Source organism: Leuciscus leuciscus (assembly GCF_965113295.1).
Source record: "Leuciscus leuciscus genome assembly, chromosome: 16".
NCBI lineage: Eukaryota > Metazoa > Chordata > Actinopteri > Cypriniformes > Leuciscidae > Leuciscus > Leuciscus leuciscus.
The window spans coordinates 12,017,509-12,089,597 of NC_138740.1; the positions used below are offsets into that span (position 1 = coordinate 12,017,509).

At 40.7% G+C, this 72,089-nt stretch overlaps 1 protein-coding gene and 5 long non-coding RNA genes across 6 annotated transcripts; all 6 read right to left on the minus strand.

The window, feature by feature from the left end:
* Window positions 1-17,367: 17,367 nt before the first annotated feature.
* LOC309478533 lies at window positions 17,368-22,161 on the minus strand. Its single transcript, XR_014199024.1, has 6 exons — window positions 21,242-22,161; window positions 20,912-20,967; window positions 20,592-20,673; window positions 20,025-20,135; window positions 19,182-19,461; window positions 17,368-17,617 (listed from the first exon to the last, which is right to left on the minus strand). It is a non-coding gene; the product is annotated as an uncharacterized lncRNA (long non-coding RNA).
* An 8,774-nt stretch (window positions 22,162-30,935) lies between these two features.
* Window positions 30,936-33,623, minus strand: LOC309478567. Its single transcript, XR_014199038.1, has 3 exons — window positions 33,132-33,623; window positions 32,155-32,188; window positions 30,936-31,908 (listed from the first exon to the last, which is right to left on the minus strand). It is a non-coding gene; the product is annotated as an uncharacterized lncRNA (long non-coding RNA).
* An 8,146-nt stretch (window positions 33,624-41,769) lies between these two features.
* On the minus strand, window positions 41,770-42,781 carry LOC309478027. Its single transcript, XR_014198765.1, has 2 exons — window positions 42,506-42,781; window positions 41,770-42,457 (listed from the first exon to the last, which is right to left on the minus strand). It is a non-coding gene; the product is annotated as an uncharacterized lncRNA (long non-coding RNA).
* An 8,786-nt stretch (window positions 42,782-51,567) lies between these two features.
* On the minus strand, window positions 51,568-52,456 carry LOC309478034. The gene is made up of 2 exons (XR_014198771.1): window positions 52,226-52,456; window positions 51,568-52,149 (listed from the first exon to the last, which is right to left on the minus strand). It is a non-coding gene; the product is annotated as an uncharacterized lncRNA (long non-coding RNA).
* A 364-nt stretch (window positions 52,457-52,820) lies between these two features.
* On the minus strand, window positions 52,821-54,458 carry LOC309478009. Its single transcript, XR_014198747.1, has 2 exons — window positions 53,598-54,458; window positions 52,821-53,261 (listed from the first exon to the last, which is right to left on the minus strand). It is a non-coding gene; the product is annotated as an uncharacterized lncRNA (long non-coding RNA).
* Window positions 54,459-55,141: 683 nt separating this feature from the next.
* LOC309477970 (uncharacterized protein) lies at window positions 55,142-59,985 on the minus strand. Its single transcript, XM_082141511.1, has 7 exons — window positions 58,988-59,985; window positions 58,559-58,662; window positions 58,304-58,430; window positions 58,179-58,211; window positions 58,107-58,141; window positions 57,318-57,364; window positions 55,142-56,109 (listed from the first exon to the last, which is right to left on the minus strand). The coding sequence occupies exons 2-7, from the start codon at window positions 58,612-58,614 to the stop codon at window positions 56,087-56,089; spliced, it is 321 nt and encodes a 106-aa protein (XP_081997637.1). The 5' UTR covers window positions 58,615-58,662; window positions 58,988-59,985; the 3' UTR covers window positions 55,142-56,086.
* Window positions 59,986-72,089: the final 12,104 nt, after the last annotated feature.

The following is a 72,089-nucleotide window of genomic DNA, read 5'->3' on the forward strand; positions in this document are numbered from 1 at the left end:
TTTTGAGATGATGATGTTAATTTATTTTAATTAAAAAGTTAACATATAAATTTCGGGTTTTTTTTTTTTATCTGTCATTAATTTTACAATAAAAATACACTGAGAATGTGTAAAGGATTGCCTTAAGGACATTTCTATGGTGGCTTTTAATCTTGCATCAAATAGTGAACTGCAGACTTGCATTTACAAATCACAGCATTAAATATTGTGCTAGTATTGAACTACAAGAAGCAAGACAGTTGCAAGCCTTTGATTAGAGTTATGTAAAGCTTTTGATGGGACAGTTAGGTCCTAGAGATGTGGTGACAACAGCTGCGCAGAGGGGGCCAATTCAATTTTTTTGTCATGGGGCCCAAAATTCCTGGTGGCGCCCCTGAACACACTTATGATCTCTTTAATGAACATGGCAATGATTTAGTTCTGGTGTGCAATGCAATGCGAAAAAAGCATAACCAATATGTTATTCTTCAGTGCACAACGTTAGATCGTTACACGTTATCTCTTTAATGAACACGGGAATGAGTTAGTTCTGGTGTGCAATGCAATGTGAAAAGTGCATATGTTATTCTTCAGTGCACAATGTTAGATCGTTAATGCAATGCAATGCAATGCAACAACACGTTATGTCTTTAATCAACATGGGAATGAGTTAGTTCTGGTGTGCAATGCAATGCAATGCAAAAAGTGCATAACCTATGTTATTCTTAAGTGCAAAACATTAGATCGTTAGTGCAATGCAATGCAATGTAATGCAATGCAATGCAATGCAATGCAACAACACACATATCATCTCTAATGAACATGGGAATGATTTTGTTCTGGTGTGCAATGCAATGCGAAATGTGCATAACCTATATGTTATTCTTCAGTGCACAACGTTAGATCGTTTGTGCAATGCAATGCAATACAACAACACATATGTTAACTCTTTAATGAACATGGGAATGAGTTAGTTCTGGTGTGCAATGCAATGCAATGCGAAATGTGCATAACCTATAAGTTATTCTTCAGTGCACAACGTTAGTTTGTTTGTGCAATGCAATACAACAACACACGTTATCTCTTTAAGTAGCCTTTAGAAGTAGCCTGCAAACAAGTAAAAGTGAACAACATTCATTTCAGGTATGCTTATTGCAATGCTTAATAAAAGTTGACAAATGTTACTAATACTTTATAAGTTGGTACATTGTTCATAAAAAATATATATATATATATATATATATTAAAATGATAAATACATAAATATTTTAGATATATTGCAGTTAGGCCTAAGTGTTTATAAAGTACATATATTTTAAACACACTAAAAGATTAATAATTTAAACAAAGTACACATAAAATGTACTTTAAGTAAGAGTAACATAAGTATGTTTTCTGTAAATACACTAAAACTTCACTAAAAGTATGCATTTGCACTTAAACTAGTTTCCTTTAATTAACACTGACACTCAGTGATTTCAGTCAGTCAGCAACACAGATTTCCATTTCTTAAAGAAAACAGGCTTGCAGAGCAGCAGAAGAATCAATATTTTAGAGAGATCAACGTATCTGTGCTTTCTCTCACCGATCATTCATGGGTTTCTTATTCTACTAAGGATATGAATAAACGCTGAGTGAACTTTAAAAATGAAAGCATCAGATATAAGTGTTCTCAGATTACTCCAGTCGTCGTAGTTGAGCCGAACCGTTTGTGAAAGTTAGACTGGTTTTTCACTCAAACCACCATTGTTAGTTAATTGTGTTTTTAAGGTAATTACAGTTGCACACGTTGGATCAAATAGTTTGTGTGTAATCTCAGGCATTTCCTACATTAGATCCACAAGCTTTAAGATGTGTGTTTTTACAGTGTGTGCAGTAAATGAAGAGCTCTTAAAACACGGCAGTGGAAACTTGTGAAACATCTGTCAGTCTGTGTGTTGCTCCACAAACTTCTGCTTTGACCTGCAGACGAAACACACAATCCTGTCAGTAACGTAAGTTCTTCAAGATTTATTCCTAGTTTAATAAACCATTGTACACTTGCAGCTGTGCTGGACTGAATATTCAGAACAACAGCATTCTTGCTTCTGTGATATTGTTCAAATGGAGGATTTCCAAACTTTAATCTTACATTTCTAACATTACACACATCTCCTCTAAAGAACATGTAAAGCAAACTGAGGAAACTTTATTTCAACAATCACACAGAAAACAAGTTATGTCATATATTTTTCCCTAATGTTTTTAATAAAGTAGTAAATAGTAAATGAATGCATGTTTTTTAAACTAATGACTGGTTTGTTATTTAGTGTTGCCTGTCAAGATTTCATGAAACAATGGGACAAAACGGATCAAGTGGAGTATATTATTATATCAACGCCAGCAGCAACAGATCAAGTGGAGTACATTATTATATCAACGGATCACGTGAAGTAAATTATGATGATGAATGGAGACGTCAGATGAGGGATTTCTTCAGGAAACTTTATTCTGCACACCCATTAATTATCAGGATAATTGCAGCTATTGAGATTCCAATCATGATCTTAACTCTGTTTGCGTTGTGTGCTCTTATCAAATCTAATCGCTCCACTCCAGTGTTTGTTATTCATTGGATTCTTTCAGAACTCATTCAGATCATTTGTAGATTAACACACACATTCACAAGGTCATGGGATGCGTATGATGTATCATGGGAGGCGTTTAATGCATGGGTTAGTTTGGGTTAGGGTTAGCCTTAACCATATAGTTTGATTGTGGGTGTGTATTTTATGGCATGTGTTGCTTTTGAATGATATCTTCTGGTTTCTCATCCTATCTGGTACAGATCTCATCATTCACTAAAAGTCTGCTGTGTCGTTTCTGTGATCATCTGGTTTGTTCCTCTGATCATTGCAGACTTTAACCACTATCGGCTGTTTACCTTTCTGTCTTGTTCAATGGCCTGTTTAATCCCCTACCCGATAATCATTCTGTGTTTTGTTAGCACTTGTCGCAGTCTTTCACGCGCAATATCACTTACTTCTCTAAAGTGCAAGAAAATTTTGGCCAGTTTGTTCCTGGTGCTTCTGACTTACACTTTTCTCATTCTCCCCTATGTAATCGTGAGTTTTACTGAAGGTAATTTTTCACAGTTACAACAGTAAATTTTTTTATATTTTTTTTTTTTTTTTTTTTTCTCCTGTTTCTGAACCCACTGGCTGACTGTGTATTGTACATGTTCTTGAGGCCTGATATTGGAGGGTTAATGAAGTCTGTTCACTGCTGTTGTAGAACTGACACACATCAGAGTTCGACACACAGCCGGGACGAACACTCTCGAGACAGTAGTGCAGTGTTTGCCTGCTGTGTTTCAATGCAAAAGCCTGCGTCTCATTCACAGACCGCCTGCAGTTCAGTTTAAACATCTGCACTCAATAAATGAAGTCAGTGTCATTCTTTTCACTGCACACACCCTTCCTTTCTGTGACATTTACGTTTATTAGAGATAACTCTTGATTCATAAAACTCAAAACTCAATTGCTCTGTTTGCGCTCCATTAAACACATATGGTAAACAGAGTTCTCTTACGAGAGGTCTCTCGTACTGCGTAAGTACCTTACGCTAGGGGAAAATCCCTTTTCCGCGAGATATTGAAGCCAAAAAATTATCCTTAATTTTGTATTATTGTAAAACGCGTTGCGGCAGCATACAGACATAGGCAAGACGGCTCGTGTGCCTATTGGCTGTTCTGCGGCAACCGCAGCAGCCTATCGAGCGAGGCCTAGCGTGACGTCAGACCCAATGAGGGTGCTTCGCGCCCACTGTGTCACGTCCCGCCGAAACGGGCGTGGCTTAGGCCTATAAATCCAGCTCGCATGCAGCTGATATCTGATTTTTCATCTCTTCAGCGAAGCACACGCATCGCTGGATCCGGAGAGAAGCCGTGCCGTCTGAGGAAGTACTTGCAGCGGGACGAGTCGCCACTGAAGTCGCTGGCCGCGCCGCCTTCAATCGCCTTCCTGCTGCGCTATCCGGCGCCTATATCCTTTACACTCTCTGCTGTGTGTGTTCGCCGCCGCGACACACACTGTCTAAAAGAGCTTGCGTCTTTTTAAAGATGCCTTCCTGCGGCTCGTGCAGAGCCACACTCAGCGACGGGGACCGCCACGTTATCTGCGTTTCCTGCCTGGGTGAGGATCATGCAGCTCTCGCGCTCGCTGACGGCGGCTGCCATCACTGCGAGCTACTGCCTATGGCGACTCTGAGGACTCGCCTGGCATATTTCACTGAGACTGCACCTCCGCCCGCTGTAGTGCCGCGCCGTAAAAAGTGCCGTGCTCAGCGGGTCCCGGAACCTTCCCCCACCTGTCAAAGCTCGCCGGTTCGCCCGCCAGCTTCACCGGCTTCGTCAGTGTCTCTTCCTCACGGACAGCGGCCGCCGTCTGCCGCCGCTTCCGTCGATGACGCTGATGAAAAAGCCGTTGGGGGAGGATGATTCCTGCTCTCTCCTGGCATCGGGCAGTGAGGATTGGGCGAGCTCTGTGGATCTCGCGCCCTCTGTCCGCGCATCGTCAGGCAAAAGAGCTAGCATCGAGTCAGAGCTGATGCGCGGCGAGCCTCGGCCTCGAGTGGTCTACGCCTGAACAGCCTGCTCACAACCGGCCGGATGGATATTTTCTTCCTGGGGAGCGCGCTTCGCCTGCGTCCAGACCAGCACCCTTTCTTCCTGAGTTACACGAAGAAGTCGCTAAGTCTTGGAACGCCCCCTTCTCAGCTAGAATGCGCTCTTTGTTTCACTAGCATTCTCCGATGTTGACGATGCTAAAAACAGAGGTTACCATTCGCTGCCGCCGGTCGAAGAAGCGATAGCAGCCCACCTATGCCCGCCCTCCGCTGGACGGCGCGCTAAGCTGGCTCTGCCTTCAAAAGCTTGCCGCATGACGTCAACCCTGCTCGGTCGTGCTTTCTCCTCCGCTGGGCAGGCTGCGTCAGCGCTGCATACTATGGCCACACTGCAAATTTTCCAGGCCGATCTCCTCCGAAAGCTGGACGAGAAAGGACCAGATGCAATTTGCGTGCCAGACTTGAGAAGTGCTACGGACCTCGCTCTCCGCGCTACTAAGTCTGCTGCACAGGCCACTCTCACTGTGACTGAGAGACACCTATGGCTAACGCTCTCTGAGATGTCTGAGTCTGAGCGCGCCGCGTTCCTCGACGCTCCGCTTTCTCCCGCTGGCCTCTTCGGAACTTCCGTCAAAGATTTTGCGGAAAGATTCGCCAAGGTACAGAAAGCGTCCTGCTGAAGCGCTGCAGTTCTGCAGCAGGCCGTGCGAAACCTTCTGCTCAGAGCTCACAGCCTCAGCCTCCGCCCATCGCCACCACTTCGCAGCGCCGACAGGCCCGAAGCGCGAGACCGCGCTCTCGCTCATCTGGCCGCCGCCCCGCCCCGCGTGGGCCGCGGCCCAGGATTGCGGTAAAGCCCGAGGCCCCGAAGTCGTCCTAGCACGCCTAGGGAAACGACGGTGTCCAAGTCCGGACTTCGAGCAAAACTCATCGCTCGTTCAGTTCCAAGAAATGTGACTGTTCCAGTGTATTTTGCAGTCAACAAGCCGGTTCCACTGCCCGCTTGCCTTCACACAAATGCCGTTTTCACGGCTACCCAGATAAATCTTGAAAAACAAATGGTGTTATGAGTGTAGACAAAATGCCCACTGCCCAGTGCCCATTCCTACACACAAGCACAGCCCGTCACACAGGGCTCGCGCACATAAATCGACCCAGTTCGATTGCGCATTAAACGTTGCAGATGTGCCCACTGCCCAGTGCCCACAATCACTACGTCCTGCATGTCTCGAGGTTTCTGTAAAAACGAAACCAACGTGCATTCGCTCTGCTCAGGCGGACAATGCTCTCGGTGTGGTAATCCCGCGCCCACATCCACACATAGACATGACAAGTCCTACGGGACTCGCCCAGCCCTCCCCTCTTGGTTAACCACCGCAAAGGAGCCGAGCGCGGGCAATCTGCCTGCTGTTATCAGCGCGCCCTCTGCCTCGAATGTCATAAGCGCGATGCTTGTGTTACAGCACACCGAAGCCCCTCTGTCACTGAGCGACCAGACCGCGCTTCGCATTCAACCCCTAGCCATTCATGCAGATGCATGGGCGAGGCTACCCGGGGTTTCGAAGTGGGTGCTAGACATTATAAAAAGAGGCTATTCGCTACAGTTTTGCCGACGCCCTCGTCGCTATGCGACGCGCGTCGACACCACGGTAAAAACAGAAGTAGCACACCTACTTCGAGCCGAAATTTTGAAACTATTGAGCAAAGGGGCCATAGAGCCGTTATCTCAAGCTCAGAGCGAAGGAGGGCTATACAGCAGATACTTCCTGGTACCGAAAAAAGACGGGGGTCTCAGACCCATACTAGATCTAAGGCAACTGAACAGAGTGCTTGCAAAGCGACAGTTCAGAATGCTCACAACCAGAAAAATCCTCGCGCAGATTCGCAGAGGAGATTGGTTTGTGTCAATAGATCTGAAAGACGCGTATTTTCAAATACAGATAGCGTCACGTCACAGGCGATATTTGAGATTCGCCTTCGAGGGCCAGGCAGATCAGTACACAGTCCTACCGTTCGGCTTGTCCCTAGCACCCCGTACATTTACGATGTGCATGGACGCAGCGCTCGCACCCCTCAGGCTACAGGGCATGCGAGTATTGAACTACTTGGACGATTGGCTGATTCTAGCTCAATCTCACTCGGTGCTCATAGAGCACAGGACCATTTTACTCGATCACCTCGAGAATCTGGGTCTCAGAGTCAATTGGGCGAAGAGTTCTCTGTCCCCCAGACAGATAATATCTTTTCTGGGCACAGAACTGGACTCGCTGTCTATGATAGCGTGACTGTCACCACAGCGCGTACTAGACATTCAGCGCAGCGAGCTCTTTCCACTGCGGCGCATCTGTCCCGCTCAAGAAATTTCAGAGGATGCTAGGTCTCATGGCCTCAGCATCCTCAGTTCTTCAGCTGGGCTTGCTTCGCATGCGCCCGCTACAGTTCTGGCTGAAAGAACTGCATCGCAGCTCTGAAACCTTGGAAAGCAAACGACTGGTACCAATCAGGTGTAAGCCTGGGGACTTCCTCGAGTGTGAAGGTAGTGTCTATGGACGCATCCACCTCGGGATGGGGAGCGCTGCTCGAGGGCAGACCGTTCTTCGGCCAATGGTCGGAACGGGAGAAGCTTCTGCACATAAACTGCCTCGAAATGCTGGCAGCAGACAACGCGCTGACGCGTTTTTGTCCCCAAATACGAGGACACCACGTCCTGGTCCGTTCGGACAACATGTCAGTGGTGTCCTACATAAATCGCCAGGGCGGCCTCAGGTCCCGAAACCTGCACAGGCTGACAGAACGCCTTCTGGTGTGGGCTCAGCGCAACCTGCTCTCGCTGAGAGCAGCGCATGTGCCAGGGCTCCTAAACGTAGGACCGGACAGACTGTCCAGGAACAATGTTCCGACAGGCGATTGGTCTCTACACCCACAGACAGTCCAGCTGCTGTGGAAGAAATTCGGCAGAGCGGAAGTAGACCTGTTCGCGTCTCAAGAAAGCGCTCACTGTCTGGAATTTTTCTCCAAGAGCAGGGACGCTGGCTCATGTATGGCCCTGCCGCCCGCTCTATGCCTTTCCTCCTGTCTCTCTCCTGCCTCAGGTGATAGAGCGGATCAGGGAAGAAGGATGCTCAGTGCTACTCGTAGCGCCATTCTGGAAAAACCAACCCTGGTTCCCAGTTCTGATGCAGCTAGCGAGCACTGCCCCATGGCCAGTGCCAGTGAGGAGGGACCTCCTCTCTCAGGCCAAGGGCTCGATTTGGCATCCGTGCCCAGAGCTGTGGTCCCTTCATGTTTGGGCCATCAACGGGTACCCGCTGACCTCCCAAGCGGAGTGTTAAACACGATCACGCAGGCTAAAGCTCCGTCTACGCGACGTCTCTATTCCTCGAAATGGTCAGTGTTCTCCAGCTGGTGCACAGCTCGTGGCGTGTCGCCCCCAGACTGTGGGGTGACGGAGGTTCTCTCCTTCCTACAAGAGCTGTTGGACAAGGGCAGGTCTCCTTCCACGCTCAAAGTTTATGTGGCGGCCATAGCAGCGTTCTCAAAAACAACGCTTGGTCAGTCAATAGGAAGGAACGATTTAGTCATCCGCTTCCTTAGAGGAGCTAAGAGACTGAATCCTCCCAGACCTCCCTCAGTCCCTGTATGGGACCTTTCTGTGGTACTGGAGGCCATGAAAGGTGACCCATTCGAGCCTTTACAGACGATTGATTTTTAAACACCTGTCTTTCAAGACAGTGTTTCTTCTGGCTCTCGCTTTCAGTGAAGCGCATAGGGGACTTACACGCGCTCTCAGTAAGCGCGACGTGCATGGAGTTTGGGCCTAATGACTCAAGAGTTATACTCAAACCTAAGCACGGTTATGTTCCAAAATCCCTCAACACACCGTTTAGGGCGCAGGTCATTTCCCTGTCAGCCCTACCGGTCTCTGACGAGGAAGGAGACGCGAGCTTCCTTTGTCCAGTCAGGGCATTAAGAGCTTATGTGTCTCGCTCATCTGTCTTCAGACAGACGGAGCAGCTCTTCGTTTCGTTCAGCGGACGTTCCAAGGGACTAGCCGCGTCGAAACAGAGCCTATCCAGATGGATAGTTGACTAGGGTGACCATATTTTAGTTTTCAGAAAACAGGACGGGGGCGTGGTTTGGGAGGCGTGGTTAAGAGGTGGGGGCGTGGTTGGGGTGAATGCATAAAACAAATACTTTTTGCTTTCACAACCTTGCAAATATGTTATTGTACTTTAATACATAAAGTAATACATCCTTTCCATTCAATGTTTGGCCCGCAACAATATAATAGCCTTCTATTAACCCCCTGAGGTCGGCTGTATCGCCGGCGATACCAGCTCGCTTTTTTTTCATCAGTGTAAAAGAAACTCATAAATACTCTGTTGATTTTGATTTTCCATAGGAGTTTCATACATCAATCGATTCTGTTAAATGTGTATTATTTTTGTGTATACTCACAAGAAAAACAAAGTGTTGTGCTTTTTGCCAAATAAAGAAAAATAAACACGAAGCGAGTTCTGCTTTCTCTCTGCCAGTGAAGTCCATTCTGAAACGCGTCCGAAAATGAACAATAAGGGACTGTTCGTTTTTTATTTAAGGGGTCACCGGAGGAGTTTTGAGATCTGTTGTCAAAAAAGACATGACCCTCCCTTCGCCAGCAATACATTTTTCTATGACCCTCCAAAATTATTGTGAAAAAAGGCATGACCCTCCCCGATAATTTATTGATTACCCTACTTCTGTACTGGTTTGCGCTTGGCAAAGATGTTCAGATAGCCATTGTTTTTTGTTTGTTTGTTTTTTTAAACCATAAACTCTTGCTTTCTCATCTTACTAGGGCTGTAACGATAGACCAAACCTACGATTCGGTTCGTATCACGATTTTTGATTTGAAAAAAATCATGTTTTCGGTGCTGATGTTTGTGACTCGTTCAACATGTGGGTGGGGTTGCCAATAAAGCATCTAAAAGCTGTCACAAAGAACCAGCAAAAGTAATGATTATTAATATGTCAAATATAGCAAGGAAACATTTTAATTGTTTATTAATAAACAAGTGTTTTCTGTGTTGACTGCAAAGATGAAGTTGACAATGCGTCGCGATCTTCTCAGAACGCGCCAGAGAGAAATGCACATTTCATAAGCAGAAAGCAGTCTGTTTTCCTTCGTTTTGAATTGTTCTGTTTAAAAGTAGACATTTCAAGCTTTCTACAGTATATATTTCTCAGGTCTGTGAGGCAAGTAGCATACCTTACGCTGAGTTTCGGTTCATTTATGAGACTAGAGTCCAGTTCACTCGCCCGCGCCTCCGTGATTATCTATTTTCTACTCTATTTAGCCTATTTCTTATTTATTAAATCCAGATGAAACATTGATTAAAATTAAGATACAATTAATAAAAAAACGAAATTCACTTTAAATAAAGCTTTGTGCTTTCTGTTTGAGGTCTCTGTCAGTGGCGGTTCTAGACCACAGTAACTGGGGGGGCCCTGCTCACTTGTGCTTTTAGGGGGCACACCTTTAACATTCATCTTAACCTATTTTCAGTATTATTTCAAGTCATTTTTCACCATGTCATAAATGACTGCAATCTCTAGAAAAAGCTAATAAATTATATTAGCTAAGCTAATAAAACAATTTCAATTCAAATGAATGTTTCATTATGTTTAATTGTAGTGTGATATAATGATCAATAATAACACATTTTTAGCATCTAAGCACATCTAGGCACTTTTTTACACCTGGGGTGGGCCATATGGCAATAATATCATATCACGATTTTTTTTTTTTTTAAGGAAAATCACGATTTTATCACGATTCTTTTTTCGTGTTGGTTTTACTATTTTGCAAGTGACTGAGCATTACAGCCAAACTAATTTCCCTATTTTAAAAACAAAGCCTTATAGGTAACAAAATATAAAATAAAAAAGAATGGCAGACATTTAGGCCAAAGGCGAAGATAAAAATCTTTGTCACTATTTTCTTTGTTATAAAAATTAAGAACAGAGATACATATTACACATACACAACTTAATATAGAAATGAAATAAACAGTGCTTTATTTTTTCAGCTATAGGTGTATTTAACAGTAGAATTGAAGAAAGTAATTAAATGAACACATATGAAAATAAAACACAACAGACTTAAAGTTCTCAGTCAAGAGCAGTGAATGATTTCCTCTGTGTGTTTTGTTGTTTTATTAACATTAAAGGGATAGTTCTCCCCCCAAAAAGTCATAATTTACTCTCTTAAGTTGTTTTAAACCTGAATAAGTTTCTTTCTTCTGTTGAAAATAAACGTTATTTGCAAGAATGTGAGTAACCAAACAGTTGATGTACCCCTGTGACTTCCATAGTATATTTTTTTCCTACTATGTATGGAAGTCAATAGGGACCAGCAACTGTTTGGTTTTGGGTGAACTATCTCTTTAAGGACAAGCGGCAGCATGTTTATTATTAGGGCTACTGTCTCTTTAAGAACTGCACGCGACGCGTCTAATATACACGCATATGACAAGCAGATTTTAATTAATTTTCTCTGTTTGCTTTCACTTTAGACATAACCAACTTTGTTTATGTAAACATTGTCTGTATTTGACAGTATTAGCGCAATATAAGACTCAAAAGATAACTTAGTCCAGTAACAGGCTTTTAGTGCATGTGCGCGTCGAGTGTACGCGCTCAGTAAAGCGCATATTTGAACAGCGCATCAGCAGCGAATGACATGTTTAACCGGCAAGGCTTTAAAGCACATGCAAATAATGAACTTTTGTGAACTGCAGTGTCCCGTTCCTCTGCGTTAACATTTGATGTGAATATACGTCGTGCTGCAGTGTAGCCTATAGATGAAGGCACCGCAGCTGATAAAATGCGCAGTTGTTTGGTGTGATTTTACGATTCCAAATTTAGGGGGGCCAGAGGGGGGCCAAGCTTGGTGACACGGGGGCACTGGCCCCCCCGCCCCCCCCTCTAGAACCGCCACTGCAGAGCGCACTCCACGAGAAGCATGGCTTCATCGTGGGCCTGGTCAAGTGGGATTGCCTTGCAAGATATATGTATGGCGGCATTTATAAGGTTTTATAACCTAGAGGTTCCCGCCTTACAGGCCAGGCTGTTGTCGGTCTATGAGCACTGCTCGCTGCGGTCTATGAGCACTCGATGAGCACTGCTCGCTGATTGACCGCAAAATGCTTATGGGCAAATAAATAAGACCCACAATTTTCCATCAGTTCAGGCCATACTCCGCCCTGTCTGTATGATGTAATTTGCGTCTGAGGGACGCTGCTATATGTGGAAGAGCGCGGCTCCGCCCCTCCCTCTTCCCGGACTCCCTGTGAGTTCCCCTGGTGATTATGCACTATATGGACCCCAGGCTTTCGCCTTTGGGTCTTTGGTGTCAGATCCCAGCACGCACAGCGTTTTACATTGGGTCCCCTAGCGTAAGATACTTACGCAGTACGAGAGACCTCTCGTAAGAGAACGTACTCGGTTACTAACGTAACCTCGGTTCTCTCTTGAAGAGGGAACGAGTACTGCGTATCTTGCCGTGCATGCACACGCTCTGGTTAGCTTCGGCGATGAAAAAACAGATATCAGCTGCCTGCGAGCTGGATTTATTGGCCTAAGCCACGCCCATTTCGGCGGGACGTGACGCAGTGGGCGCGAAGCACCCTCATTGGGTCTGACGTCACGCTACGCCTCGCTCGATAGGCTGCTGCAGTTGCCGCAGAACAGCCAATAGGCACACGAGCCGTCTTGCCTATGTCTGTATGCTGCCGCAACGCGTTTTACAATAATACAAAATTAAGGATCATTTTTTGGCTTCAATATCTCGCGGAAAAGGGATTTTCCCCTAGCGTAAGATACTTACGCAGTACTCGTTCCCTCTTCTAGAGAGAACCGAGGTTACGTTAGTAACCGAGTACGTTTTATTAAAGATGTATTGATGTGCCGTTGATGCTTCTGCTGACGTTCTGTATCAGCAGGACTTTATCATACGATGGAGAGGAGGGTTGTATAAAGTACGGTTTAGTCTCATTAATTCCCCCGATAGACTGACAAATCAACAACATCAAGTAGTTTAATGTCATAGTCTTGCTTGTGTTCCTTATGCATGTACATTATACTCTTTTACCAAATAACTACTATTCACGCTATTACAAAGATAGTTCACTCACAAATTGACATAATGTACATATGCCCTCATGTCGACCAAAAGCTGAATACATTTCTTTCTTCTGTGGAACATAAAAGACAATATTGAGAGATTTCTTTGTCCATACATTAGAAGTCAGTGGACAGTTTCGGGTGAACTATCCATAAAAATACTTGATTTTAACCCTCTGAGGTCGAAGTGCCTTTTGCTGGATTTTCTTCACATAGTAGCACAATAAACTTAAATTACTCCGTCATTTATGGTCATACAGAAAAAAGAAATATGAAAAAATAATCTGTGATATGTCTACTTTTGTATGTGTCCACTTACATTCAAATCAAAACATTGTGCTTTTATAAAATAAAGAAAATAAAGGGCGTGCTTTCTGCCTCTCCGTCTCGGTGAACTTTTTTTTCTTGAGCACGTCTATAAACTGAAACAAAACTCAGTGAATACTTGTCACACATTTATGAGCCATATATTGTCACAGTGTCTGGTTTGTGTTTCCCTGGGTGTCCACTAGAGGTCCTCTTCCCCACGGTGTCATTCACATTAGGAACTGCATTCCCCACAATCCTTGTCTGCACTCATCACTGTTCATTGCACCCAGCTGTTCCCCATCATGATTGTTAGTTTCTGTGTGTATATAATCCCTGCCTGTTTAGTGTTTGTTACGGAGTCCTTGTTGTATATCACACCACTTTTGATGTCTGTTTCTTGCCTGTTCCTGTTGTGTTTCTTGTTTTGGATTGCTTATTTGGGTTTGACCCCTGCCTGGATGATTACGATATTGAATTATCCTAAACAATAAATACTGCATTTTGGATCTACCCGTTTCCTGTGTGTGGATCGTGACAGAAGGACTCCGTCCCAACAAGATCCAGCGGTATGTTTTTCAATGTCTATTCCCCAGCCACCGAGCGGGAGAAAATACTTTTTTGAGGGGACCCGGTTGGTCAGATTTCGTGGGACCTGTGGAGGCCGCAGTGGAGGAGGTGGTCGAGAGGAATCCCGACACCATTCTCCACTCTGGCCCCTCTTCGACCCTGGGCTGGTGATGTCCAGCCCAGAGCTCCATCTGCCGCTGATTCCGCCCAGCCCAGAGCTCTCTTCGCCACAGTTCTCATCCAGCCCAGAGCCTGCACATCGCCATCAGAAACGGCGGAGGAGGAGGAACACTTCTCGTCTCCCTAATGTCCCGGAGACCGTCCCCGTGCAGCCCTCTGTCGTCCCGGAGGTCGTTCCCGTGCAGCCCGCTGTCGTCCCGGAGGTCGTCCCTGTGCAGCCCGCTGTTGTCCCGGATATCGTTCCCATGCAGCCCGCTGTCGTCCCGGAGATCGTTCCCGTGCAGCCCGCTGTCATCCCGGAGGTCGTCCCCATGCAGCCCGCTGTCATACCTGAGATAGTCTCGGAGCTGCCCACCTTCAGTCCTGTCACGGCCAAGAGGGCTGTCTTTCTGTTTTATGCATTGACTGTAATGCATGCATGGAGGAGACACACATCTGCCGATCCAGAGACTGTTCACGTCACGTCTGCCGATCCAGTGTCTCCGGACAAGATGGCCGCTGCAGAGCCGGTGTCTGTTCCTGAACCTGTGTCTGTTCCTGTGCCTGAGCCGGTGTCTGTTCCTGTACCTGAGCCGGTGTCTGTTCTTGTTCCTGGGCCTGTGTCTGTTCCTGTTCTTGAGCCGGTGTCTGTCCCTGTTCCTGAGCCGGTGTCTGTTCCTGTTCCATGGCCTCCCGAAGGGTCGTCTCCTCCATGGCCTCCCGAAGGGTCGTCTCCTCCCTGGCCTCCCGAAGGGTCGTCTCCTCCCTGGCCTCCCGAAGGGTCGTCTCCTCCCTGGCCTCCCGAAGGGTCGTCTCCGCCCTGGCCGCCCAAGGGAAGGTCTCCGCCCTGGCCTCCCGAAGGGTCGTCTCCGCCCTGGCCGCCCGAGGGAAGGTCTCCGCCCTGGCCGCCCGAGGGAGAGTCTCCGCCCTGGCCGCCCGAGGGAGAGTCTCCGCCCTGGCCGCCCGAGGGAGAGTCTCCGTCCTGGCCGCCCGAGGGAGAGTCTCCGCCCTGGCCGCCCGAGGGAGAGTCTCCGCCCTGGCCGCCCGAGGGAGAATCTCCGCCCTGGCCGCCAGATGGACTATCTGCTCCGCCCTGGCCACCTGTAGGGACGTCTCCGCTTCGCCCTGGTCGCCGGCTAAGCTGTCACCCCCTATTCCTGTTCCCCTTCATTATTTTTAATGTGACCACGCCCACACGCGCAAAAGAGATTCACATGCAAATCGTCCACGCGTCACACGAACGCGCTCGTTACCTCAAAAACAAAGCACCAAACTTCATAAGTCTCTGCTTTTCGTCGAGTTTGGAAGACACGCCGTGAGCTTACATTGGATTTACCTCAGAAGAAAAAGAACGCGATTTGAAGACGAGAAAGATGAAAGGTAAGAAATTCTTAATTATTAGTTTATGTTATTGTTGCATAAACTTCACATTGCAGATATAAGGTGAATATTATAATATTTAGACCCGTGTTTACTGTTAAATATTGTGTTTGTGGATATCTGCTCAAACGTAGATATGTGTAATATGTAGGGGTGACCCCGAATAGTCGAAGATTCGATGCTTCGATTGGAGGAGCCTGATTCGACTACCGATCTCATGGTCGAACCTTCGCAGAGGTGTTATGAAAGGAGGATCATGCCACTTTGGCTATATGAGGGCGCTCAATGTCTGATTTCACATAGAACTACCGGTTTTCTGTCAATACGTTAATATTCAGCCAATTATGATAATGCTGTATATAAAAATGTGCAAAGAAAGAACCTTTTAATAAATATTTTTTAACGTGCGTGAATAAATCCAAACACCCCGTGACAGATTTAAGTTTCACTTTCAATCCGTGACCGACAGAGGAGCGTCTTGGCGGCAAGGATTTAAATCTTTAACAATGTCTGGGATAAGAAAATCTAAAGTGTGGATGTACACCATCAGAAAGGATATTCTCCAAGGCTGGATTTAGCATCAGGAAAACCAGTCTTTCACTCTGTCTGTATCCGTTGCAGTCTTTTGTGCGCGCGGATAAAATACATTCTAAAACACTTAACGTGAAAAACGTTTAATGACTCAATCTTCTAAAATAGTTAAATAAAAAAAATAGGAGGAACGCATTGCGTTCATATTCTGGGTTCATCTGCTTATCTGCACATAAAGTGTGTAGGCTACTGTGTACATTAAGCCACGTTAAAGTGCCTTTTAAGCGTTTTAAAAGCTTTTTTCACGTTAAGGATTTTAGAATGTCCCGTGGAAAACCAACTTGTTAACGTTGGCCGGCAGAAGTGCGATCATGGTTTTCCTTAATTTAACTATTTTAGGAGATTGAGTCGTTAAACGTTTTTCACGTTAAGTGTTTTTGAATGTATTTTATCCGCGCGCACAAAAGACTCCAACGGACACAAGAGAGAAAGGCTGGATTTGTTCTCTCGATCAGGTAGGGTAGGCCTACAAGTGATTTCAAAACTTTTCAGCCGGTTCTAATTAGATTTTTGGATGCTGTGAACATTTTTAGCTACAAAGACTGCCACTCCAGTTTAGCATTTATTGTTGTTTCTGCAGTTAAAAAGACAAAGTTGAAAATTCTGGCTACTATCGTTATTTTAATCATTTCTTTATTTTAATTGTATTTATTGATCTGTCAGGGTTATCTAATCTAACTATTTGTGGCTTGTGGCTTTGTGCTATATCCCAGCTAACAATTTTACGTTCTGGGAACGTTAGTTTTTGGTTCCCAGAACGTTCCCGGAATGTTCCCAAGAACGTTCCCTATTGGTTAGCCAGGAAAGTTTTCTTTACGTTAATAGAATGTTCCCTATAGGTTAGGGGAACGTTCCCGGAACGTTGCCGAAAGGTTCTCGGAACGTTCCCAGAAGGTTCTCGGAACGTTCCCGAAAGGTTCTCGGAACGTTCCCGGAAGGTTCTCCTAACGTCTACACATCCTGATATGCCTGTACACAAATTATAGGTCTACAAACAACATATTCTACATTGTTTATTGTTCAAACACTTAAGAATCCTATTAATATATTATTATTACAATAAATTGAATTTACAGAAACTATCATTAATAAGTAAATCAATCAGTTTGTATTAAATAAATAAATCAGCACACAATCCATGTTTTTGTTGATTCATTGTTTAATTATCAACCTAAAATAAGTCATCAAAAACAGCATTAGCAAAATGTATTCAGGAACAGTAATTTACATTTAATATTTCAAACATGAAAATATTTCAATAAATAAAACTGCACAAACATTTTAATTAAAACTATCTTTTTGCAAACTGTAGCCTATAACTTACAACAAAATTGAAAAAGTCTTCATTTATATACAATATATATGAATGTGCCAATCTTCACTCCGCTCAAAACATTTAAACTCCCAACAACATCTGCAAATTTAACAAGAAAATAAAAAGACAACGCGTTACATGTACACACAATCCCATGCCAAAATTCAAGCCCTGTAATGGCATTAATATTCATCCTGAGCAAATGAAAAGAGTGAGGTGGGATTGTGTGTCACAAGCTGTAGGAGATATGAGAGCACGAGCGCTGCTGGTATCGTGTAATTATTCAGATATTTCAGCATCAATGTGTATAGAAAAATGTATATATTTGAAAACACTACATTGCATTCATTTATATTGCACTATTTATTATTTCAGACTACAAATCAAAAAAAGGAATGTTTTATATAGGGGTAAGGATACCCATTAAGCCTATGTACCCTTTAAGCCCACTTTCGACTCTGAAGTCAAATAAAAAACAGAGAAAATAATATTCAAGTCTAGTGAACTCTGACCTGCGAATTCGCTCTACATATAACGTATAAGTCTCACCTCCAACAGTGGCGGTTCTAGACCACAGTAACTGGGGGGGCCAGGCAGGGGCCACTTGTGCTTTTAGGGGGCACACCTTTAACATTCATCTTAACCTATTTTCAGTATTATTTCAAGTCATTTTTCACCATGTCATGCATGACTGCAATCTCTAGAAAAAGATACTAAATTATATTAGCTAAGCTAATAAAACAATTTCAATTCAAATGAATGTTTCATTATGTTTAATTGTAGTGTGATATAATGATCAATAATAACACATTTTTAGCATCTAAGCACATCTAGGCACTTTTTTACACCTGGGGTGGGCGATATGGCAATAATATCATATCACAATTTTTTCTTTTTTCAGGAAAATCACGATTTTATCACGATTCTTTTTTCATGTTGGTTTTACTATTTTGCATGTGATTGAGCATTACAGCCAAACTAATGTCCCTATTTTAAAAGCAAAGCCTTATAGGTAACAAAATATAGGTAACAAAATATAAAATAAAAAAGAATGGCAGACATTTAGGCCAAAGTGGCGAAAATAAAAATCTTTGTCACTATTTTCTTTGTTATAAAAATTAAGAACAGAGATAGCCTACATACTACACATACACAACTTAATATACAAATGAAATAAACAGTGCTTTATTTTTTCAGCTATAGGTGTATTTAACAGTAGAATTGAAGAAAGTAATTAAATGAACACATATGAAAATAAAACACAACAGACTTAAAGTTCTCAGTCAAGAGCAGTGAATGATTTCCTCTGTGTGTTTTGTTGTTTTATTAACATTAAAGGGATAGTTCTCCCCCCAAAAAGTCATAATTTACTCTCTTAAGTTGTTTTAAACCTGAATAAGTTTCTTTCTTCTGTTGAAAATAAACGTTATTTGAAAGAATCTGAGTAACCAAACAGTTGATGTACCCCTGTGACTTCCATAGTATATTTTTTTCCTACTATGTATGAAAGTCAATGGGGACCAGCAACTGTTTGGTTTTGGGTGAACTATCTCTTTAAGGACAAGCGGCAGCATGTTTATTATTAGGGCTACTGTCTCTTTAAGAACTGCACGCGACGCGTCTAATATACACGCATATGACAAGCAGATTTTAATTAATTTTCTCTGTTTGCTTTCACTTTAGACATAACCAACTTTGTTTATGTAAACATTGTCTGTATTTGACAGTATTAGCACAATATAAGACTCAAAAGATAACTTAGTCCAGTAACAGGCTTTTAGTGCATGTGCGCGTCGAGTGTACGCGCTCAGTAAAGCGCATGTTTGAACAGCGCATCAGCAGCGAATGACATGTTTAACCGGCAAGGCTTTAAAGCACATGCAAATAATGAACTTTTGTGAACTGCAGTGTCCCGTTCCTCTGCGCTAACATTTGATGTGAATATACGTCGTGCTGCAGTGCAGCCTATAGATGAAGGCGCCGCAACTGATAAAATGCGCAGTTGTTTGGTGTGATTTTACGATTCCAAATTTAGGGGGGCCAGAGGGGGGGCCAAGCTTGGTGACACGGGGGCACTGGCCCCCCCGGCCCCCCCTCTAGAACCGCCACTGACCTCCAATGAAGAATTTGAAAACCTGTAACTGCTGTGTTTATGAGAGAGAAAGAGCAAAAAAGTTTGAAACTACTATCAAATTTTTTTTTTTTTTATCTCTGTGACTTTACACCTACAAATTCCACTGTCACAGGTGCTCACTTTTGCTATAATGATACCCTCACAGAACATGGTAATAATCAGCCATCCATGCAAAAGCAAAGGTCGGTGTAGTTTACAGGTACATCTGTCCAGGCCAACATCTGATGCCTTGATGCCTTCCGCTGGGATCCCAGAAAACCTGAAATAAAAAAAATAGTACAGTTCAAAATCTATCATACATACATACATCTCATCTGGTATCACAAATTATCATTCCAAGTTCACTTTAAGATATGCTCAATATTAGGGCTGCACAATATTGAAAAATTTTGAGTTTATTTAGAGATATCAGCTTTATCAGATATCAGGTTTAGTGCATGCGCGGCTCCAGGTTTGTATCTCGTAAATTACCCCACTAATAATGCCCAGAATGGTACCAAACTTCTACAGTAGTACAAATAGGTTCTGTACTCATTAAACGAGGCATTGGAAAGTTTGTAAGTACATCAGGAGTTTATTTAAATAACATTTGCCTGATGGCGAATGCTACTGCTGATGTTGATGTCACTTTATGAGTACAGAACCTATTTGTACTTCTGTACTACTCATTTTCCCCGACATAGAGCAGATCGGCACACAACAAAAACTGCTGTTCGGATGTTCCCTTTTCTGATATTTTAGCATTCGTGACATTTTAATTAAAACAGAAATAAGAATTTTAGTGTAATAAGCGAAAATTAACAGTAAACCAAGATCACCTACCGCTGCAGATGTGTACGGAAGTGAAAAGCGGAAATGCTTAGACCTCTTTCCGGTTTGACCGCTGGGCGCTCCGCATAACCCCTATTGGGGGGATTTTGTAGAGGAGTGAACCTGCATAGAAAATTACAATAGATAACAAGCATAGATAAATATAATAGAAGAAAAATACAGTTGAAATAAGCAGTGCATTATGTTTTTCAGTTAAATCTGAAAACATCAGGTACAGAAATTGAATTATCAAAATGTAAAATAAGTCTTCACTGTAAAAATAAAATAACTATAAATTAATTAAATGTATCTTTGCTAAAGCTACAAGTCATTTTCTCTTATGCTGTTTGATCACCATTGGCGACACAAACAGCTGAGGGTACGTTAGGCTACTGTCCCTTTAAGACGAATGCGCAGACCTAATATAAATGACACGCATCCGTTTTCTTTCTGTTTAAAAACACACTAGACTGTTTACAAGGAAACTCGCCAAGATGGGCATTTTGACTTCATTTTGCGTGCACGTGTCCGTTTAAGCTCAAAAGAAAGGGAAAGAGAACTGAATTCGGCTAAACTCACCTTCTTCATCTACTGACTATGGATGGCATCAAGGTCTTGTCCTGAAGAATCACAGGGCCAAACAATAGGGATTATATCTCATCTGGTAACAAGAGTAAAGACATAACTTTAAGAACTCTGATATATTTACCCCCTGATATTGCATTGGGGATATCAATTCAAACATTTTTAAAAGCTAAGAGTATGAGCCACAGCTGCCCAAGATATCTGTGAAAAATAACTGCCTGAAGTTGTCGACCCCCTGAACCACATTCAGCATTTAAAAGTACAAAGAATTTCAGTATTGATCAATAAAAAAAAACATACAAATACATAAATACCTTTGAGTTGGACAGTATGGTGTCAGTCTCATTGGCCAACATAATTCAAAACAGACCTAAAGAAATAAAATAAAATATACTAATGATCAGGATATCATGTTATCATAATAGTTAAATGAATTATTATTATAACTATGACCATTATAATATTGTATTAGTCGCCTATTATTTAGCTGATTATTTAGCCTACAGGCTTCTCAAGGACAATCTCACTGAAAAAACCTGGGGTTAATGATTTTAAAATGTGAGACTTATTTCAAAAGCATAAATCTTACAGACCCCAAACCTTTGAACAGTAGTGCACTGTATGTTTGAGGTGGTTTTGCTTACTAGTCATATGGTTCATAGCCGTGGAGATTGTCTTGGACAGGGGGTCAGGGTTCGTACACATTTTTACCATTAAATTTCCATGACTTTTCCATGACTTAAAGGTAAATATTCATGACATAATGTTCCATAAAATGTCTGTGTATACATGTAAAATAAGAATAAAAATCCATGTTCAAATTTACCACCCCATATCTTGAATAAAATAAATGAACAAGCAATGTTTTAATACAAAATAAATATTTATTCAAATATGCTGGCACAGTAACACAAATTATGTCAAACCCTGACAACTCCTTAGACATTTATTAACGTAAATCCATAGGATAATGAACTCCTTGCGGGCGGGTATGGAAGCTTGTTTCCGCCACTGAATAATAAATAAATAATAATAGCGACTTTTTATCTCACAATTGCGAGTTTACATCTTGCAATTCTGACTTTATTTCTCAGAATTGCGAGATATAAAGTCAGAATTGCGTGAAATAAAGTCACAATTGCGTGTTATAAAGTCAGAATTGCGAGATATAAAGTCAGAATTGCGTGAAATAAAGTCACAATTGCGTGTTATAAAGTCAGAATTGCGAGACATAAAGTCACAATTGTGAGATATAAAGTCCAATTCTAAGGGAAAAAACCCTAACCCTTTTTTTTTTTTTTACCACAGAATAGTTTATATCTCACAATTCTGACTTTATAACACGCAATTGCGACTTTATATCGTGCAATTCTGACTTTATATCTCCCAATTGCGACTTTATTTCTCAGAATTGTGACTTTATATCCCGCAATTGCGACTTTATATCTCGCAATTGCGACTTTATTTCTCAGAATTGCGACTTTATATCTCGCAATTGCGACTTTATTTCTCAGAATTACGACTTTATTTCTCACAATTCTGACTTCATATCTCGCAATTCTGAGAAAAAAGTCTGAATTGTGAGATAAAAAGTCGCTATTATTATTTATTTATTATTCAGTGGCGGAAACAAGCTTCCATAGGCGGGTAACGTTAGTAGCTGATGAAAAATGTATGGAAGCTTGTTTCCGCCACAGAACAAAACTTTTTAAAAGATAATTGCGACTTTTTATCTCATAATTGCGAGTTTACATCTCGCAATTCTGACTTTCTTTTCTCAGAATTGCGAGATATAAAGTCAGAATTGCGTGAAATAAAGTTGCAATTGCGTGTTATAAAGTCAGAATTGCAAGATATAAAGTCAGAATTGCGTGAAATAAAGTCGCAATTGCGTGTTATAAAGTCAGAATTGCGTGTTATAAAGTCAGAATTGCGAGATATAGTCAGAATTCTGACTTTTTTTCTCGCAATTGCGACTTTATATCACGCAATTCTGACTTTAACACATAATTGCGAGTTTATATCTCGCAATTCTGACTTTATTTCTCAGAATTGCGAGATATAAAGTCAGAATTGCGAGATGTAAACTCGCAATTGTGAGATAAAAAGTCGCAATTATCTTTTAAAATGTTTTATTCTGTGGCGGAAACAAGCTTCCATAAAAATGTGCTTGAAGAGCTCTTTTCCAAAACGCGATAAACGCCATTAAAAAAAACAACAAAAAAACGAGATTGTCCCTATTCACTGCTCCATCAACATTTCATGCCAAATCGCTATATTTCCTTGTTTAAAATGTAGGCCACTGCAAGATGCAGTTTCTTTCCAAACCGAGAAGCGCCGACCCTATTTTTAGCCTAAACGGATAAATCCTCTCGACTAATCAGAATTCGGTGAACGTTCTATCTTAACAGATCATTATAAGTCCTCAAAATGAGTCAAACTAATCATATATTCTCCCTCTCTCTCAATTTTAATTGTTTATTAATAAACAAGTGTTTTCTGTGTCGACTGCAAAGACGAAGTTGACTGACTCGCGATCTTCTTAGTAGTGAACACGCCGGAGAGAAATGCACATTTCATACGGATTAGGCTACATCGTTTTATTTTGTTTTGAATGGTTCTGTTTAAAAGTAGAGATTTCTGTAGATAATAGATATAGGCCTATTTCAGTTTTGTTTAGGTCTGTGAGGCGAGTAGGCTACCTTTTACGCTGAGTTTCGGTTCATGGATGATAGCTTAAGCTCCAGTTCACTCCGGCGCCATTGTGTCGTGATTATCTATTTTCTGCTATTTACTTTTTATTTATTAAGCAATTGGTTAATGAAACATATTTTAAAATCAAGATACAATTAATACAAAACAATTTTTTTTGAAAAAGGCTTTGTGCTTTCTGTTTGAGGTCTCTGTGTAAGTTTTAAAGTCTTTTAGTGCCGCATTCAGAGCACTCATTACCGTAATGGAGAACGGTCACGTAACATTGTTTTTTCCTCATAAATGCCAACACGGAAAATAAAAGACAAAATAAATTTTTTTAAAGAAAAAATCATCCATATTAATTTGTATATATTTTAAATGTTTAACAAAGAGGCAAAAAGTCATCACAATCAAGGGAGAAACATGAAGAAACTTAGCCTATATATGTGCCGTTCGCATAAGGGTCTTTCCCTGACATTAATGCTTGGATAAGACACGTCTCCTTCCATTAATAATAATAATTTGTAGGGCGGTGGCTGAGATATAAACCTACTAACGTCCTCCGTTGCCATGATTTTTGGAATGACTGATCGCGAGAGGAAAAAAATAAGTTTTAGTTGCTTAACATCGGTTAATGGAAACGCCGTCATTTTGCAATAGTTATTTATCGATATTTAGAAGAAAAAAAAAGTTTTGCTCAAATCTGTAATGGAAAGGCGCATACAGACGGTAGCTAGCCTATAGCTAATATGAAAACGCAAAGCAGCTTATTTTCATTTGAAGCACTGAGCTGAGGACAGCGACACAAGAGCCACACAGGTATTGCTACTTAGCTGCTGTCCTCAGTGCCGCAGAAAAGCGCTGAAACGGACATGAAGGGGAACCCATTTCTTTTGGCCCATCTAGTTTTCTGGAGGCCTACAATCAAAATCCGCCGCAAGTGAGTCACGTGATTCGACTGATCACTCTAACGAAAAAAGTATTGCAATTTGTTTCACCAATATTATTAATTAAACAAATTCAAGTACACGGATATTTTGAAAAACAAATTTCCATGACTTTTCCAAAACTTTCTGAGTTTATTCATTTTCCAAAACTTTTCCAGGCCTGGAAATTGCCATTTTAAAATTCCATGACTTTTCCAGGTTTTTCATGACCGTACGAACCCTGGGGGGTGCAGCAGGCCATCACAGCATGATGATCTAGGAACATAACATGCTATTTTTCACAGAGCTAACAATATTACATGGGATTGGTTTAATACAAGGAACCAAGCTAGAACAGAGGTGAAATGCAGAAAAGATAAATATATACAAATCTTAAGACAATATATTGTGAAATAAATGCATTATGGAATTATTATCATGATTAAACAATAACTCACCCCTTGTTGTAGAGGGGTTTTTTTTTCTCTCGCTATTCTGAAATCACATTTTAGCAATATTGGTAAGTGACGTCACTGATTAAGTTAACAATACAGTGCATTCTTTTAGGTTAAATAAATTAGCTTACTTTCAATCACCCATTGACAAATTACCAGCAAAACTCTTTAAAAAAACTGTTATCTACACTAATATGTGTTTAAAAACCCAAACTTTCATAAATAAGACCTTAACTTAACGTAACTTAGGCCTAACGTTCTCTTCTGAAAACGGTTAGCAGCTAAGTTAGCGTAGATGCTAACGGACTTTTTCAAAGACACAAAACCATTTCTTTAAAGTAAATATTCAACAGAAGCGTGTCAATTACACGTAAGAAATGTGTCAGGGACGTTTGTGTGTATTATTTGTGAGATTTTGTTGACTAAACTTACCTGAAAGCAGTGAAACCAACAGCGAGAGATGGGAGTTTTGTTGTTTGTCAGTTGTTGATGACGTTTCCGGTTTCCATCTGCTCTCGCGCAGCGCACGTGCGCGCTCCATAGGGCGTGCTCCAGTGTTTGATCACGGCATGCGCATTAAAACACTTCAAAGTCACGCAGCATTTAAATAAACATATAGAATTAAAATATATAACATAATTTAAAATATCATTAATAAAAAGTTATTGCGAATAGATCTGAATGTTGTTGGTTATCTTATAACCTTAGGGGACCGTACTACTGACGACGTTGTCAGTTGGTAATCTGCCTGTTAATAGTAAGTGATATTAAAATAAGAACATGCAGAGAACGTTCCCAGAATGTTCTCTTTAGGTTATAAAAATAAAACCTAAAAATAACCTGCAGGAAAAGTTCTGGGAAGGTTCTCTTTAGATTATAAAAAAACCTAAAAATAACCTGCAGGGAACGTTCTGGGAAGGTTCTCTTTAGGTTATTAAATAACAACCTGCAGGGAACCTTCCCAGAACGTTCTCTTTAGGTTATAAAAATTAAACCTAAAAATAACCTGCAGGAAACGTTCTGGGAAGGTTCTCTTTAGGTTATAAAAATAAAACCTAAAAATAACCTGCAGGAAACGTTCTGGGAAGGTTCTCTTTAGGTTATTAAATAACAACCTGCAGGGAACCTTCCCAGAACGTTCTCTTTAGGTTATAAAAATTAAACCTAAAAATAACCTGCAGGGAACGTTCTCTTTAGGTTATAAAAATAAAACCTAAAAATAACCTGCAGGGAACGTTCTGTGAAGGTTCTCTTTAGGTTATTAAATAACAACCTGCAGGGAACGTTCCCAGAACGTTCTCTTTAGGTTATAAAAATTAAACCTAAAAATAACCTGCAGGAAACGTTCTGGGAAGGTTCTCTTTAGGTTATAAAAATAAAACCTAAAAATAACCTGCAGGAAACGTTCTGGGAAGGTTCTCTTTAGGTTATTAAATAACAACCTGCAGGGAACCTTCCCAGAACGTTCTCTTTAGGTTATAAAAATTAAACCTAAAAATAACCTGCAGGGAACGTTCTCTTTAGGTTATAAAAATAAAACCTAAAAATAACCTGCAGGGAACGTTCTGTGAAGGTTCTCTTTAGGTTATTAAATAACAACCTGCAGGGAACGTTCCCAGAACGTTCTCTTTAGGTTATAAAAATTAAACCTAAAAATAACCTACAGAGAACGTTCCTAGAACGTTCTTATTTGGTTCCCAAAAAAATAACCAAATGGGAACCATATGGGAACGTTAGGGGAACGTTCTGTGTTTGCTGGGATGTTCCCCTGCACTTTAGGCATTTTGCACACATTTGCTCATCTTGTGACTTGATTCTGATTTATTTCGTTTTGTATTTTTATTTATTAGAAAGGTATATTCTACGGAAGCCCTGAACCGCAAAAAAAAAAAAAAAAAAAAAAAAAAAAATTCTAGCATTTCGAGATTAAAGTCGAAACATTTCGAGATTAAAGTCGAAACATTTCGAGATTAAAGTCGAAACATTTCGAGAATAAAGTCGAAACATTTCGAGATTAAAGTCGAAACATTTCGAGAATAAAGTCGAAACATTTCGAGAATAAAGTCGAAACATTTCGAGAATAAAGTCGAAACATTTCGAGAATAAAGTCGAAACATTTCGAGAATAAAGTCGAAACATTTCGAGAATAAAGTCGAAACATTTCGAGAATAAAGTCGAAACATTTCGAGAATAAAGTCGAAACATTTCGAGAATAAAGTCGAAACATTTCGAGAATAAAGTCGAAACATTTCGAGAATAAAGTCGAAACATTTCGAGAATAAAGTCGAAACATTTCGAGAATAAAGTCGAAACATTTCGAGAATAAAGTCGAAACATTACCAGAATACTGTAGAAGTTGCGTGTGTGCTTGCCGTTATTTCACATTGTCGCATGGGTGTGCGTGCGTGTGTGTGTGTGTGTGTGTGAACTGGAACTACACAAAATAGGCCTAATAGCTTTACTTTTATCTTGCCTTTCAACAAAAGGAAAATCTACCAACATGGCATTAGGCTATAGGACGTTATAAAATATACTGCGCCGAAATAGACTTTAGCCTACAGGCGAAAACACTTTTCAGACTGGATCAAGATATCCAGCTGAATGAATGAATTATATAGCGCTTTCATATGATTACTGTAGGCCTACACTTAAAAGCGCTTTACAATCATTTCAGAGAATCTCTCCTCAACCACCACCAGTGGTTATATTATATAATATATTATATTTGAGAAACACACACAAAAAATTCAGAATTGGAAGCACGTCCTATGCACCCGTAGACGCGCGCCGTTATGAATGCACACACACGCAACTTCTACAGAAGACTGTTTCGACTTTAATCTCGAAACGTTTCGACTTTAATCTCGAAACGTTTCGACTTTAATCTCGAAATACTCGAAAAAAAAAATGTTTTACCTAATTTTTTTTTTTTTTACGTTGCGTTTCAGGGCTTCCGTAATATTCTGTTCATATTTAATTAATTGTTTATTTTTTCGGTGCATCGATGTTGTGCTATACTTAGAGCCTGCTCGCACAGGTAATTTAGCCGATTTAATTATTTATCTTTTTGCATGTGAAATGTAAATCCTGTCTGCAGTGTGGACTTTCTGGAGTTATAATGTTATTTCTTAAGTTTTATTGATCCAAAATGTTTTTATACATTTTCTTCTATATCTTTGTGTGATTTTCTGTACATCGCAGCTTTGAAATGTTAAAGCCCCGCCCCCATACAAATGATTCGACTATTAGTCGACTATAGGCAAGACTTGACGATTCAGATTGGACTATGAAAATCCATAGTCGGGGACACCCCTAGTAATATGGTAACCATAATGTTTCATATTTTGGAGCGCGCTGTGCGTTTGAATGTACGTCCATGTTATGACGCTGTGCGTTTGAATGTATCATATTTTGGAGCGCGCTGTGGGTTTGAAAAGCAAAACGCACCAAACACTAGGCTTCATTTTTTTACTCTAATCTCATTTCATATCATCATAACGAATCGAAACATTTGAAGTAACATATGATAATCAATATATTTTTATCAAGCGTAGTTGTTACTCTGAAATGTTGCTTTTGAAAGATTTATAGGCTGCTATAAGTTATTGTTATTATTATTTTATGCAGCACTGCACGTAGCCTATGCCTACAAGGCACAACAAACCTGTTCATTATATATTGTTGGAAACATTTGTGTGTGTGTGTGTATTCTGTGAATTTTAAAAAGCAATTTTAACCAGAAAAATCTAAAATTGCTTCCCAAAATCGTGCAGCATCAGTATGTTCAAATTTTATTTTTATTTTTACAGGGACCAGATGCCCCATGGATGAGTCCTGCTGACTTCAACATTCACATGAGTCTCTGTACATGAACATGGTAAAGTGAAAATCAAACACCTTGGAAATGAAAGGTATATACAATGTTTTTAGGAATGGCACAAAGGTTTCTGTCTTTGGATCATTGTTTTCAATAATGTGCTTTTTTGTCATTTGTTGTGTATCTTTGGATTATGTTGTGTTGTAAATAAATCCAAATAATCTAAAAGCCATTCTTTTTTTAAATCTCCTTGAATGTCAGGCCCTCCTTGCTCAGAATGATAGGGCCTGATAGCTCCTAATAGGGCATTCGGGGAGGGTCTTTGTCTTTCTCAGGTGTGAAAAGCCATACATATTAATGATGTGTTTACGCCTACTCACATAAAGTTTTCTTACAGAAAACACGTCTTACAAATTTTAAATCAATATATTGTCTTATCTGAATGAGCAGTCAGGGTGATTTTCACATAGTTTTGGAGCAAATATTCTAGGCTACGTGATACAATTTTCAAAAGTCTTTTGAAGAAATAATTAGTATGGGTTTCATGGCCTTATTTCAGTGACAATTTTTTTTTGTATTTTCACAAACCACGCATAAATGTCATTATCTCAAAACTACAAACTTTTACATACATGCTGCTGATATATTATTGTAGCAGAGTTTGTGCTAAATACAGTGTAATCAGACTTTAGCCATGAAAATGTCACAAGTAACAGAAAGCACAAATGTCAGAGCATGTCAGAACACCTCCAGGGCCCAGAAAACACCTCAGACCCCAGAGGGTTAAGTGCACAGAATATATTAGAAGAGTACTAAGTTTATATACAAATATTAACCAGAGCTTGCATGGAAATCAGAAGAGAGTTATTCGTAATATTGTTGTGTCTTTATAGAAGTGTTTCATATCGAGTCAGAGACTGTCCTGTATTCTCTCTTTTCTATCATTAATATAATTAAAGAGCTCTCAGTTCTCCTGTATGTGTTTCTGTCTGTGATTATTTGACAAATAACAGCTGAGTTGAACTGTAAGTGGAGAAGGTCAAAGCCAGAAACCAGAAACCAACTACACAACTAATAGTCTTTTGCACCAAGAGGAATTCCCACCTTAGAGGAGAGAGAGACATGTGTGTGTGTGTGTGTGTGTGTGTGTGTGTGTGTGTGTGAGTGTGAGTGTGAGAGAGAGAGAGAGAGAGAGAGAGAGAGAGAGAGAGAGAGAGAGAGAGAATATCGGCTATATAATATCGATATCATAATATATTCAACATGAAATTCCAATTCAAACCTAAATTGAAACTCCAAATTTGAAATTCCAATTCAAACCTTTGGTTAAAAATCCTATAAGCAATAATTGAACCAATTGCTCTGTATGGCTGTGAGATATGGGGACCTCTAAAAACCCAAGGTTTTTCAAAATGGGAAAAAGATCGAAATTCGACATATCCAAATTTGTAAAAGCATCCTAAAAGTAAACAGAGCGACACCAAACAACTCGTGCAGAGCTGAATTAGGACAATACCCCTTATTGATCAGTCTCCAAAAAAGAGCTGTGAAATTCTACCAGCACCTGAAGCGCAGTGACCCGAGCTCATACCAGCTGAAGCCCTGCGGTGTCAGGAGAAGAATTGGCACTGGAGCGCAGTGACCCGAGCTCATACCAGCTGAAGCCCTGCAGTGTCAGGAGCAGAACCGGCACCGGAGCGCAGTGACCCGAGCTCATACCAGCTGAAGCCCTGCGGTGTCAGGAGCAGAACCGGCACCGGAGCGCAGTGACCCGAGCTCATACCAGGCTGAAGCCCTGCGGTGTTAGGAGCAGAACCGGCACTGGAGCGCAGTGACCCGAGCTCATACCAGCTGAAGCCCTGCGGTGTTAGGAGCAGAACCGGCACCGGAGCGCAGTGACCCGAGCTCATACCAGCTGAGGCCCTGCGGTGTCAGGAGCAGAACCGGCACCGGAGCGCAGTGACCCGAGCTCATACCAGCTGAAGCCCTGGGGTGTCAGGAGCAATGTCATTGAACTGAATGAGGCATTACATGCATGATACATAAGGCTCTGTTTTCGGTCGTTTATCCCCCTGGCAGTACCCTACACTGTAAAAAAAAAAACTGTGAAAAAACGGTATTATTCCGGCAGCTGGGGCGCCAGAAAATTACCGTAAAATAACGGCAAAAAACAATCTCGTTAAAATACAATAATTTTCCATAATTAAATAACAGATTATATCTTTAATATTACATAAAATCTTATGTAATTATTGGGATTTTTAACGTTTAAAAAAAGTCATATACACCTTTAAAACAATTAAATACTGTAAATTTAAGGTTTTATACAATTATTTTATATAATAATGCTTTCTATCTACAGTAATTTTCTTTTAATATAGTTTTTCTGTGTAAAATAACAATGAAATTATGTATTAAAAAAAGCACACAAGTACATAAATTCAAATACAAATGTTTGTAAATTTACAGTTTTTATTTTTATTTGTACCGATCCAATTTCACAACATCTCTAATTAAGTTCTTAATAATAGCAAATGTACAGTCAATTTCTTTTAAATTAACTAAATGTATGAGTACAGAATACCTGCATATTTACAGTATTAGTAATTGAACAAACACTAAACATCAAGATAAGTGATTGATAGGAAATAGATGCTTAGTATATAATTTAGAACATGTAAATTTATCCACAATAAAAAGCAATTACCGTATACCTTTACAGTATAACTTATTTTAACATTTACAATTACATTTTATCCAAAGTGACTAACCAATTAAGATAATAATTAAAGATAATAAAAAGCAACAAGTGCAGTGACAAGTCCCAGTTAGTCGCACAGTACACATAGCAAGGTTTTTTTTTTTACAAAGATATAGTATTATTGGGTGAAGTGTTTATGAAAAAGATGGATCTTTAGCAGTTTCTTGAAAATGTGTTGAGTTGCGCCGGTCATTCCACCACCAGGAAACAGTCCAGGTAAATGTCAGTGAAAGTGGTTTTGTGTCTCTTTGGGATGATGGCACCACAAGGCGCCGTTCACTTGCAGAACACATGCTTCTGGAGGACACATAGATCTGAAGCAGTGAGTTTAGGCATAGGGCTACCTTTAAAGACAACTCTTGCTGCAGCATCTGGATCAGTTGCAGAGGTTTGACTGATACTGGAAGAGCTGCCAGGAGAGCATTACAATAGCCCAGTCTGGATAGAACAAGAGAGTTGTGTAGCTCCGATAGGAAGGGCCTGATCCTCCTAATGATAAGGCAAATCAGCAGGATCACAGCAAGTATGTTTTGGCTGAAAGTTGAACCATAAGCAGTTCTGTCTTGGCAAGGCTGATTTGAAGGTGAAGGTCATTCATCCAGCAAGAATTTTCCATCAGGTAGGCTGAGATGCGAGCAGCAACCGTCAGATCATCTGGCTGGATTAAAAGGTAGAGATATGTGTCATTAAGATATTAGTGATAGGAAAAGTCATGTTTCTAAATGACAGAGAGTTAAAAAAAAGAAAGAAAGATGGGTGGAATCTAACACAATCGTAATCTTGCTGTAGCAAATCCAAACCTTGTGCATACTTTTAGTGCAATCATATGGAATCAGAAGACTGTTATGAACATATGGAATCAGAACCATTATGATTTTTATGTTTTAATGAATTCTTCCCATACCTTGTTTGCCATGATCATCTGCTTTCCACGTGACCTGAAATCACACACACACACACACACACACACACACACACACACACACACACACACACACACACACACACACACACACACACACAAGTTATTTTAAAACTCAGTATTAGATTTACACATGTCAGAATATGTTCCATTGGGACAATGCAAAAACTCAACTGACTATGATCTTGAAGCTGAGCTGGAAAGGCCAGCAGTAATATTTTGAGCTGCCATGTGATTTTAGCTAAGTTACATTTATAGAAAGTAACATTAAATGAATATGATTTACTGTGACCTAGACCTAGATACACCTAGGGGTTCATCATGTTGTATTCATATTCTAGTCTTCCTGTTCTAGGCTTTCCTGTATCATCAACAAGTACGTTAAGTTACAGACAGTATTTCGATTTCTTAACGGTCTTAATAAAGTTAGTCATGTTAACTATTACGAAATAAACAAAAGAAACCCAGTAGGCCTATTTTTAGTAAAACTGTGGCTATTACAATGGTAAAAAAATCAGCTAAAAACGTGTTTACTACAATTTTACTATAATAAAATAAAGTAAAAAAAAAGTTTACAAAAAAAAAAAAAATAATTGAAAAATAAAGTTTTCAGCTTCCAGACATGGTTTCAAAATGTCCCGCCATTTAAGAGATTGGTTTAATGTTACTGACTATCATAACGAAGATTTAATACACAATTATGGACTTTAATATGAATAACAAGTCTACTAAAGATTGTTTTAGGTCTATAAGTTAACAAGTAAGTTAGAGTGGGTTCAACTGATCTTTCTTAACACAGATCGATAATTGAAAAGACCCATGCTGCATTTGTGTTTTGCCCTCGACGCCAGTTATGACTGAACATAATTTAAGAATGCTAACGTTAGCATGGAAACAGTCTAACCACTTAACACAAATGTAATATAAAATATCATTTACATGTAGTATTAGACTCTTACCTCAGCCGTTGATCGGTCGGGATGAGGTCTGCTGTGACGAACCAGGCTCACTGAAAAAGGGCGCGTTATTTCCGGACTGACTGACACCAGACTACAACTAATATGTGTTCAGCAGCGCTCCTGCTCACGGCTGCTTCTGTCGAATACGATTATAGCTCTGAATTCAAATCTCCCGCTTGCCCTTGACACAGATCGACGACAGAGACAGATTTGTAGCTAACCGTTGTGGGCTGGGCGGGACTAAGCAACGAAACGTAATGGCGGATAATTTGAATCTGCGCGCGGCCGCGCGCGCGGGCACACACACACACATTCAAACGCACACAAAGCCACGCAATGTGCAGCAACGCAGATTTGGAAAAACGATTCATAAAAGACATAAAATATAGGCCTAAATGAAATTTACGGGCAAATACAAATGATGATCAAAATGAACATCTATTTGCAAGACAAAATTAAAAGATTATAAATAATTAAATAGGCCTGCCTAATGTGTGGACGAATCTTAAAACTCACTTTAACCCCCACATGCTTAATAATCTTTAAGGAAAACATGTTAAGTGACTGCTGATTTCTGCAGTTATACCTTATTTTCTTTGTTTTCTAATTCCACAGAAATAATCTGTAAAATATTACTTAATTTTTTATGTAAAATTACACATAACCCTATAAAATTACAGATAATTTCCTTTAAAAAACGTTAAATTAATGTAAAACCACAATAAAAGCAATTACCTGTAAATTTAATAGTGGATCTTTAAATTACAACAAATATCTGTAAAATAACAGGTATTCACTGTATAATGACAAAACGGCAAAATTCTGTAATTTTCCTGAAAAATACAGTTTCCTGTAAATTTACAGTTTTTTTTTACAGTGTACATTTCCCATGAACACTGTCGTAATGCTACGTGATGATGTTTCATGCGCTTATTGCCTGCGTGCAGTTTGCAGTGAAATCAGCGCGAGAAATCATGGAAACGGAGTGTCCACCAGAAAACACAAGAAAGAAGAAGAACGAACGGAGCCAGAGCAGGGAGCATAGACTGAAAGAGGAGGGAGTTAGCTAGTAAAGTAAAGTAAAAAGTTAAGATTGAAATAAATGCGGCGGTGGTTGGGACAGACTTCTGGGGGCGAGAAGAGGAACGAGGCAGGGAAACGAAGAAAAGAAAATGTAATGCCAAATGGCTGATGGGTCGTGAATGGCTTGTGTTTGATCATGAAAATGTTGTCATGTTTTGTCAGGATTGCCACATGTTCGCGAAAGAAAAAAAAATCAACGAACAATTTCTTGATAGATAGATATATTTTGTTGTATGTACTGTACTTTATATGTGTTTTTCATGCCAACAATGTTGATCAAATGATCAAATGCATTCAGTGGCATTCATAATTTAGTGTAATACAATGGCATCTGTTAGGTAAATAAGATGATTGTGTATATAGCCACTTAGCCATATGACCACAGTATAAACACATAATTAAACTATAAAAGTAATGGTATGTGAGGATGGACACTGGAGTGTTGTAGCACTTGAAGCTGAGGGTCTGCTCCAGTGGGCTGGCATATTTAACTGTTGCTGCCCCTCATTTCTATAATGATACTGCGATTTATTTTTTTAATGTAACTCACCCCTGTATTTTAATTCATAGTCATAAACACCATTCATTTGAGATCAATCTGAAACTGTTTTCTTGAGACACAGGGGTTTTGTGAAAAACAAATGTTCCACGAGGCCCACAGTGACGTCTGTGATTCAAAATAGTTACAAATAAAATGTTCAATAAGTAATTTGGCTATTCTGTGCAACAAATACATTTTAATCAATATTTATACATTAGACCATTTCATGTCTCTTTGAAATGTATACATGACACAAGGGCTGAGTGGGCAGAGTGAAAATTAAAGTTGTCATAGGACTAAACCAAATTGGAAAGGTCTTGATCAGCAGAGTAACAGCATGGCAATCTGAAGGCTGTATATGACTCCTGCTTTGAAATATTGACCTCTGAACCTTGACATTGATGCATATTGTGAGTCTTATAATTCAGCAACTAAAGTGGATACAATGATGAGACCAGCTGTTTTACAAAGCTCTTAAACTCTTCCATCGGGAGGGATACCGTTTGGTGCGTTCACCAATATAGGGGGCATCACAAAAAATGGTAAAATTGTAATTTCACCTAGTTATCATTTATAATTTCAAATTCTGACCAAACTACTGTGTTTCTCATCCGCCCATACCCCTAAGTGCACTTTCTTAACATATGAGCAGAAATTGGCAAACAAAAGCTTATTTGATGTGGCAGTAGTTAACTCGGTGTGTTTTATCCAGCTGATGTGGGCGTTGACACGTTTGCATGGATTGCCTCAGATCATTTGCATTTGAACTTAATGAGCTATAATGAGCTGTACTGAGAACGACTGACATCTCTCTCTTTTCATACAGATTACATAAACTGAGAATATTTGTTTTTTATATAAATTACTTCATTTAAAAGAAGAGAATTCAAGCTTTATGCCTGTGTGTCTGTATGCCTGTTTGACTGAGTATTAGCTGAGTTACAGTAAATTTTCGGACGCGTTTCAGAATGGACTTCACTGACAGAGAGACAGCAGGCAGAACGAGGCAGAACTCGCATCATGTTTATTTTTCTTTATTTGGCAAAAAGCACAACACTTTGTTTTTATTGTGAGTAAACACACAAAAAATAGACACTTAACAGGATCGAATGATGTATAACAACAGTATTTTGAGTCTCTTTTGCACTGATAAGAAAAAAATCGAGCAGCGCAAAGGAGCAACTGTGTCTAAAGTGCTGGAAAAGAGAGAGTCAAAAGTTTCTTTTTATAAAAATAAAAGTTATTTTCAAGAATGTGGGTAACCTAAACAGTTGCTGGTCTGCAGAGACTAGTATGTTTTTCCTACTATGAAAGTCAAGTCCCTACCAGCATCTGTTTGGTTCCCCACATTCTTCAAAATATCTTATTTTGTGTTCTGCACAAGAAAGATATTAATACATGTTTGAAACAACATTAGAGTAAATAATGACAAAATTTTTGGGTGTCCCTTTAAAGGGATACTTTTTGGGTGTCCCTTTATAGCGGAGGATCTTTCCAAATTTTAGATAAGACCCGCCCTCTCCACTTTTTGAAAAGTTTGATTGATTCACCAGAATGATTGACAATTAGGAGGACCAATAGTTTAGACTACCCACCAGGAAGTAAAACATCCTCCGCTATACCTTTAAGCAGCTAGGGGTAAGCAGGGGTCACCAAACTTTTTTCTCTGGGGGCCACATTATCGTTCCTGACTGTGATGGGGGGGCTGGGTCAGCTATATAACATAGAATTGTATGACCCAGACCAAAATGACCACCAGCAGGCCTCATTGTGTAGTAGAGATTACTAGCCTGGCACAGCCATCCCCACTACTATATCCACACTACTATATCAACACTTGATTCCTGGCACATATTTTTTTATCTTTACTAGTGGTTTGCAAAAGTAGTAATCGAGTCTTCACACTTTATTTTAATTAAAGTTATTCTTCACTTTTAAAAATAATCGTTGGTCCACTGTTCTTTGAAAACTCTGCTCTCTCTATTAGGGGTGGAACGGTACACAGAAGTCATGGTTCGGTTCATACCTCGGTTCAGATATCACGGTTCGGTACGAGTTCGGTACAATGGAGGGAAAAGCAAAACAAAAATGCAGAAGGCTTGTGCGTGTCTCAGGCTGTACCACCAAAGGAAAATAAATTTCTTAAGCCTTGTATTTTTTTAAATAAGTTTTATTAATAAAGTAAAGGCATAGAACCAGTGTATTTGTAGTGCACTGACAATAGTTTTATATAATTAGTTTATTAATTAAATTAATAAAAAGACAAAAAGACCTTGAGATATGTTTGGTAATTGTACCTGAATGAATTAAAAATGTATTTGCTACATTTCAGATTAATATATTTGTTTTTCTTAAAATTTTAATTAACAGTAACTTAAACACTTTGCAGTTTGAATTTTTTTTTCAAACTTTGCGACTTTTCGATCGCGCCCGCCGCCCACACCTCTCTCTCAACATGTTCCAGCATTGCAATCTTTACATCGCAGCCTGCTTCAGAGCTAAGGCGGAGCTACAGATTAGGTGTCCCTAAAGAACCCGCGTATCTAACAGTAGTTCCGCATTGCATTAATTAAGTTGCTCGCGAGTTTTATTTATATGTATATAATAGGCCATGACGACTTGTCTTTTGGGGATTGCCTCATAGGGCCGGTTCAAGTAGTGGAGGGCAGAGAGGCTGGGGGGCCAGTCAAAAGGGGGTGGCGGGCCTGAGTCGGCCCGCGGGCCTTAGTTTGGTGACCCATGCTTTAAAGGGATACTTCAGGATTTAGCATTAAGCTTTGTATTAGTAGAAAACCTGTAGTATTTTCGAATTACCATGCTTTCCACCCTCATATCCCCCTGAGATGAGAGATTTATGTATTTTTTGTCTGGAAAAAAATCCTCCGATGACGCAAAAATCGTAATTTTGCGTCATCGGAGGATTTTCTGGCCAGAGGCTAAAGACTAAAGCCAGTAGGAGGGGCTGTCCCGCATGTTTTCAACCCACCCATAGGAGGTGGGATCCCACTCACAGAATGTACACATAGTTTCAGCCGTCTTTCTTTGGAAGCTAAGCTAGCAGGCTCTTGTTCTGTGGAGAAAGCTGAGTAGTAGGAGAAAGCTGAGTAGTAGGGGTTACCATCCTCTTTTTCCCGGACATGTCCGGCCATCGAGATCGTCCAAAATGTCTGGTATTCGGCTTTTGCTTTCTGCAGTCGCCATTCATTGTTTACATGCACACCTTTTGTTTCAATCTAACTGAATTCATTCCGATTGGTGAATCTGAATGTAGTGTTTACATGAACGCTAAACAAGTGATTGGTTGATGTGCGTTTTAACATTGCTAAGAAAATTCCCGCTCCTCCGTGAGAGATACGAGACCGGTGCGTCTCAGTAATCACGCCAGCGGCCTCTCATCGTTCTCCCACGGCCCTGAGTCTCGTCCTGCTCGCCACAGTAAACATAATGAATGGCGACTGTAGAACGCAAAAGTAGGGGCTTAGCTTGCTTTTTAGCTTAGCTTTCCTGTCAGCCCCCTGATTTCGATTTGCACTGTTGTAACGACAATGACTATGACATGCGGTCACATGCTGTTCAAATTAGTAAATCCTGATCTCCAAACAGACAACGAGTGTCATGGCGTCTCCAAGTCTGCTTGAACGGTCAAAATTGCATCTTTGTGGCTCCCCCGAGGGACATTTGAGTCACATAAGGAAACCCTGTTGTCTTAGAATCCCCTCTAAAACCCCCATTTCAGCATGGACTCCCTGTGACTTTTCACAGACTCGTGACATTCCACACACACACACACACACACACACACACACACACACACACACACACACACACACACACACACACACACACACACACACACACACACACACACACACACACACACACACACACACACACTTTTGTGTATAACTGAGAATAAGAGAAATATCTGTTATTTTTCTTTATAATGTGTGTACCTTCCTATATGCACGTGTGATAGAGGTTTGGTTTGCTAGAGTATAGTTTTGAATTCTAAATGTTCATTGAAGGGAATTCCTCAGTCGTGTCTTGTTGTAACCCTACCTCAGACCATAAAACTTTACGACCCAGGAAAGCAGGCATTCCAGCATTACACACACACACACACTCTGGACTTTGAAACAGATATTCCCCCACATAACAAGCCACTGAATGTTGATATGTATTCCTATGTTTCTCAAAGTGTCGTCACTTGCCATAACGGAAACACTGACAACTTTATTGTGTGTTTAATCAAACTTTATTTGTGTGTAATTATGCATATAAGTGTGACGTTATGTTTCCCCAATCTTTACCTGTCATAATTGATATCTCTGTAATCCTCTCCATCTCACGGAGACGAATCTTGACTGCAAAGTACAATAATATGCCTTTGTTCCAGGAAATATCATATTTCTAAGTATGAATCCTTTCCCTCATAAGACATATGGTAAAAGGGGGCGTGTTTTTCTTCACACAAAGAAGACTGCTTCCCGCTACAGATCAGAAGTTTTGATTCGCTCTGTCCCCAAAACAGGGCGTAAACAGATGTCTGTTAAAAAGAAGAGGCCCCCACTTCTCGCTCTCTTCTCTTCGCTCTTATCGCTTCCAACTCAACTTCTCCAAGGAACATCTGAAGGAGGCCCTGGCCTTCTCCATCGAACGAACCCATGTTCGAGTCGTAACAGCCGGTCTTTGCAACTAAGATTTCCAGCCTCTCCCATCCCGGGAGACGAATCTGAACCTTCTCGGTAACGTTAAATTCAAGTGAGCCTTTACATCGTTTTTCGAAACGACCCAGAAGACAAAGCTAGACGCAAACCAGCCGGACACGCGCACGCGCGCGTCCCCTTTTCAGCATCACACTGAAAGAGTACCACATCTCGCAAGTATCTTTCTCTCTAACAGCTGATTCCTGGTGTTTAGCTTGTAGGTCTGTGAATTAAGTTACCCTCTATCTCTTAACTCTTTATTTCTTTCTTTCTTTCTCTCTTTCTTTCTTTCTTTCTTTCTTTCTTTCTTTCATGTCATTCATTCCGATCACGTCATGTTTGTTTAAATGTTTGTTTGCTTTATCGTTTGCATTTTACGTACGTTTATATTTGTAGCTTATAATCTCTAGCGTGTGCCATTTTATTAATAAACCCATTTATACTTTTAACTGTCTCTGTGTTTGAAAACCCACTTTTTATAAAGTCAATGAAACAAAAGATCTATAAAGCTACAGGCTCTATATTATAAAACTACTTTGAGTAGTTTTAATTTATAAACCCAAAGAGGTTTTGTCTTCGTGGCCAGAAGATAAACTTTCTTGGAGTTTGAAAAGAGATACCCCCTTCTTAACTGTAATGATCAGACAGTACAGAACAAGGTAATCTCGATAATTGATAAAGTAAATGCATATGCGATTTATGAATTATGACCATGAGTCATAAATATTAATATTCCTAAAATTCCCTATATCCTTGAGCTAATTCGCATTAACCCAGAGGCATTTACCTTACACTGTCTTTTTATTTTTGTTTTATTTTATTTTCCCTGTTTTTATCTGTCTTTTTTCCCTACACTTGGTCTTCACCTTGTGCTCAGTATACTCCTGTATGCCCTTTGAGGGTGTTTATGTTTCCTCTGCATCTTGGCATTTTATGTACCTTGTATGCAATCTATGTCCCAATATGATTGTACTGTCCGTACTATCAGTGAATTCAATCATGGATGTAGCTGCATTGTGTTTTAGTAGTTCTTTGTATTTCCTTGACTTTACCAATTTGTACAGTGTCCTATGGTACCTTGAAAGGCGCTTTTCTAAATAAAATGTATTATTATTATTATTATTATTATTAATAAAAGACGAATCCCGGACATTTTGGCCGATCTCGAAATCCCGGTCAGACTCGTCACTGAGACTCACTAGTAGCCTAGCATTGTTGTTTTAAACTGCGCTCTCTTACTCTTAGGCTACGTTCACACTGCAGGGCTTAATGCTCAATTCCGATTTTTAAAAAAAAAAAAAAAAAATTTGCAAGGCCGTTCACATTTCCAATTAAATGCGACCTTTTGTGATCTCCTGTGTGAACGTGAAATGACCCAGAAGTGACCCGCATGCGCAGAAGAGTACTCAACGGTCAACGACGTCACTTGTTGTTTGCGGAAGTAGGCAAGTAGCTAAACTTTAACTGTGATTCTCTCTCTCACACACACACACACACACACACACAAGCGCGCGCAGCGACCGCTACACAAGAGCCAGACAGCAGCCGCTGACCTATCTAATATCAGATTCAGCACAAATAAGTTAACATAACGTATATATAATGGCCGTGGGCTTTTTTTATTTTTATTATTATTATTAACGGGCTCGTCGAGGTCGACCCGTTCGGCAGATTTACCTCAGCTCGACGAATATGCAGTCCGTTTTCAAACCGACGACTACTTCAACGCAGAATTATGACGTTTTCCGCGAATCAATGACGTGCGGGTCGGATACATGCGACCTGGCCGTTCAGACTGAAGTCGCATTTCAAAAGATCGGATATGTATCGGATTTGGGACCACATACCCAAGTGGCCTGGGTCGCATTTGAAAAGATCGGATCTGTGTCGTTCAGACTTTAATGAAAAGATCAGATACAGGTCGCAAAGGGGCAAAAAAATCGGAATTGGGTCGTTTCAGCCTGCAGTGTGAACGTAGCCTTAGGCATGGCTTGGGAGTGGCCTCCTAGGGCAGCGAAGCAAGTGCATTCTGGGAGTTGTTGTCTTTCATCCACATATGCCAAAAATAAATGTTCTGGCTTTTCTCAGTCTAGAAAGCTCCAAATTCAAAAATAATTTCACATTTCTTCTACATAAATTACCCATTTTAAATACACATTCATCTATCCAGAGGTGAAGTATCCCTTTAATTTAGTTAATATTATAATCTAACATTTAAAATTGTAAATATATTTTAACAATCATCAACAGTTTCAATTGTGAAATATAAAACCAGTTGAATGATTGTAATTGAAAATATGAATTCAAATAAATTTACATTCTTTATTGTCACTCCAGCATATACACAAGTATCAAAGTGAAAGTCTTGGATGCAATTATGTTGTGACAGGAAAGACCAGAATCCACAAAACATTAACTGCATACTATACATGTAATGCACAGTATTATGATATACATTACTACTACACAAAATGCACAATTACAAATACAGAATACATATTTAAAATTCATATACATTTTAAATGATGCAATGATCCTTTGAACAGCTCCTGTTACAGTACAAGTAACAAAACAGTGACTGGGTGGGTACAAGGATATGGTCCACCCAAAAAAATGAGAATTCTCTCATCATTTACTCACCTTCATGCCATCCCAGATGTATATTACTTTCTTTCTTCACATAAACAAACAAAGATTTTTAAGAAAATAATCCATCTCTATGGTGGCCCAGTGCACAACAAAACCAAATTTAAAAAGCAAACATAAGTTCACAACACAACGCAGTTAAGCCACAACAGAACGAAATGAATCCACAAAACAACGGAAATGAGCCCCAACACAACGAAATCAAGCCACAACACAACGGAAAATGTACAACACAACGAAATGAAGCCGCAACACAACGGAAATGCTCCCGACCACTAGAGGGTTCTCGGAGCGCGGTAAAGTTAGTTAAGTTGGCTTGAGAAAGCCAACTTACTGAAATCCTATTTAAACTTATTAAGTTGGCTTGAGAAAGCCAACTTACTGAAATCCTATTTAACCTTATTAGTGGTGCTTTTCAAAGCAACACTATTGTTATTGCTCATACTTATTAGTGGCGCTTTTTCAAAGCAACACTATTGTTCTCTTACGAGAGGTTCTCTAGTACTTGCGTAAGTATCTTACGCTAGGGGAAAACCTCTTTTCCTCGAGATATTGAAGCCAAAAATTATCCTTAATTTTGCAATAATGTAAAACGCATTGCAGCAGCATGCAGACATGGGCGAGACAGCTCGCGCGCCCATTGGCTGCTCTGCGGCAACTGCACCAGCCTATCGATAGAGGCCCCTCATGAAAGCGGGTGGGGCTAGGGCTATAAATACGGCCCAGAGAGGCTGGTTTGGTCAGTTTTTCATCTCTTCAGCGAGCCTACGCATCGCTGGATCCTGAGAGGAAGCCGCGCCGTCTGATTCAAGCACTCAGCAGGATTTGTTCTGCATCTGAAGCTGCCGGTCGACAACTCGCCGCCTTCAGTCGCCGTTCCTGCTCACGCTTTCCGGCGTACATATCCTTTTCTCTGCTACTGTGTTTTGTGTATGTGTGTGTTCGCCGCCGCGACACACACTCTCATTGCACTAAAAGAGCCGGGCGTCTTTTTCAAGACGCCCCTTTCCTGAGGACGCGCAGCTCTCGCGCTCGCTGACGGCGACTGCCCTCACTGCGAGCTAGTTACTGCCTATGGTGACTCTGCGGACTCACCTGGCATCCTTCTCCGAGACTGCGCCTCCGCCCCCCCCAACCCGCAAAGCTCGCCGGTGCGCCCGCTTGCCTTGCCTGCTTGGAGGATGATACCTGCTCTCCCTCTGTTCGAGCCGCGCAAACCGCGCCGTTCACAGGGGATGTCAGGAGCGGACGGTCACGGGGCTAGCTTTCTCTCTCCCTCTGTTCGAGACGCGCAAACTGCGCCGTTCACAGGGGAGGCTGGAAGCAGACGGTCGGGGTTCGTTTTTCTTTACGTACAAGAAAGCTACCCTGCCCCTGCGCCCCATTCACGCGTCACTCACCGGCGAAAGGAGAAAAGAGTGTTTATAGTCCCGCCGAAGCTGGACTGACCTGAATTTTCTCACACATTTCTCAGTTCCCTGATCAGGCGACTGGAAATATAAATATTGCAGCGCCTGCAAGCAAACGCCGAAGAAAACATGTTGACGCTCTTATATGCTCGTGCATCTGAAAGCCTTTGTGTTCCCCCCTGTGGCTCAGTGGCGGAATCTTTGGTTTTTCACATGAAAGACCGGTGTTCGAATCCCGGTCTAACGGCAGATAAATTATGCCTCCAATGCTTCGCTCTGTCAGTTCCCTGAAAGGCGACTGCAGATGTGCATTTTGCAGCCAACGAGCGCGTTGTACAACCCGCTCGCCTGCACCCAAACACCGTTTCTATGGTTCCCGTGCGTCACTGGCGAAAGGAGAAAAGAGTGATTATGTCCCGCTGCGGCCGGGCCGAATTCTATTTCTCATTCCCCTCTGAAGTTCAGGCGACTGGAAATGTCAATACTGCAGTGAGCGAGCCTGTTGTAATGCACGCACGCCTGCAAACAAACGCCAGCATGTTGACGCTCTCTAATAATACTCGCGCTAACTAAATGCCTATGTGTCTTCCCCTGTCGCCCAGTGGCAGATTCTCAGGCTTTCGCGCGAGAGACCCGTGTTCGATCCCGGGTCTACCGTCAGATAAAATTATGCCGTCAATGCTCGCTCTGTCAGTTCCCTGAAAAGGCGACTGCAGATGTGTATTTTTGCAGCCAACGAGCGCGTTGTACAACCCGCTCGCCTGCACCGTTTCTATGGTTTCCGTGCGTCACTGGCGAAAGGAGAAAAGAGAGTGTTCCTAGTCCAGCTGCGGCTGGACCTACCTCCATTCTCACACATTTCTCTGGAAATGTCAATATTGCAGTGGACGAGCCTATTGTAATACACGCACGCCTGCAAACAAACGCCAGCATGTTGACGCTCTCTGTTTCTATGGCAACTTCTCGCTCGTTCAGTTCCAGTAAATGCGACTGTTCCAGTGTATTCTGCAGTAAACAAGTCGGCGACACAGCCCGCTTGCCTGCACACAAACGCCGCTTTTACGGCTACCCAGATAAATCCCATAAGAGTGTATTTTCTGGTGTTCCGGCCACGGCCGATGGTGTTATGAGTGTAGACAAAATGCCCACTGCCCAGTGCTCATTCCTACACAGAAACACAGCCCGTCACACAGGGCTCGCGCACATGAAATCGACCCAGATCGATTGCGCATTAAATGTGGTAAATGTGCCCACAAACACTACGTTCTGCATGTCTCAAGGTTTCTGTAAAACGAAACCAACATGCATTCGCTCTGCTCAGGCGGACAATGCTCTCAGTGTTGTAAATGTGCCCGCTATCCCACGCCCACATTCACACATAGACATGACAGGTCTTACGGGACTCGCCCAGCCCTCCCCCTCTCGTTTTACCACCGCAGAGGAGTCGAGCGCGGGCAATCTGCCCGCTGTTATCAGCGCGCCCCCTGCCTCAAATGTCATAAGCGCGACGCTTATGTTGCAGCACACTGAAGCCCCTCTGTCGCTGAGCGACCAGAGCGCGCTTCGCATTCAACCCCTAGCCATTCGTGCAAACGCATGGGCAAGGCTACCCGGGGTTTCGAAGTCGGTGCTAGACATTATAGAAAGAGGCTATTCGCTACAGTTCGGTCGACGCCCGCAACGCAAAGCGGCGCGAATCGATACTACGGTGAAAAAGGAAGTAGCACACCTACTTCAAGCCGAAATAGCGAAGTTACTGAGCAAAGGGGCTATAGAACCCTTATCACAAGCTCAGAGCGAAGGGGGCATGTACAGCAGATATTTTCTGATACCCAAAAAAGACGGGGGTCTCAGACCCATTCTAGATCTAAGACGACTAAACAAAGCACTTCTGAAACGACGGTTCAGAATGCTCACGACCAAGAAAATCCTCTCGCAAATTTGCCAAGGGGACTGGTTCATGTCGATAGATCTGAAAGACGCTTATTTTCAAATACAAATAGCGTCACGTCACAGGCGATTTTTGAGATTCGCCTTCGAGGGTCAGGCATATCAGTACACAGTCCTGCCATTTGGCCTATCCCTGGCACCTCGCGCATTCACGATGTGCATGGATGCAGCGCTCGCACCCCTCAGGCTCCGAGGCATACGAGTGCTGAATTATTTGGACGATTGGCTGGTTCTAGCTCGATCACAGTCGGAGCTCATAGAACACAGGACCATATTACTCGATCACCTCGAGAATTTAGGTCTCACAGTCAATTGGGCGAAGAGTTCGCTGTCTCCCAGTCAGAAAATATCTTTTCTGGGCACAGATCTGGACTCGCTGTCTATGACAGCACAGCTGTCGCCGCAGCACAGACTAAGTATTCAGCGCATGACAGAGATTTTTCGCCACGGCACTTTAGTCCCGCTCAAAAAGTTTCAAAGGATGCTGGGTCTCATGGCTTCAGCATCCTCAGTGCTTCAGCTGGGTCTGCTTCGCATGCGCCCGCTGCAGTATTGGTTGAAAGCGCGCGCCGCGCAGAGCTTGGACCTCCGGTCTCATGCGCCTCAAGGTCGATCAGAAATGCGTCGCAGCTCTGAAACCTTGGACAGTGACCGACTGGTACCGGTCAGGAGTAAGCCTGGGGACTTCCTCGAGTGTGAAGGTGGTGTCTACGGACGCCTCAACCTCGGGATGGGGAGCGCTGCTCGAGGGCAGACCGTTATTCGGCCAGTGGTCGGAACGGGAGAAGCTTCTGCATATAAACTGCCTGGAAATGATGGCAGTCGACAACGCGCTGAGGCGCTTTTTGTCCCCAGATAAAAGACACCACGTCTTGGTCCGTTCGGACAACATGTCAGTGGTGGCTTATATAAATCACCAAGGAGGTATCAGATCCAGAATCCTTCACAGGCTGACGGAACACCTCCTGGTCTGGGCTCAGCACAATCCGGAGGTTCTCTCCTTTTTACAAGAGCTTCTGGATAAGGGCAGAACCCCATCCACGCTCAAAGTTTATGTGGCGGCCATAGCAGCGTTCGCTGAACCACCGCTTGGCCAGTCATTAGGAAGGAACGATCTGGTCATTCGCTTCCTTAGACGAGCGAAGAGGCTGAACCCTCCCAGACCTCCCTCAGTTCCCGTTTGGGACCTTTCCACGGTTCTGGAAGCCATGAAAGGTGCCCCATTCGAGCCAATACAGTCAATAGACCTGAAACTCTTGTCTTTCAAAACAGTGTTTCTTCTGGCTCTCGCTTCAGTGAAGCGCATAGGGGATTTGCAAGCGCTCTCAGTGAGCGCGACGTGTATGGAGTTTGGGCCTAATGACTCGAGAGTAGGGTTGGGTACCGAAACCCGGTTCCAATAGAGAACCGGTTCCGACGTAAACGGTAGTATCGAGACCGAATTAGAACGCAACTTTCGGTGCCTGATTTCGGTGCCTGACTTTTTTCACCGCCCCCTATAAAACATCTCGCGGCATGAATGATCCAATAACAAAACATCTCCAGTTAACCAGCAGAGCATTCATTTAGTTCGTTTGTTAAATAAGAGACGATCTAGCGCTCTGATCTAGCGATCTGCGATCAGTGGCGCGGATTATTGTGGCTCGCGCACACCGCACTTTCTTCACGCGCGCTTCAATACGTTGGACGCGGACGCGCTTCAATACGTTGCAGAGATCGATCTATTTATGAGGCGTCGTCTAGTATGTGCGCGGAGAGTTTGTGTGTGCGTGCTCGCGTCTCAGATGAGTATGTGCGCGAGTGTGTGTGTGTGTGTGTGTGCTCGCGTCTCAGATGTATGTGCGTGAGTTTGTGTGTGTGTGTGTGTGTGCTCGCGTCTCAGATGAGTATGTGCGCGAGTTTGTGTGTGTGTGTGTGTGTGTGTGTGTGTGTGTGTGTGTGTGTGCTCGCGTCTCAGATGAGCGTGTGTGTGTGTGTGTGTGTGTGTGTGTGCTCGCGTCTCAGATGAGTATGTGCGCGGAGAGTTCTGGTGAAATCAAAAAATATAGCCTAATGCACACAAAGTGTCCCTGCTTGATTTACAACCACTGATGAGCATAATCGGTTTAAAAAAACAACAACAACAAACAAAAAACTACGAATGCGGATTAGAACCCAAAACCTCTGACACTCTTGACTAAAGTTCAAGTTCAGCTGCAGTGTTCCTCTTCGGGTAAGTCTAGTATTTTAATGCCAACTGCAAATCTTGCATATCAAGTATGAAGTATATCAAGTATATTTATATGAGGCTATACTATGTGTGTTAAATATTTCTGCTCAGTGTCAGATATTTCTCTGTTTTGTAAAAGTCTATAATATATAATACGTAATATAATATATAATATATATAAATAATATGAGAAGAACATTTTTTGATCTTAACTTAAGTGTTTTCGGCTACATCAGTAGCCTTTTAAACGGCACAATTTTTTATTTAATCAGAAATCAGAAAATCTTTTTCAGAAAACACACACAGGTATTATTTTTTTGATAAAGTGTGTGCGGTTTCGTTTTCTTAAGTACCGGTTTAAGAACCGTTTAAGCACCGGAACCGTTTGAAAAATACCAAGTAAGTACTGGTATCGGATAAAACCCAACCGATACCCAACCCTACTCGAGAGTCATACTCAAACCAAAGCACGGATATGTTCCTAAATCCATCAATACACCGTTTAGGGCACAGGTTATCTCCCTGTAGGCCCTGCCGGTATCTGAAGAGGAAGGGGACGCAGGCTTCCTTTGCCCGGTCAGGGCGTTAAGAGCCTATGTGTCTCGCTCATCTGTTTTCAGACAGACGGAGCAGCTCTTTGTTTTGTTCAGCGGACGTTCTAAGGGACTAGCTGCATCAAAACAGAGTCTATCCAGATGGATAGTTGATGCTATAGCGCTAGCTTACACATCCAAGGGCCTGCAATGCCCGATAGGTATCAAAGCGCACTCCACAAGAGGCACGGTCTAGCCCCTCGTCGTGGGCTTGGTCCAGTGGGATTGCCTTGCAAGATATCTGTATGGCGGCAGGCTGGGCCTCCCCGTCTACATTTATAAGGTTTTATAACCTCGAGGTTCCCGCTTTACAAGCTAGGTTGCTCTCGGTTTAATTTTTCAGTATTGCCCGCCCGATGCTATCGGCTCAGGATGCTGAAACTGCTAGAGCGTCGATCACTGATCGTCTGTATACTTCTGTGGGCAGTGCGTAAGTGTCCCATATTTATCAGTCCAGGCCGAGTTCGCCCTGGCTGTGTGGAACACTTGATATAATATGCTCTTATCAGAGCTCTATATTTCTTCCCTTTCTTCATGTGTTCAATACTTTTTCCCTGTGTCATTTCACATTATTACACATAACTTAATTTCTGAACTTATTTGTGTTTGTTTCAAAATTTCATGTCAATAGCACCTTTGGAAATATATTTAGTGAGAAAAATGATGACGTGTTCAATACTTATTTCCCCCGCTGTATCTATCTTTCTTTCTTTCTAACTAATCTATCTATCTTTCTAACTAACTTATCTATCTTTCTTTCTAACTAATCTATCTTTCTAACTAATATATCTATCTTTATAACTAACTTATATATCTTTCTTTCTTTCTTACTAATCTATCTATCTTTCTAACTAACTTATCTATCTTTCTTTCTTACTAATCTATCTATCTTTCTAACTAACTTATCTATCTTTCTTTCTTTCTAACTAATCTATTTATCTTTCTTTCTAACTAATCTATTTATCTTTCTAACTTATCTATCTTTCTTTCTTTCTTACTAATCTATCTATCTTTCTAACTAACTTATCTATCTTTCTTTCTAACTAATCCATCTATCTTTCTAACTAACTAATCTCTATCTTTCTAACTAACTTATCTATCTTTCTTACTAATCTATCTTTCTAACTAACTTATCTATCTTTCTTTCTAACTAATCTATCTATCTTTCTAACTAACTTATCTATCTTTCTTTCTTTCAAACAAATCTATCTATCTTTCTTTCTAACTAATCTATCTATCTTTCTAACTAACTTATCTATCTTTCTTTCTAACTAATCTATCTATCTTTCTAACTAACTTATCTATCTTTCTTTCTAACTAATCTATCTATCTTTCTTTCTAACTAATCTATCTTTCTAACTAACTTATCTATCTTTCTTTCTTTCTAACTAATCTATCTATCTTTCTAACTAACTTATCTTTCTTTCTTTCTTACTAATCTATCTATCTTTCTAACTAACTTATCTTTCTTTCTTTCTTTCTTTCTTTCTTTCTTTCTTTCTTTCTTTCTTACTAATCTATCTATCTTTCTAACTAACTTATCTATTTTTCTTTCTTTCTAACTAATCTATCTTTCTAACTTATCTATCTTTCTTTTTCTTTTTAACTAATCTATCTATCTTTCTTTCTTACTAATCTATCTTTCTAACTAACTTATCTATCTTTCTTTATTTCTTACTAATCTATCTATCTTTCTAACTAAGTTATCTATCTTTCTTTCTAACTAATCTATCTATCTTTCTAACCAACTTATCTTTCTTTCTTTCTTACTAATCTATCTATCTTTCTAACTAACTTATCTATCTTTCTTTCTTTCTAACTAATCTATCTATCTTTCTAACTATCTTATCTATCTTTCTTTCTTTCTTTTAACTAATCTATCTATCTTTCTGACTAACTTATCTATCTTTCTTCCTTACTAATCTATCTATCTTTCTAACTAACTTATCTATCTTTCTTTATTTCTTACTAATCTATCTATCTTTTTAACTATCTTATCTATCTTTCTTTCTAACTAATCTATCTATCTTTCTAACTAAATGACTTATCTATCTTTCTTTCTTTCTTTCTAACTAATCTATCTATCTTTCTTCCTTACTAATCTATCTTTCTAACTAACTTATCTATCTATCTTTATTTCTTACTAATCTATCTATCTTTCTAACTAACTTATCTATCTTTCTTTCTTTCTTTCTTTCTTTCTTTCTTTCTTTCTTTCTTTCTTTTTAACTAATCTATCTTTCTAACTAACTTATCTATCTTTCTTCCTTACTAATCTATCTTTCTAACTAACTTATCTATCTATCTTTATTTCTTACTAATCTATCTATCTTTCTAACTATCTTATCTATCTTTCTAACTAATCTATCTATCAAACTTTAACCTACTTTAAACATCAAACTACTTTAAACTTCTTCAAACTTCTTTCGTTCTAACTATCTTATCTATCTTTCTTTCTTTCTTTTTAACTAATCTATCTATCTTTCTAACTAACTTATCTATCTATCTATCAATCTTTCTTTCTTTCTTTCTTTCTTTCTTTCTTTTTAACTAATCTATCTTTCTAACTAACTTATCTATCTATCTTTCTTCCTTACTAATCTATCTTTCTAACTAACTTATCTATCTATCTTTATTTCTTACTAATCTATCTATCTTTCTAACTATCTTATCTATCTTTCAACTAATCTATCTATCAAACTTTAACCTACTTTAAACATCAAACTACTTTAAACTTCTTCAAACTTCTTTCGTTCTAACTAATATATCTTTCTTTCTTTCATTCTAACTAATCAATCTTTCTTTCCTCCTAACTAACTAATCCACCTTTCTTTCTAACTAACCCATCTTTCTTTCATTCTTTCTTTTTTTAACTAATCTATCTTTCTATCTAATCCATCTTTCATTCTTTCTAACTAATATATCTTTCTTTCATTCTAACTAATCTATCTTTCTTTCTATCGTTCTTTCTTTCTAACTAATCTATCTTTCTATCTAATCTATCTTTCTTTCTAACTAATCTATCTTTCTTTCTTTAATTCTAACAAATCTTTCTTTCTTTCTAACTAATCTATCTTTCTTTCTTTCTAACTAATCCATCTTTCTATCTAATCTATCTTTCTTTCTGACTAATCTATCTTTCTTTCTTTAATTCTAACAAATCTTTCTTTCTTTCTAACTAATCTATCTTTCTTTCTTTCTAACTAATCCATCTTTCTCTCTTTCTAACTAATCTATCTTTCTTTCTAACTAATCCATTTTTCTTTCTTTCTTTCTAACTAATCAATCTTTTTTCTTTCTCTTACTAATCTATCTTTCTTTCTAACTAATCAGTCTTTCTTTCTTTCATTCTAACTAATCAGTCTTTCTTTCTAACTAATCTATCTTTCTATCTAATCTATCTTTCTTTCGTTTTAACTAATATATCTTTCTTTCTTTCATTCTAACTAATATATCCTTTCTTTCATTCTAACTAATCTATCTTTCTTTCTTTCTAATCAATCTTTGTTTCTTTCTAACTAATCTTTCTTTCTTTCTTTCTTTCTTTCTTTCTTTCTTTCTAATCCATCTTTCTTTCTTTCTAACTAATCCATCTTTCTTTATTTTTAACTAATTCATCTTTCTTTCTTTCTTTCTTTCTAACTAATCAATCTTTCTTTCTAACTAACTAATCCATCTTTCTTTCTTTCTAACTAATCCATCTTTCTTTCTTTCTAACTAACTAATCCATCTTTCTTTCTTTCTAACTAATCCATCTTTCTGTTTTACTAATCCATTTTTCTTTTTCTAACTAACTAATCCACCGTTCATTCTTTCTTTCATTCTAGCTAATCTATCTTTCTTTCTAACTAATCCATCCTTCTTTCTTTCTTTCTTTCTTTCTTTCTTCTAACTAATCTTTCTTTCTTTCTTTCTATCTTTTTTCTAACTAATCATTTTTTTTTCTTTCTCTCTTACTAATCTATCTTTCTTTCTAACTAATCAGTCTTTCTTTCTTTCATTGTAACTAATCAGTCTTTCTTTCTTTTTAACTAATCCATCTATCTTGCTTGCTAACTAATCTATCTTTCTTTCTTTTTAACTAATCCATCTTTCTTTCTAACTAATCCACCATTCTTTCTTTCTAACTAATATATCTTTCTTTTGAACTAATCCATCTTTCTTTCTTTCTTTCTTTCTTTCTTTCTTTCTCTTTCTTTCTTTCTTTCTTTCTTTCTAACCCATCTTTCTTTCTTTCTAACTAATCCATCTTTCTTTATTTCTTTCTAACTAACTAATCCATCTTTCTTTCTTTCTTTCTAACTAATCCATCTTTCTGTTTTACTAATCCATTTTTCTTTCTTTCTAACTAACTAATCCACCGTTCATTCTTTCTTTCATTCTAGCTAATCTATCTTTCTTTCTAATTAATCCATCTTTCTTTCTTTCTTTTTTCTAACTAATCTTTCTCTCTTTCTTTCTATCTTTTTTGTAACTAATCCATTTTTTTTCTTTCTCTCTTACTAATCTATCTTTCTTTCTAACCAATCAGTCTTTCTTTCTTTCATTCTAACTAATCAGTCTTTCTTTCTTTTGAACTAATCCATCTATTTTTCTTGCTAACTAATCTATCTTTCTTTTTAACTAATCCATCTTTCTTTCTAACTAATCCACCATTCTTTCTTTCTTTCTAACTAATATATCTTTTTAACTAATCCATCTTTCTTTCTTTCTTTCTTTCTTTCTATCTAACCCATCTTTCTTTCTTTCTAACTAATCCATCTTTCTTTATTTTTAACTAACTAATCCATCTTTCTTTCTTTAAAACTAATCCATCTTTCTTTCTTTCTAACTAATCCATCTTTCTTTCTTACTAATCCATCTTTCTTTATTTCTAACTAACTAATCCACCGTTCATTCTTTCTTTCATTCTAGCTAATCTATCTTTCTTTCTAACTAATCCATCTTTCTTTCTTTTTCTCACTAATCTTTCTCTCTCTTTCTTTCTTTCTTTCTATCTTTTTTCTAACTAATCTTTCTTTCTTTCTCTTTCTTTCTTTCTTTCTTTCTTTCTTTCTTTCTTTCTTTCTTTCTAACTAATCAATTTTTCTCTCTCTTACTAATCTTTCTTTCTTTCAAACTAATCAGTCTTTCTTTCTTTCATTCTAACTAATCTATTTTTCTTTCTTTCGAACAAACTAATCCACCATTCTTTCTTTCTACCTAATCTTTTTTTCTTTCTTTCTTTCTACCTAATCTTTTTTCCTTTCTTTCTTTCTTTCTTTATACCTAATCTTTTTCTTTCTTTCTTACTAACTTACTAATCCATCTTTCTTTCTTTCTTTCTAACTAATCCATCTTTCTTTCTTTCTTTCTCTTTCTTTCTTTCTTTCTAACTAATCTATCTTTCAGTCTTTCTTTCATTCTAGCTAATCTATCTTTCTTTCTAACTAATCCATCTTTCTTTCTTTCTTTCTTTTTTCTAACCAATCTTTCTTTCTCTTTCTTTCTTTCTAACTAATCAGTCTTTCTTTCTTTCATTCTAACTAATCTATTTTTCTTTCTTTCTTAACTAATCCATCTTTCTTTCTAACTAATCCAAACTTTCTTTCTTTCTACCTAATCTTTTTCTTTCTTTCTTTCTTTCTTTCTTTCTTTCTTTCTTTCTTTCTTTCTTTCTTTCTTTCTTTCTACCTACCTAATCTTTTTTTCTTTCTTTCTTTCTAACTAATCTTTCTTTCTTTCTAATATTTCTTTCTTTCTAACTAATTTATCAATCAAAATTTAAACTACTTTAAACTTCAAACTACTTCAAACTTCTAACTACTTTAAACTTCTAACTACTTTAAACTTCTTCAAACTCTCTGGTCCGGCTTTCTCAAGCCAACTTAAAGTTTGTCTCAACAAACTTTTTTTTTCTAGTTTTCCTTGTGATTGTTCTATAGAGTCGGCAGTCTTAATTTATCAATACCACAATTAGTTTTTACAGTATGCAACCATTGTATATCGACATAAAATATACTTCAAAATCACCTACTTGAATTATAGCTGTGTATAGCTACCACAGCGCATAATCCCTAAGGGAACGTCTGGCAATTCCACCAAGTGGTTAAAACGTATAATTTATAATATAATTTGATAAATAAAAACACAAACCATTTGGTGAATTGCAGAATTACAGGAATGTATTGGCACAATTTCACCTGTAATAAGTCAGTCAGGGGTGCGTTTCCCGAAAGCATCGTTAGCCAACTATGGTCGCAAGTTCCGTCGTTATCAGCATAGTTCAACGATTTGGTGTTTCCCGAAACCATCGTTCAAACGAACGTTCGCAAACAGCATCGCAAACTTGTGTGGTTGGAACGACAGCTCTCGAGCTGTCGTTAGAAGCATAGTTTCTAGTTTACATTAGATGTAGACTGAATAAATCCTTATCTTTAGCAAAATAAGCAAGCTGACATTCAGTACAACCCGTGTTATTTATTTAGAATACATACAAATGTAATTTATGTCTTTTAGTTTGTCAAGAGATTTAAAGCACCGTTTTTGAAGACTGCGCATGTGCGAACGTGCTCTACTATGTAAGAACGAGCCAAATATTGAGTCTGGTAATAAAGCAAAATAACTGAGAAAAATTAGAAATGGTCTTCAGATGCCATGTCTGTAACTTATATGACAAAATCTAGCGTTAATTCGATCTCAAACAGATTAATTAAAATAAGTTATTAGTCCACCACGTGCGAGACGTCATAAACCAACGTGGTTGAACGATACTTTGCGACAGACGGTTTCGGGAAACAGTCGTAACTAGCTAGTTGATTTCTCCAACGATGCATCGTACTATGGTAGTTAAGCAGCGAGCTATATAGTTGTACGGGAAACGCACCCCTGGTCACTAGGAACCTACCACAAGCTTTAGGACATGATAAAAGTAGGCCTAATGTTTTTATAAAAAAAACAAATTGTGTACTGTGCATATAGGGAGCTATTGGCACAATTTCACCTGCTGTAAGTCAGTCTGGTTAATAGGAACTACAACCTTTGAAACATGATAAAAGAAATGGCTCATTTCCGTTGTGTTGCGGCTTTATTTCGTTGTGTTGTACATTTTCCGCTGTGTTGTGGCTCATTTCCGTTGTGTTGTGGATGCATTTCGTTGTGTTGTGAACTTATGTTTGCTTTTTAAATTTCGTTGTGTTGTGCACTACTGGGCCACCGTACATCTCTGTGAGTCCATATAATACAAGTGGATTGTAACCCATGTTCGTATGACAGTTGGTCGGAAGTGATTTTTAATAGTTAAAACAGTTTACATTATTAGTATCAGTATTTTTCTTATCTAGCCTATTGTTTCACTTCAGAAGGCATTGATTCATCCACTGAGGTCGCATGGACATCACGGTCACCATGTGTGGTTTTAACTCGCAGAGATGGATTACTTTCCTTATAATCTCAATTCGTGTTTATCTGTAGAAAGAAAGCAAAATGCATCTGGGACAGCATGAGGGTGAGTAAAATAAGTGAGAATTTTTATTTTTGGGTGAACTATCGCCTTAACATTCATATGCTGTTGGTATGCTAATCCAAGATCGGCATAAACTAGAAAGAATAAAGTGAAACCTCTTGTGTACTTCTGAACTGTGTTTATTTTAATCTAGAGCTCCGAAGAAATTCAAATATTTGCTATTTTTTTTATATTAAAATAAAATAAAATCAGGTGTCTGAAGATCCCAGTCATTCAAAGGTGATGCGTCTGAACAAAGTAAGATTCTTGTCTGACGAGGACAGTGAATCTCTGGTACAACCACTCCATCCTCTGTGTCAGCATCACAATTTTGTTTATGGAAAAGTTGCTCCACTCCCTGGAAAAATGAGAAAGGAAATGTATTATAATCTAACAATACAAATTGCTTTGAACTCCCCCATACAGTTAGTTACAAATTGCAGGCTTATAATATTTATTTCAAACAAATTATATACATTTTTTAAGGGATTTTACAGTACTAAATATTTACCTCTGAGTCATGCACCATTTATCATCTGTAATACTGTTGTGTAACCAGTAGATGGCTGTATAGCCCTATATATAAATAGATATACATGGCTGTGTATTCCCTAGTTGCTGGACGTTTTCAGTCATAATTACTTGCATGTATTAGGTTTTGCATTTTGATATATATGTATTATTAAAGACTATTAAAGATTAAACATTTTTCTCCGAAATGTTCATTTGAAGTGCAATTTCTTGCATTATTATTAGTCAAATATCGACACAGAAAAAGCATTTTATTACTCATACTAGCTACATGTAATAGCTTTATCAGTCATCTTTATTACACAAAAGTAATCAGAATAATTATTGCGACCAGGGCGATACTTCAAAATAATTGAGTGTTTAGTATGTTCAATATTGTTCAATATATATTAAGAACAGAGTACGTCTGTGGTCAAGTCGTGTCTCGTCTCAAGTCGTGTCTCTCCTCTTTCAAAATCTCTGCATTAAACTCTGGTTAAAATAGCTTTATTGGCATAAAAAAAAAGAAAAGAAAACGCTTTACATTGCCAAAGTTGAATCAGGCAGTGATTGACAGCGCTCTGGTCCAATGGCATCGGTCATTGTCTGATACAGTACTTTTTGTACTGTAGGCTACAGTACAGATACTGTACAGTAATTTAGCCCAATGTTGTTTGGGGCGGCTGTGGGGTTCGGAAATATGATATAATCGACGCAAATAAGATCTAATCGAAGACTGTAACCGTATGGAGATAAACAAGTCATGTAATGATTGGGCTAACAGTTAAATCAAGACAACACTGCTGTATAATGTTATGGGCTCTCACTGAGCTCTAAAATACCTCTCCACCTGAAAAAGCAAGTACTGTAATATAAATAGAAGGGGTGTAACGATTCGTTTTAACAACGATTTGATTCGTATCACGATTCGTGGTTGTTGATACGATTCAAGGACGATATTGGTTCATTTAGAACGATCCGAAACGATTCAGTGACTTGAAATTGATTCAGTAACTTTTTAGCCAAAAATTCAACCAGTGTGACTGAAATAAATACCTGGATACTGGACAGTGCAGGTGAAGTTTCCTGGATTCCTGTTGTTTCTTGTAAGGGAATCAGGTATCAATTAATTATGGATATAAACAAACAAGTAAACAACAATTAATGGCAAATGCATTCACATTTTATTTGAATAAAGTGCAACCAACACTTTAGGTTGAATTAACAGGAAGTTAACCTTTTCTGCTCTCATTTTCAATATTCAATACATTTTCAATAAAAGTACAGTAAGTGCAACCAACATTTCAACAGTAGGTTTACCTGCTACTTCTGCTTTTGTTTTTCAACATAAAAATATTACAATATTAATATCAAAAATAAAGTGCAACTAACATCTCTTCAGGTTGAATTAACAGTAGGTTCACCTGCTACTTTTGCTGTTGTTTTTTAACATAAAAATAATACAAATACTGTATTAATATCAAAAATAAAGTGCAACCAACATTTCTTCAGGTTGAATGAGCAGTGGCTGAACCTGCTACTACTCTCATTTTAATAAACAAACAATATTTAACAAAAGATCAAGTGTAACCAACTACTCTTCAATGACTCTACAGATTTTTTTTCAAAAATATCAACTGATCAACATGATCTGGCCACAGAACACTTCTCTGTGCGTTCACTATTTCGCCAGCAGTACTAAAAACTCGCTCTGCTGGCACACTGGTGCCTGGAATGCACAGGTACCGTTTAGCAAGGGTTGAAAGTACAAGTAGCTCTTTCTCCTGAGATCTCCACCACTTCATGGCATTTTCAGTCAAAGGCAACGCATCTTTTGCTCGGTACCTTATCACTTCTGCTCTGGCTGTCTCGCTTGTGGACTTTGGGTGAAGGAATCGCCAAGCAGTGCATCTAAGGCTTTCTTCTTACAAGGAGGTGACTCATTTGGGACTACAATATAAGAAATGTATTTCAATATATAGTCATGTTTCTCATTAATACAAAATAACAACAATCTTTTGTTGGTATCACATGAAACACACCTGTGGTCTCTTCATTGAATCCTGACAGCTTTGTGCTTGAGCTTCCCTCGTCTTCCTCCTGATTTCCCATTGCTTGCACCTATTGATGTAAGAATGTGTGGATTGTTCAAATTTCTGCTCTGTAAGACTGCACACAGAAATTTTGAGGAAGATAAAGAACAGATGAGATTTGAGAGAGTAAAAATGAAAGGGGAGAAGAGAAAAAAGCAGAGGAAAGAGGAGGGGAGGAGAGAGGAAAGAGGAGAGAAGAGTTACCTGGTGTGACACTTCTGCCTCAAAAACCAGTTTTGCGTAGACCTGTTCTCTGTCATCTTTTTCCAGGTAGGGCAGTTATTTAAATCGCGGGTCCAACGCTGATGCTGTTTAAAGAACAAGAATATTGCATTCATTGCATTATTAAATTAAGTTGACCTGACATTGCAAGTGATGACCCCCTCCTCATACACAAAATAATCAGAAGATTAAACTTTAGTATGTTTAAAAGAAATGTGACACAGTGATGATGTAAAGCCACCATGAACTAAGAATTTTATGGCAGATATCTTGTTTACTTTTCCATATGAAAAAAACTCAACTCAAATTTAAACTTGAAAACACAAAGGTGTGGCATTTTACAAATTAATACAGTCTAATAACCTAAAATATTAACAAAGTTGATTTTAATTAAGACTCCAAATTAATTACCTATGTTGAGAGCATCTTGGGTGCCTCTGTAGCGTGTGGAGAGGTCATTGGCCATCACCCTCTTAATCTCTGCAACCAGGGTTGAGTCGTCTTCGCATGGCTGTAGGAGTTTCATCAGTTTTGCTTGAAGAGGAGCAATTACAGAGAGAGTTGGCTGGTCTTCTTCACACATCACAGTGGTTGCCATTTTGACAGGACCCACCAACTGAACAATGTCATCCATGTTGGCAATATCACTCTCACTCAGCGTGCCTACATCTGTGACCCCCTTTCATAGATCCTTGGACATCAGAGTTGCCATTATAGCTGGCTGTTGTTCCAAAAAACGTTCAAGCATTTCGAATGAACTGTTCCATCTGGTGATTATGTCTGGGATCAGTTTATGTTTTGGTAAATCCATCAGAGTTTGTTTTTCCTGTAGGGCGTGACATGCAATCGGGCTGCGGTGAAAATATCCAAAATTTTTTCGCACTTTCCCCAACAACCTGGAAGCACGGTCCACCCCCAAACCGTTCTACGAGGCAAGGTTGAGTGTATGTGTGAAGCAGGTAATGTGTGGACTGAACTGGGCTTCTGCACCGGCCACAATCATGTTCCTGTTGTTATCTGTGACGATGGCAGGATTCTTGTCAGAGATTTTCCACTCAATGCAGGCTTCACGCAGTAACGCGCCAATATTTTTACCAGTATGGGCTTCATTTAAAACTCTGGTTTGCAGAACAAAGGTATTCATTTTCCACTCCAGATCAATGTGATGAGAGGTAATTGTCACATACCCTTGATCTGAGCATGACGTCCAGCCATCCGTCGTTATCGCTACTCGTTCAGCTTGAGAAAGCAACAGCTTCACATCATTCTTAGTAGTTTCATACAATGCAGGAATAACCTTTTCTAAGAAGTGTGGTCGGCTTGGTATCATGTACCTTGGCTACAATGTTTGAATCATTTCACGGAACCCCGGATTTTCAACCACACTGTAGGGTCGTATATCTTTGCAGATAAACCGTTACATCTACCGGACTTTCAGCTGTTCAGAGCGGATCGCGATATGGAGTCAACGGGGAAAACGCGCGGTGGTGGGACATGCTTTTACATCAACAGAAGGTGGTGTACTGATGTAACTGTGTTAAGGAAGATGTGCTGTCCTGATGTGGAAGTGCTTTTCATTAACTGTAAGCCGTTCTACTCGCCGCGGGAGTTTTCCTCGCTCGTTCTCATCAGTGTTTACATTCCACCGCAAGCACACGTGAGTACGGCGCTGCAACAGCTGGCTGATCTGATCACAGAAACAGAACAACAACACCCGGACTCTGTTCTTATCATTCTCGGAGACTTTAATCAGGCAAAACTCACACGTGAACTGCCTAAATTCAAACAGCACATTACATGCCCCACCAGAGACAATAATATTTTGGACCATTGCTACACCACAACAAAGGATGCATATCGCTCCGTCGCCAGAGCAGCTCTAGGACTTTCCGATCACTGCCTGGTTCATCTTCTACCAACTTACAGGCAAAAACTTAAAACTGCTAAGCCAGTAATAAGGACTGTAAAGAGATGGACCAACGACACAGAGCAGGTCTTACAAGCCTGTTTTGAATGCACTGACTGGAGTGTTTTTGAAGCTGCTGCCAGCGATCTGGACGAGCTCACAGAGACTGTAACATCATACATCAGTTTCTGTGAGGATTTATGCATCCCTACCAGGACTTACTTATCATTCAACAATGATAAACCATGGTTCACACCAAAACTCAGACAGCTTCGTCAGGTCAAAGAAGATGCCTACAGGAGTGGGGATAGGATCTTGTATAATCAGGCCAGGAACACATTGACAAAGGAGATTGAAGTGGCTAAGAAGAGCTATGCCAAAAAGCTGGAAAACCAGTTTTCCTCCAACGACCCTGCATCAGTGTGGAAAGGCCTGAAAGACATTACCAACTACAAGACACCATCCCCCAGCATCGACAGCAACAAGCATCTTGCGAACGAGCTGAATGTCTTTTACTGTAGATTTGAGACCCCCGATCAGACACCCCATACCCGCCCTGACCATCTCTCTACACAGCCATCAACACCTCCAGCCATCCCCCTCCCCTCCCCCCCTGCACTTCAGATCAGTGAGGATAATGTGCGTCAGATCTTCAGGAAACAGAAGAGAAGGAAAGCACCAGGCCCAGACGGTGTTTCACCAGCCTGTCTGAAAACCTGCGCTGACCAGCTGGCCTCTATCTTCTCACTGATCTTCAACAGATCACTGGAGCAGTGCAAAGTCCCTTTCTGCTTTAAACGCTCCACCATCATCCCAATCCCGAAGAAACCAAAGATCACAGGACTCAATGACTACAGACCTGTTGCCTTAACATCTGTGGCCATGAAGTCATTCGAAAGACTGGTGTTAGCATATCTGAAGGACATCACTGGACCCTTGCTGGACCCCCTGCAATTTGCCTACAGAGCAAACCGGTCTGTGGATGATGTGGTCAATATGGGACTGCATTACACCCTACAACATCTGGACAAACCAGGGACCTATGCAAGGATTCTGTTCGTGGACTTTAGTTCTGCCTTCAACACCATCGTCCCATCACTGCTCCAGACCAAACTGACCCAGCTCTCTGTCCCTAGCTCCATCTGTCAATGGATCACCAGCTTTCTGACAGACAGACAACAGCTAGTCAGAATGGGCAAAATCACGTCCGACAGCCGCACCATCAGCACCGGTGCTCCACAGGGATGTGTTCTCTCACCACTGCTCTTCTCCCTGTACACAAATGACTGCACCTCTAAAGACACCTCTGTCAAGCTCCTGAAGTTTGCGGACGACACTACTGTTATCGGACTCATCCGGAACGGTGACGAGTCTGCGTACAGACAGGAGGTGGAGCAGCTGGCTCTTTGGTGCAGTTATAACAACCTGGAGCTGAACACGCTCAAAACAGTGGAGATGATCGTGGACTTCAGGAGAAACCCCCCTGCACTCCCTTCACTCACCATCATGGACAGCACTGTGACTACAGTAGAGTCATTCAGGTTCCTGGGCACCACCATCTCTCAGGATCTGAAGTGGGACACTCACATAGACTCTATTGTGAAGAAAGCCCAACAGAGACTGTACTTCCTGCGTCAGCTGAGGAAATTCAACCTGCCACAGGAGCTGCTCGTACAGTTCTACTCAGCTGTCATCCAGTCCATCCTCTGCACTTCCATCACCGTCTGGTTTGGCTCTGCTACCAAAACCGACCTCCGTAGACTACAGCGGATAGTTCGGACTGCTGAGCGAATCACTGGCACTACCCTTCCCACACTCAAAGTACTGCACTCATCCAGAGTGAGTAAAAGGGCTCGCAAAATCACTCTGGACCCGTCACACCCAGCACACTTTCTGTTTGAACTGTTACCGTCTGGTCGACGCTACAGAGCACCGAGCACAAAAACAACCAGACACAGGAAAAGTTTCTTTCCCCAGGCCATCTACCTCATGAACACTTAAATGTTCCCCTACTGTGGAACAAACATGTGCAATACTTCCCTCAGACATTTCATTATAGCACCTTATAACTTTATATATATTTATAATTTATAATCTTTTATTTTTATTTTATTTATATTTTTTCTATTTTTTTATTTATACCTATGTTACTTGTCACTTGTCTTGTCACTTTATATTGTATGTGTACTGGAAGCTACTGTCACCAAGACAAATTCCTCGTATGCGCAAGCATACTTGGCAATAAAGCTCTTTCTGATTCTGATTCTGATAAACTTGGCAATTGTTGCCATGATGTTTTTCGCCGAGCTGAGTTTTGGCCTAGTCTCTTGACTAAACATGCAGGCGAGGCCTGAGGCTTCTGCAGAGTTGACTTTGCCTTGCGCTGCTGCTGCAGCGGGAACGCTGCAAGAGGTGCCCGGACGGTCGGTGTTGTGTGAAATCCCATGGCGCCTTAGTAGGTGGTTGGAGAGATTTGTCGTGTTGCCGTTGTACTTTACTTGACCTTTACATATCCTACAAACAGCGAGCAACTTATTTCGAAAATTTCCGTCTTTGCAAAAGCCAAACTGTTTCCACACACTGGACCGCAATGGTGGTTTGATAATTTCTCGCTCGTCGGCTTCTCCTCTGCCATCCGCCATGCTGTCTTTGCGCTGTCTTTTGTTGTCTTTGCGCTGCTGCTGGCGCATGGCGATGACGTCACAGATAGGCAGACTGAATCGAGTAACGTTTAACGCCTTTATCATTAAAAGTGCTAAGAAAAAACATCCATATAAAGTCTGACGTGCTTAAATCCAATGCGTTATTTCCTAGTATCGATACAATCGATTGATTACCTTTTAAAACGATGTTAGATCGATATATGTCATCCGGAAGGCCAACTTGCCGAGCACAGATCGATGTAGTTGGATCATAGGAATACATTGATACATCGATGTAGTTGATGAATCGTTACACCCCTAATAAATAGTATTAGTATAGTATATTTAAAAACAAAAAAACAAAAAAAATTAACACGAGTATCCAGTATCCTGATAGCGACGATGACTAATAATAATGATATCATTCGTCTGTACTATTCCTTCTATAAGAAATCATCACAACAGTGTAGTGTAGCAGCAAATTAATAAAGATATAAACTTAATAGCAATAAAATGAAATAGAAAGCTGTGCTTACAGATGCTCACATCCACACATAAACACAACACCGACATCTTCACTTCCAGGTCAAGAAGCTGTCAATCAAAAACTCAGTAGCCAGTGAGAACACACTGCTGCTAGCCCCGCCCCCACGAGAACTATGTGCCAGAACGGCGAACGAAAACTCAGGGAGCATAAACGAAAACTTCAGAAGCGTAAATGAAAACTCTGTAAGCGCATTTGTAAGTTCAGATCGAAAGATGAAACAAAGAAAGTTGAGAAAACGGTTAGCAAAACATGCATTTTATTAAAAATGAAGTCAAAAAAATTGCCTGCGATTTATTCTTTTTCAGTTTCAAAGAGATTTGATTCAGTTTCAATTTATATTTTCATTCGTTTCTTGAAAAGTTACGTTCATTATTATTGGCACAAAAGTAATTCGATACTGGCTGCAGATAAAGTCCCAATTGGTGGTGATTTTAATATGTAGATACCGAAAAAAAACTCCTTGGGATTGGCATTTAGAGACATTCTGAACTCTATCGGAGTTAGACAACACATGTCAGGACCCACTCATTGTCATAATCATACTTTAGATCTAATATTGTCACATGGATCAATGTTAATGCTGTTGAAATTCTACAGCAGACTGATGACATCTCAGATCATTATCTAATCTCGTGTATACTCCATTTAGCCAAGGTTGCAAAGCCGAGTCAGTGTTACAAATATGTTAGAACTATCACCTCTACTACTAGAGATTGCTTTATTAATAATATTCCTGATCAGTTTCTTCATCTCAGCATCCCAGATAGCTTAGGGACCGTTCGGTATTTATGGAAGGGGCCACCGGAGGAAAATAGGGGAGGGTCATGTCTTTTTATTCTTTGTTGAGGGGAGGGTCATCCAACTTTTTTTAGTCTAGGGGGAGGGTCACCCAACTTTTATATTCATGAAAACAGCAACATTTCAAAGTGGCTTGTTTGGTGCTATTTGTTTCCATTTAGCTCCATGTTGATCTCGCGTTATCAGACCCCCTTCGATATCAGATGGGTCTGACCCAACAAAAATCCAGTTTGGGCTGTTTGACAGTGCGCGCGCACTTCAGTTTGCGCTTAGAAAAAGTGCATCATGTCAGAACAGAATGCCAAATAAATGTTTACCCGGCAAAGCTTTAAAGCACGAGCAAATAATGAACTTTTGTGATTGCGAATAAGTGCACAGTGTCCTGTGAGTGTAACTCCAGCGCTGCATTAACATGTGATGTGAACGTACGTCGAGTTTTACAGTATTGGGACTAATGGGCCTTTCACACAGGACGCGGTATGCGCAGCGCTGCGCTATAAAACCCATTCATCTCAATGGCTTGCGCCGCGCAAGGACGTTTTGTTGCTGCGTCGACCAAAGCGCAAGCGCAGCGGTGAGCATCATTGGCGTGCTCACGCGAACGCCGCGGTCAAAGTTCAAAATAGTTCAACTTTTGCCGCTGCGCTCTGTGACGATTACCAGCGCGGCCAATAGAATCGGGGGATCCAAACAAGCACGGAAATCAAAATGGATGAACGGCTAGTACTGTGTGTGTCGGAATTTCCTGAGCTGTACGATACAAGTTTGAGGTCGTATAGGGACATCGTCAGGAAAGCTGTATTCACAAATCAGTATTTTATGAGGATTTGATGCTCAAGAAACATTTATGATTATTATCACTGTTGAAAACCGTTATTTACATTTTTATTTCAGGATTGTTTTATGAATGGAAAGTTCAAAAGAACAGCATTTATCTGAAATAGAATCTTTTGTAACATTATAAATGTAGAACGGGACAGATACATTGCTGACCGAAAGGAGGAACAACAGACATAATAGAGCTCCCGCTAAAAGTTTTTAAAACTCCGCCTACGTCATAGCTGCGCAAATCGCGTTGTATCTGAAGGGCAACGCAGAACCCAGCGGCAAGCGCCACGCATACCGCGAAAGGCCCATGAGGCGCCAGAACTGCTGCTGATAGAATGTGCGCTGATAGCGCGATACTACCATATTTTAGTTTCCATTTATTTTGTTTCCACGATGTGTAAGATGTAGGGCTACTACATCTTTAAATTACTATTAGTATTATTTAATTTAACATAATAAAATACGTAGACCTACACCACAAAAACTAGTTGAGGATAAATTCGTTAAAATTGGGCGATTCCAGTGTTATGGACGTGACATTTGCAGTCATTTTACATTTACATTTACATTTATTCATTTAGCTGACGCTTATATCCGAAGCGACTTACAATTGCTATATATGTCAGAGGTCGCACGCCTCTGGAGCAACTAGGGGTTAAGTGTCTTGCTCAGGGACACATTGGTGTCTCACAGTGGATTCGAACCCGGGTCTCTCACACCAAAGGCATGTGTCTTATCCATTGCGCCACCACCACCGCCACCACCAAGTCAAAACTTGAAATATAAATTCTCAGAAAATGCATTTAATACCAATATTTTGAAACGTCTGAAAGGAGTCAAGACATTTGAAAAATATCAGTCTACACATGCGTTTTATATTTAATATGAGGGAAATAGCCTACACATGTGACGTGACAAAAAAATCTTTAACTTTTAGGTGGCAAAATATTTTTTAGTAATTATATAAATTACACTGTGCAAACCAAAATATATATACCCACCGGATGAATAAAGATCGGCCTCCACAGAACATAAAATATTATTTTTATTTTATTTTTCGTGTTCGCATTTATGTAAAAAAAATAAAATAAAAAAATGTTACGGGCGTCAGTTCTCCATTACGGACATGACTGCTCTGAAAGCGAAATTTCACAGAGACCTCAAACAGAAAGCACAAAGCCTTTCTTTAAAGTGAATTTCGCTTTTTTATTAATTGTATCTTAATTTTAATCAATGTTTCATCTGGATTTAATAAATAAATATATATGTATATATAAATATATATATATATATATATATATATATATATATATACATAAATATAGCTGCGAGCAGCGATTGCGGGCCCAAGCCGGTGGCACCGCCACCCTGGTGCCTTTAGTTACACTAAAGGCACCGGGGTGGCGGTGTCACCGGCTTGGTGTCACGATACGGTCAAGAAACATAAACGAGGACTCAAATGCAGCAAAACAAGATAAGACTTTAATTAACAAAACAAGCAAAAAGGTACAAACAAAACTCCCACGTGGGGAAAACACTAGAACAAAACTTAAACAGATCAAAATACTGGGAACAAAACACAAGAACATTAGACAACGTAACAGCACAGTACAACAGACACAAGGAGACTAAATAGGGAGGCAAACAAAAGAAGGTAACGATGACAACAGGTGGAATTAATTAAACCAATAACAAGATAACAAGAAGGGCGGGGCTAACAATGAACACGAGCACATGGCTCAACATAACAAACACCCAAGTGCAAAACAAGACAGGACAAACTTGTGACATAACCCCCTCCTTAAGGAGCGGCTACCAGACGCTCCACTAGGGACGGGAGGGACAGACCAGGGCGGGACGGGAGGGACAGACCAGGGCGGGACGGGAGGGACAGACCAGGGCGGGACGGGAGGGACAGACCAGGGCGGGACGGGAGGGACAGACCAGGGCGGGACAGGGGGAACAGGAAAGACAGACCAGGGTGGGACGGGAGGGACAAACCAGGGTGGGACAGGGGGAACAGGAAAGACAGACCAGGGTGGGACAGGGGAAACAGAAAAGACAGACCGGGGTGGGGCAGGGAAAATGGACAGTTCTGGAGGCCAGGGCGGAACAGAGAGTCCATCGGGCGGCCAGGGCGGAGCAGACTCTCCCTCGGGCGGCCAGGGCGGAGCAGACTCTCCCTCGGGCGGCCAGGGCGGAGCAGACTCTCCCTCGGGCGGCCAGGGCGGAGCAGACTCTCCCTCGGGCGGCCAGGGCGGAGCAGACTCTCCCTCGGGCGGCCAGGGCGGAGCAGACTCTCCCTCGGGCGGCCAGGGCGGAGCAAACTCTCCCTCGGGCGGCCAGGGCGGAGCAGACTCTCCCTCGGGCGGCCAGGGCGGAGAAGACCCCCCGGGCGGCCAGGGCGGAGAAGACCCCTCGGGCGGCCAGGGCGGAGAAGACCCCTCGGGCGGCCAGGGCGGAGAAGACTCCACCGGCTCAGGAACTGGAACGGACTCCACCGGCTCAGGAACTGGAACGGACTCCACCGGCTCAGGAACTGGAACGGACTCCACCGGCTCAGGAACTGGAACGGACTCCACCGGCTCAGGCACTGGAACTGGAACTGGCACCACCGGCTCAGGAACAGACACCACCGGCTCAGGAGCAGACACCACCGGCTCAGGAGCAGACACCACCGGCTCAGGAGCAGCCGGCTCAGGAGCAGACACCACCGGCTCAGGAGCAGACACCACCGGCTCAGGAGCAGACACCACCGGCTCAGGAGCAGACACCACCGGCTCAGGAGCAGACACCACCGGCTCAGGAACAGACACTGGCTCCGGCTCAGGAACAGACACTGGCTCCGGCTCAGGAACAGACACTGGCTCCGGCTCAGGAACAGACACTGGCTCCGGCTCAGGAACAGACACTGGCTCCGGCTCAGGAACAGACACTGGCTCCGGCTCAGGAACAGACACTGGCTCCGGCTCAGGAACAGACACTGGCTCCGGCTCAGGAACAGACACTGGCTCCGGCTCAGGAACAGACACTGGCTCCGGCTCAGGAACAGACACTGGCTCCGGCTCAGGAACAGACACTGGCTCCGGCTCAGGAACAGACACTGGCTCCGGCTCAGGAACAGACACTGGCTCCGGCTCAGGAACAGACACTGGCTCCGGCTCAGGAACAGACACTGGCTCCGGCTCAGGAACAGACACTGGCTCCGGCTCAGGAACAGACACTGGCTCCGGCTCAGGAACAGACACTGGCTCCGGCTCAGGAACAGACACTGGCTCCGGCTCAGGAACTGGAACAGACACCACCGGCTCAGGAACAGGAACAGACACCACCGGCTCAGAAACAGACACCACCGGCTCGGGAACAGGAACAGACACCACCGGCTCAGAAACAGACACCACCGGATCAGGCATAAGAACTGGCTCCGGTTCAGGAACAAACACTAAAGGTTTGAAAGGCGTCTCCAGGATCCGAGCTAAACGCTCTAAATAGCCGGTCAGTGCCCCCCCGGCCATGAGAATGGGAATTTCCCGATCTGTCTCCAACTGGGCAGACGTGGCTAGAACCATCTCTGGCTGGGCAGATGTAATCTGAACAGTCTCAGACTGGACAGACGGGACATGAACAGTCTCTGGCTGGGCAGACGGGACGTGAACAGTCTCTGACTGGGCAGACGTGACGTGAACCGTCTCTGACTGGGCAGGCGTGACGTGAACAGTCTCTGACTGGGCAGGCGTGACGTGAACGGTCTCTGGCTGGGCAGACGCGACATGAACCATCTCTGGCTGGGCAGGCGTGATATGAACCTTCCCGGGAACCTCCAGGATATTAAACAGCGTTGAAAAATAATTCAACAATGTTTCAGCAGTCGTCATGTCAGGGGACACAGACTCGGCAGGCATAACATGAACAGTCTTTGGCTGGGCAGACGTGACGTGAACCGTCTCTAGCTGGGCAGACGTGACATGAACGATCTCTGGCTGGGCAGGCATGACGTGAACAGGCTCGGTGGCGGCCATCTTGTCGGAAGACACAGGCTCGGCAGACGTGACGTGAACACTCTCGGCGACAGCCATCTTGTCCGAAGACCCAGGCCCGGCGACGGCCATCCTGTCCGAAGACACAGGCTCGGCAGGCGTGACATGAACAGGCTCGGCGGCGACCATCTTGTCGGAAGACACAGGCTCGGCAGGCGTGACGTGAACAGGCTCGGCGACGGCCATCTTGTCCAAAGACACAGGCTCGGCAGGCGTGACTGTCTTTCTTCTCCTCCTGCATCTTGAAGCCCCCGAACTCTGGACCACCGGCACTGAGATCACTGGAACCATCGGCGTTGGAACCACGGGAACAGGCGATGAAGGACGCTCGGGGCTGAACCTCGCCGGTCCGTGGTCAAAGAATGACCAAACTGGAGAATACTGTCGGTGCTCACCTCTCGTATCTCCTCCCCTACGTCCTCCACGAGTTCCCCTGAATTTAGCCAGCCTGGTTCCTCTAAACTCCTCTCTGTCCCATGTGGTAGAAGAAAGCCCGCGAGAATCCATGCTGCTGAGTCCTCAAATGGCTGTTACGTTCTGTCACGATACGGTCAAGAAACATAAACGAGGACTCAAATGCAGCAAAACAAGATAAGACTTTAATTAACAAAACAAGCAAAAAGGTACAAACAAAACTCCCACGTGGGGAAAACACTAGAACAAAACTTAAACAGATCAAAATACTGGGAACAAAACACAAGAACATTAGACAACGTAACAGCACAGTACAACAGACACAAGGAGACTAAATAGGGAGGCAAACAAAAGAAGGTAACGATGACAACAGGTGGAATTAATTAAACCAATAACAAGATAACAAGAAGGGCGGGGCTAACAATGAACACGAGCACATGGCTCAACATAACAAACACCCAAGTGCAAAACAAGACAGGACAAACTTGTGACACTTGGGCCCTCCATCGCTGCTCGCAGCTATATTTATGTATATATATATATATATATATATATTTATATATACATATATATATACATATATATATACATATACATATATATATATATATATATATATATATATATATATATATATATATATATATACACACACACACATATATATATATATATATATATATATATATATATATATATATATATATAATAAAGCCGTGAAATTTTACTTGTCTTACCTTATTCTGATTTTATGATACACTCAAAATATTCCACAACAAATCCTTTAAATTTAATGTAAAAATAAAAACTAAAGTAAGTGTTGGGCTCACGTAACCCTTTCATTAGAATCAAAACGTTTCAACAGTTGTGATGTATTTGGATGCTAAACTATTCTTTATTATAGGCTTTGTACTTCACTCGTGTTCCAATATCGACGGAAAAAATCATCCTCTTCACACGCGCAAAAATGTGCTTGGAAAAATCACAGTGGAGCAGTGCTTACTGTGAATGTACGAATTGTACTACTGACTATTTATACAGAGCAGTGTGTATATGTTAGGTTTACTATTTTATTATATTTTATTAAGGCTATAATGAACAGGCTGCGATGTCAAGTTTGCAATGCTGGAATGTGTGTGTGATTTAACAGTAGACACATAAAAACATAATTGGCACACAATTTTGTTCATACAGGACATCATTCAAACTGCAAAGTGTTTGCTTATATTTATATACACTCGCAATAAAACACAACATTGTGCTTTTGTAAAATAAATTCAAGCAATCCACCCCCCGAAATGGCGTTCATTTTAAAATTAAACTAAAAGCTCTTGGCTAAACAGGCATTCATAACTGTGAGCGCCCACGGCGAGGAACAAGCAGAACAGAGCGAACGTTTTTTAGTTAATTCCTACTTCCATAGGAATTCATTGAAAATGCTCGCTCTACTCAGCACCATTATTAAAGTCTGTGCAGACATCTGTATTTTACTTTAAGTTAGCGATTTAAAAGCCCCCAGCGGTGTCACACGTCGATTAACCGACATCCCTAATATATTTATATATATATACAATAGGCCTACCTAATTTGGCTTGCCCGACCAGAGTAGCCTGATTTGAACGTCAATGACAAAAAATAACTTGGGAATCACTAAAACGAGAGATTATTCTAATTTTATTACATTCATTTTAAGTTGCAATCAACAGTTGATAATAAATGTATTACTGATCAATGGTAACAAGGTTGCGCTGCTGAGGCTCGTGCAGCTTCTCCAGGAGAAACGTAAACAAATGAGCGCAGCACACAAAAAAGAAACCCAGTTAACAACATACTGACTATAAAAATTACAAATATGGAGTTTTTATATATTTTATAACCTATGATAGAGTTAAGCAACCTCACTTGACGAGTAGGCTACCGTTTCCTGAATACAATCACGATTGAAACTGTGACATTGATTTCATACAACAGGTTAATAAACAGTTATAATTAAGTCACTTACATTTTAGATGCAATATTGACTGTTTTTGTTCTGTTTCAGTAGCAAAAGTAGTTAAACAAAGATCACAGCAGAACCGTCGCGCATCTCACGGCAACTTGTTTTCTCATTACTGAATGATTCAGCATTTTGAACGAATCGGTTGACTCAAAGATTCAATGATCAATCCATAAACATCTGTCTCAATCATGAATGACTCAGTCATTCGAACGAATCGTTTGAACGAATGAATCAATGACTCGCTCATTAAGACGGTCGCCTGGCGACACCTAATGGCGGTTTAGTGTTATGTTTAAAAGTATCATTCTTTCCAACGTGTGTGCACCATTATCAATGTCCGTG

What these genes read in the sequence shown, in the direction of transcription:
- LOC309477970 (XM_082141511.1), bottom strand. Translation starts at nt 58,614, where the DNA reads ATGACAGAGAACAGGTCTACGCAAAACTGGTTTTTGAGGCAGAAGTGT. An exon ending in ATTCAATGAAGAGACCACAG is followed by an intron (nt 58,212 to 58,303) that starts GTGTGTTTCATG and finishes CTTATATTGTAG; the next exon opens with TCCCAAATGAGTCACCTCCT. An exon ending in CTGCACTGTCCAGTATCCAG is followed by an intron (nt 56,110 to 57,317) that starts GTATTTATTTCA and finishes TCATTTTTCCAG; the next exon opens with GGAGTGGAGCAACTTTTCCA.